The following is a 72,089-nucleotide window of genomic DNA, read 5'->3' on the forward strand; positions in this document are numbered from 1 at the left end:
AGCTGAAGTTAGTACTGGCTGTTTTAAGAAATCCGAACCGAGGATTACAGTTTCCCTTGGGAGTAAGAAACAATATAGCTGCAATGTCTAAAATACCGAACCTATCCTTTAAGTCCTTATTTTAGGCATTGTTATAGATCAATTGATACGAACTTCTGACTTAAATCTAAAAGCTTGGTTAGTAAAGTGTAATTCTTAGATTCTGTTATTCTATGTTTTCCCACAATATTTATTTATTCTGTTTAAGAATACATTTCAGACACAAAATATTGAAGGATTTTTTCCCATGTATTAAGGCACACGTAGTGTATATAACCAATCATTACATTAAAAAAATACACATTTTCTTCATAAAATATTTTCTTACATATGGACTCCTCTCTGCACTGTCGCCAGCATAGCTGCATGGTTAGTACACATACAACCATATTTCGTACAAAAAGCTTTTGTTTTCTTCCTTGCAAGTATTGTGCATGTTTGTCATGTTTCTTTGGCTCACTGATAGGTAGAAAACATCCCAATCGGACAAACCCTCAATGTACAATACCAGTCAAAAGTTTGGACACATCAACTCATTCAAGGGTTTTTCGTTATTTTTACTATTTCTACACTGTAGAATAATAATGAAGACATCAAATCTATGAAATAACACATATGGAATCATGTAGTAACCAAAAAAGTGTAAAACAAAATCAAAATATATTTTATATTTGAGATTCTTCAAAGTAGTCACCCTTTGAACACGCTTGGCATTCTCTCAACAAGCTTCATGAGGTTGTCACCTGGAATGAATTTCAATTAATTGGTGTGCCTTGTTAAAAGTTAATTTGTGGAATTTCTTTCCTTCTTAATGTGTTTGAGCCAATCAGTTGTGCTGTGACAAGGTCGGGTGGTATACAGAAGATAGCCCTGTTTGGTAAAAGACCAAGTCCATATTATGGCAAGAACAGAGCAAGTAAGCAAAAAGAAAAGACAGTACATCATTACTTTAAGACATGAAGGTCAGTCAATTCAGAAAATGTCAAGAACTTTGAGGCGCTATGATGAAACTGGCTCTCATGAGGACCGCCACAGGACAGGAAGACCCAGAGTTACATCTGCTGCAGAGGATAAGCTCATTGGAGTTAACTGCACCCCAGATTGCAGCCCAAATAAATGCTTCACAGAGTTCAAGTAACAGACACATCTCGACATCAACTGTTCAGAGGAGACGGCGTGAATCAGGCCTTCGTGGTCAAATTGCTGCAAAGAAACCACTACTAAAGGACACCAATAAGAAGACAAGACTTGCTTGGGCCAAGAAAGATGAGCAATGGACATTTGACTGGTGGAACTCTGACCTTTGGTCTGATGAGTCCAAATCTGAGATTTTTGGTTCCAACTGTCATGTCTTTGTGAGACGCAGAGCAGGTGAACGGATGATCTCTGCATGTGTGGTTCCCACCGTGAAGCATGGAGAAGGTGTGGTGGTGCTATCCTGGTGACACCAGGTGATTTATTTAGAATTTAATGCACACTTAACCAGCATGGCTACCACAGCATTCTGCAATGATATGGCCATCCCATCTGTTTTGCGCTTAGTGGGACTATCATTTGTTTTTCAACAGGACAATGACCCAACACACCTCCAGGCTCTGTAATGGCTATTTGACCAAGGAGAGTGATGGAGTGCTAAATCAGATGACCTGGCCTCCACAATCACCCGACCTCAACCCAATTGAGATGCGTTGGGATTAGTTGGACTGCAGAGTGAAGGTAAAGCAGCCAACAAGTGCTCAGCATTTGTTGGAACTCCTTCAAGACTGTTGGAAAAGCATTCCAGGTGAAGCTGGTTGAGCGTGTGCAAAGCTGTCATAAGGCAAAGGGTGGCTACTTTGAAGAATCTAAAATATATTTGGATTTGTTTAACACTTTTTTGGTTACGACATAATTCCATGTGTGTTATTTCATAGTTTCTCTCTCTTCACTTTTATTTTACAATGTAGAAAATTGTAAAAATAAAGTAAATTGAGTAGGTATGTCCAAACCTTTGACTGGTACTCTATATAAAAAAAATTCCATCCTCACATTAATTTGTTTTAAGGGAAGACTTGGGGAGGGTAGAGGCTGTTGAACTTGTGTTTTTTAGATCAACTACATTGCAGTTAGCAACTGCAGGCGGACTTATCCACAAATCATAGTGAGTACCCATTTAGGATGCAAGTTGATTTGTAGATCAGTCAGTCTGCAGTCTCCGACAGCAATGTAGTCGATCTCAAACACGCACACACAGATACAGTGTCAGAGGCAGAACTGCATGTATGGGGAGGGAAACCCCAGTCCTGAAGGGTCAGCTTGGATTGCTTACGCCTCTGTGATTAACTTAGTTGCTGATTGGCTGATGAGCCCACTGATTAAGGCTTCCCAAGCCTAAATGAATCGATGTGGATGGGAGTAAGAATCTCTTGAGAACTGGAGTTGTGTGGTTGCTCCTCCAGGTTTAGTGTTTATTTTTCCCTTGTCTGAAATCTCTGGCGTTGTAAAATAGCACTAAACTCTTTAAGAGACCCCAGATTTCTCATATCGTCACCGGAAAACCTTGTATCTCCAAAAAGTGAACTTTTCAGGAATTGAACAAAAAAAATGTTTATTATAGTTCTGGAACCTCAAGGTATTTTGAATGACTTTGATTGGTCCTAGAGTCATGAAACTTTTACAGCACGTGGAAGGGAATGACTGTCAATATACTGTATGTAAAAAAAAAACGATATGAGATCTGTCAATGGCTCATCAGAAACGGCTGACAAAGCTTGTCTAAATTCTACAAGTAACAAAACTGCTGGTTGTATGAAAAGCTATTGGCCGTAACTTCGGAGTTGTATAATCAATATCTATCAAATTTGTTAAGACATCCCAAATGCTTCAGAAACAAAAGCAACACATTTATAAGTGGCTAAAATTGTAAGCTTACCCATACGAGGACAACAAGATTCCAAAGCAAATGTGGCTAGTGCTGGTGCCAATACCTCGGGGAAGAACATTTTTTTTTTTAATCGATGAATACTTTAACCATCCCCACCCGACACTGACACACATAACTCATTGTTTTGGTCACTATCAGGAAACTAACCAGCAAAGATTAATTGGCACTTGTAAAGTACATTGGATTCCAAGAGTGTTTTCTCATAAAAACAAATGTGCAAGCACCTCAATCCATGATGAACCAATATAGATCTTGGGAACAAACATTTGGCTGAATTGGGGCAAAATGGTGATTTCCTGTCAAAAGCGTTGCAGTTATTCATTCCTTTCAGGTCACGTGTTTAAAAGTCTCTGAATCCATACAACCCCTCCGCCCCCCATTCAAAAATTTGGGATAGTTCCCAGCCCCTCCTCCATGCCAACTCCAAGGCGTTCACACCAGAAAACCCAGGATTTCTCCCTCTTTTCAAAGCAGAAGCATGTTCACTGGTGGTGGAGGGGACAGTTGGTAGGGGAGTTATTGATCTTCCCACACATCCATAAAGAAACAATGGCTCCATTGACTTGTCAGTATCCCCCTCACAGCCAGAGAAGTTAAAGGTCCAATGCAGCCATTTTTATCACAATATTAAATCATTTCTGGGTAACAATTTAGAACCTTACTGTGATTGTGTTTATTTTTGACCATTTTAATTGAAAACAAACAGATTCTTAGCAAAGAGCAATTTCTCAAACAAGAATTTAGCTAGGGCGGTCTGGGAGTGATGAGTGGGGAGGGGAAAACTGAAAACTAGCTGTCATTGCTAGAATTTTGGAACTTGTTCTTGTTGGTCTATTAACTAATTTACTGCCTGGTAGTAGGCATGCAAAAACTCCATCCCACCACAACAGGATTAAATTTCAGGCTGTCTTTTCAAACAGCTCATATACTAAAAGGGCATTATCATAATTTTCACAATTTCACAGTATTATTCCAAACTCAGTGTGGAAATATGTATAAAACAGAGAGAAATCACATTTTTGACTGCACTGGGCCTTTAACATGTAAATCGCGGTTAAAAAATGCGGTCGATTATTAACTAGAAGTGTGGGCTTGTTGCCCAGAGGAATCTGAACTATGCATTGATTATCAAAAACAACAACAACAACAACGAGGGACACATTTCCCTCTTCAGAACCACACGCAAGAATATAAACATGTCTCATATGAATAAAAATACATTGGTTTCTTCCAACTTCAAGGGACAAACAAATTCTCAAAATATTCAACCGTAGTATTAGAACTCAATCTTCACTTTTCTTGGGCGCGTCCACGATGACAAAGTTTGGGACACAGTGGAAGAATAACACTGGACCCTATCTTGGAAACTTTGGGAGTTATGCAGTGCGTGTATTGCACATACTGCATTGTAAGCAACTGAAATGAAAACGCAAATAACCTTTTCAAATGAAAATTTGAAACTTTTGCCAATGTGGTTTTCCACTATTCAGCTGAAAACCTGGAATTCTTCGTACAGTAGTACCTTTCCCAGAAATGTCACTGGTATGTTGTAAAGAACTTATCAAGAACATTGCACAAAGTCCAAGCTTACACAAACCCCCTTGGTCTTCTATATGCCAATCTACCATTTTGAAAGCCACATTAATGAACACGTCTTCCCCGGCCACAATGGCGGTCTTCTAAATGCATAATGTATTTATTTTGTGGGGTACAGACGTCGGTCAGATGGTCAGCAAAGCCCTTCTCTTGGCCAAACAAAATGGCTTTGATTGTACCGAGCCCCATCAGGTCTTCGAGCTGCTCACCAGAATATTAAACTTCTTCCTCATAAGCATATAAATGGCTTACCGGTGGGGGGAAATGGTTGAAAAGACATCATATACAGGGCTTCCTTGCAAAAGAGACCTTGGTCTCAATGGGACTCCTTGCTAAAATAGGTTAAATACATTACAACCAGTTTTGCCAACAGGGTTGTTTTTGTCTGAAACCCCACACATTAGTGTGTTGTACATTTCCCCCCCCCCATAAAACCGGGAAGACGAGCAATGTCTTATATGTATGATTACAAGAAGGAAAGGATAAGGGAATCAGACACTCACATAATGATTCACACACAAATATGACAATATACCACACAAACATGAATGATAACGTTCAATAAAATAAATCTAAAAACTAAAATATTTCAAATTTTATATCCCTAGTCCAGTGTTACTTGGATTACTCTCCCATTTACCATGAGATTACTTAAAATATTTAGATATTGTGGTTCTGTCTGTCTTTTGCCTGCTAGTAGTACCATATAGTCAGGATTTGAGAACTGTTTATTTCCGGTGAGTGAATTTCCTCGGCCTTCAAAGTACTCCGTGTTGTTTCCGAGGCTGTGTTAAAAATGTTGACATTGAGTTGCTACCGTAGGGAGACAAGGAAGAAAGAAACCTTGGTGAGCGTTGAAACAAGTTCAGCACACACATGCTTATAATAACAACGTCCCTCTGATAATGCTACATTGTATTGGGTGGTGTTGTGTAACACCCCAGGTTTTTCAGGGGATACAAGCTGGACATCCTCTGGCTGGCAGCCCTGTGACTGCTACTCCAAACAGTACACCTCCATTCACGCAATCACACACTAGTTCCCACTCATGCGAACTTAATCTCAGACACTCAACGTGCATTCACTCTTAATGCATTTTCTCTCAAATGCATGCACACACACACAGTCCTCACATACCCCTGCATCCCACACACACACACTCATTCCCATCTTCCATCCCTCCCACGCTCCTCCTTTTCTACAGCAGTAGCTACCCTATCCCCTGTCCGTAACCCAGGTTCATGCCTCCTCACATCACTTCCTGTCAGTCTCATCAGGTGTGCTCTCTCTGGCCACTCCAGGTGTCTGCTAGGCCCAGGTACTCTGGGTTCTCTGCCGTGGGCGTCACAAAGTCATTCACCTGCCTGGGAGGAGGGTTAGGCCCCCCATCCCTCTCCCCACCACCACCCCCTCCGGCCACAGCCTTAGCCACTAGGTCCAGGTAGTAGGGATTGTCGAAGGCAGGCGAGGTGGAGCCGGAGGTCATCATGGGGACCAGGTACTCCGGGTTCTCCACGCTATGTCCCGAGCTCAGGCCATTGGGGAGGTGCCGATGCCTCTCGGCTGCCCCCTTGCGGGGCAGGGTGCTGGGGCGCTCGACGGCCCCCGGCCGGAGGTCCTGCACCTCCTGGTTGATGTACTCTGGGGGAGGAGAATGAGGAGAGGAGAATAGTTCAGATATGTAGTTTCACATAGAGATATACAGGTTGAATTATATATTTTTTAAATGATAGTCTTTGAACATAAAGAAGTACAGGTGAAGGCACAGCCATATTACGTGAATAACAAATGAATAGGGACAACACTCAGACTGATTATGACTTGCACAGATGTTTTTCAGCACCACGTATAAGTAGATGAATGTGTGTATTCAGACCTGAGTTCAAATACAATTTGTTTTCCTTCAAATACTTGAGCATTTGCTTGAGCTTGCCTAGAGTACCAGATGCAAGGGGTAAGTTTACACTTATCCACTGCACTTATCCGGGGCGGCAGGGTAGCCTAGTGGTTAGAGCGTTGGACTAGTAACCGGAAGGTTGTGAGTTCAAACCCCCGAGCTGACAAGGTACAAATCTGTCGTTCTGCCCCTGAACAGCCACTGTTCCCAGGCCGTCATTGAAAATAAGAATTTGTTCTTAACTGACTTGCCTGGTTAAATAAAGGTAAAATAAAAAATAAAAATAAAATAAATCCGCAGTGGTGAAAAAAGTACCCAATTGCCAAAATTGAGTAAAAATAAAGATACCTTAATAGAAAATGACTCAAGTAAAAGTCACCCAGTAAAATACTACTTGAGTAAAAGTCTTTGATTTTATATATGCTTATTTATATATACTTATTTGGCGCTAGCCCCCATGGGAAGTACGTTATTTTCTTTAGGAATGTAGAATGTAGAAGTTGTCAACAAAATATAAATAGTAAAGTACAGATACCCCAAAACTGTACTTAAGTAGTACTTTAAAGTATTTCTACTTAAGTACTTCACACCACTGCTAATCCATTGGTTCCTTTGGACCAGGCAAAACAGCACAGGTCTATTGTGTACTGTCTATGACCTAACTCACCTGGTAACGCGTGATTATGATTATACGCATTACCCCTACGGGGCAGCGAGTGATGATTAAGATGATTATAATGATGCATCGGTGACGGTCCATCCGTCTCCAGGTCGCTCTCTCCTCCATTGGGGAAGGTGGGGTCTTTGCAATAGCGCCCGGGGCTCGCTGGGGCGTCATCGGGACCCCCGTCCAGGAACACAGAGTCCGAGTGTCCCCCCGTAGAGAGGTGTGAGGTGGTGCGGGCCAGGAGGGAGGGGTAATGGGGGTTCCAGGGCCCGTTGGAGATGGCACTGGCCCCCATGGGCAGAGTGGGGTACTGGCTGCGCCCCAGGGTGCTCACCGAGGAGTACATGCTTCTCGGGCCGCCCGCCATGGAGGGCTCACTGTCCAATCCATGTTCCGTACTCTGAGGGGGTGGAAGAAGAGTTTGTGTGTGAGACAGAGAGAGCGAGAGAGAGAGAGAGAGAGAGAGAGTGAGTGTGTGTGTGTGTGTGTGAGAGAAAGTAGATCAAGGAAACTTACTATTAGGGGAAGAAGAGGCAAAAGGGGATAGGGAAGGGGCAGGAGGAGGGGGAAAGATGGAGAAAGGAAGGAAATGAGGGAAGAACAGGAGAGGTCGCAAGTAGAGGCTAAGTGATCGTTCCAAAGACAGACAGGACAGAAGAAAAGGGTAAATGGGAGGAAAAGGCAGAGGAAATAATTCAGAGAGGACAAAGTGAGTTGAGTACTGACCCTGTGTGAGTGGTGTCGTGAGGGGCCGTTGGGGCCCGAGGTCTCCGCTTGGGGTCTGAAGAAGTTGGGCTGGGGCACCAGGTACTCCTCAGCATCCAGCAGGTCTCTGATTTCTGCTCCCTCCTCCTCCAGTAGCATCCTGAAGAACTGACTGTCAACCGGACTGGACAAACTCATCTTGTCATCATTCTGGCGAGAGAGAAGGGAGGGAGGGAGAAAGGAATGATTTAGGAAATTAAGTAAGCTGGTAAGCAAACAGATGGTGAGGGTTTGGCTACATGTATTTGAACAAACTCACATGCACACAGATTCCACTCATACTCATGTCACAGACTGGCAAACAATATCCACACATCAAGCATGTCTACAAGCACGCACACCACACCCAGTCACAGACGGCAACATACACAGAGACAACAACAGACACACACACCTGGATGACTACGTAGCGAGGTGGGTCTCGTGCCATGGCGCTGAACTCGGTCACCAGCTCCTTGAATTTAGGCCTGCTGTCTGGTTCAATCATCCAGCCTGAGTATCAAACGCAGACACAGGTCTGAACTATACTAATCAATGAAATACATTTAATTTGTGTTGCGCTTTTAAAAAAAGACTTGAATGGATGAGTCTTTTCCATTTATTTGGAGTATTGGCCTATGAGCTGTGTCAACAAACTTTGATTTTGGGATGAACCCCCACCCCCCCATTTTGTTTGTATGGAAGAAACTCTACAGTTCCAGTGCCACTTACACTTGACCATGATCATGTAGACGTCAATGGTGCAGATAAGGGGCTGGGGGAGCCTCTCGCCCCCCTCCAGCAGCTCTGGGATGTCTCGTGCCGGGATCAGGTCATAGGGCTTGGCCCCAAAGGTCATCAGCTCCCAAACAGTCACCCCTAATGAGATCGAGAGATACAGTTGCAGATAGAGATGGTTCCAAATGCTCCATCCAACATTAAAAAACAGTATGGTGTACTATGGTATAAATGCTGTAGTGTTTTTGCAGACTTTACTGTAGTATTCACTTTAGTATTTTTGCTGACTGTTCTATACTGTAGTGTTTTTGCAGACTGTATTATACTGTAGTATTTACTGTAGTGTTTTTCCAGACATAAATGTAGTATTTACTACAGTGTTTTTGTTGTATTATCTTTTACATAGAGGTGGCTTTCTCCTTCAGGAGAAATACTAAAAGAGCACATTTCCCTTAACCTTTAGGTAGGTAGGACTAGGGTGTGAATGGATAGTTCAGAGCTTCTGCTCCCTATTTCTATTACCTGTAGGGAACACAATGTGGTCTATATTTGGCATGTAGGTTTATCACTTATGGGTGTCACAAATTGTGATTATGGGGGAGGGGAATTGGCAGTATATATTCAAATTCAACAATTTAGCATTTACTATAGTTAAAAAAAGTGTAGTGTTTTTGCAGACATTACTGTAATTTTTACTACAGTGTATATTTGCAGATAATACTGTAGTAGTTACTGTAATATTCTACAACATTCTATTGTAAGTACTACACATGATCGAGGGATACTACAGTGTGTAGTATAGTATTCTACAGTAAGTACTGTAGTATTCTATAATAAACTGTTGTTTTGGCATGTGTGATATTATGGCAATAACAGTCTATTCAAACTAGAAGGTAGTCTTTGAATGTTTGGTGCCAACATGGCGGCCATTTAAATGTTATATCTCACACTCAGTTTGCGGACTTTATGCAGAGCTATAGATAAACAGTTGTGGGCACTAAAACCTGTGGTACAGGTTTTTGTAAACAAACTATTGCTATTCGATTCGATAGAGTGCCTTGTTGCATACGCATTATGGCAATTGTTCTGCCTATACGACTTAACTTTTTATTGCCCACAAATGTACAGAGAGAGATACTGTTGAGTCTGAAATAACAGTCGACGTTGCTGTCTTTGTGAATATTTAAATGTTTAGTGCCATTATTTATACATTAAGTATGAGTATCAAGATGGGTTAGAAGTGTCTAGACTGACCGTAGCTCCACACATCACTCTGGTGGGTGAACTTCCTGTGGAGGATAGACTCCAACGCCATCCACTTAATAGGCACCTGAAGAGCACAGATACATCACATTGAGTGAGCAAAACATTAGGAACACCTTCCTGATATTGAGTTGCACACCATTTTGCCCTCAGAACAGTCTCAATTCGTCGGGGCCAACGGGATCCCCCAGTTTGTTATGTCAAGTTGGCTGGATGTCCTTTGGGAGGAGGACCATTCTGGATAAACATAGGAAACTGTTGAGCGTGAAAAAAACCCAGCAACGTTGAAGTTCTTGACACACTCAAAACGGTGCGCATGGCAACTACTACCATACCCCGTTCAAAGGCACTTAAATATTTTGTCTTTCCCATTGCCTGGTTAAATAAAATACAAAACTTCACTGTCTGATGGCACAAATGCACAATCCATGACTCAATTGTCTCATGGCTTAAAATTCTTTCTTTAACCCGTCTCCTCCCCATCATCAATATATGTTAGTCTATATATGTATATTAGTCTAGTTATGTTAGGGATCAAGGGGATTGGATGCATGTTTTAAAGAAACGCCCATCAAGGTTAGAGTGGAGCTGAATGGAGAGAGAGAGAACGTTATCCTCTGAGTTTATAAAACTGTAAAAATAGCAGCATGGAAGCGCTGTTTAATGTACAATGTCAACAAAATGTAATTGCGGTTACTCCCACCCCTATTGCAGAATGCAGCCTTTTGTCAGCATGTCATCCACATTTTCATTAGTCCCCTGGTTTGGTGATTGGCATTTAGGCTGTGACAAAGAAAAGGCAGCAGACAGAACTAGAGCATGTTTTTGCAGGGAAGTTTGGTAGGGTGACCCAATTTGTAACTATGAAAATCATATTGTCGAACAGGTTGTGAACTAAAAAGTGTAATTCTTTTTTGTTTAATTTTAGAGGGGGGGGGGGGGGACAATCAATAGAAACAGAATTTGATCTTATCTTCAGGAGATTTTATTATATATTTACTTTATTTAGTCTGATCAGTGGAACAATTCACTTTTTTTTAATATATATATTGGGCAATAATGTAGGGTAATTACTCTGCTTGTCTGCAAGAACACTACTGTTATTCCCCACAGTTATTTTATTATTCCACTTCTTCTTGATGAGATTTTTCCCAATTTTGCAGGTGTAATCGCATATTTGAAATCTGATATGCATACTTGTGTCTTTGAAAATGTATTATATGAGGCTATGAATTTTTTCAGCCATTCATGGACAGTTTTGAATATGTCATACAAATAAGCATTGGATATTGAATGCTCCAGGAATCAAAAAATATTTTTGACATTTTAGGGGGACTCACAACTCATTAACACATCATATTTTGTATATGTAGAATAAGATGATGGCAAGGATCTTCAACTGGTCTGCATAAACCACCTGAATATTGATATTCATTAGACTTTTCTTGAAGGTTGGGTGATTTTGTGAAATAAATTGTTATTACGAGAACATTTTTGAACACCCAGCACTTGGAAAACATTAGGGGTGGCCAACCCTCCTGGAGAGCAAGCAGGATTTTCTTTCAGCCCTATTTTAAAAGAGATAGTTTACCCAAAATACAAAATGATTGTGTCCTTACCTTAAAAGCAGTCCATGGACAAGGAGAATAGAATTTATGATTTGGTTACACACTGCCATCAACTATTAATATGAGTATTTCCTGTGCAGAGCTTTAGTGTAGTGGTAACACTCCTCGGCACGTGTCACATACAGCTTTCCACCTGAGAACAGGGATCAATCCCTGCACCCAACCTTCCCAATGTTTCTCCCATTTTCCTGTCTCCCCATCTCATTTAATTACTGTCTGAAAAAGTGTCAAACCACCCCAAAAAATATTAGCATACTCAAAGTAACAGTAGTCCTAAATACACCTGACATGTGGTAATTTTAAAAAATCCACCCTGGCCATTGGCCTAAGCCATGTCAGAATATGTAGAATTGCAGGAAATTGGCACAACTAGGGGCTGTGTCATTGAGCAATGAAATTCACATTGGCAGCCATGCAACATGTATTTAGTCTTGCACGCATTAAGTATTTTTAAACCAACTAGGGCTTTCTGTAAGGTAACAAGGTCAGATTGCAGCTCTAACTTAGCCTGGATTTAACAGGTGACATCAATAAGGGATCATAAATTTCACCTGGATTCATCTGGTCAGTCTATGTCACGGAAAGTTCCTAATGTTTTGTACACTCAGTGTGTATGTATGTATATATATATATATATTACACACACACAGCCATACCTTGCCTCCGTCAGCATGGTACTCTGTTTCGTCTATGTCCAACAGGCGAGCCAGGCCGAAGTCAGTGATCTTGACGTGGTTGGGGTTCTTTACCAGGACGTTACGTGCTGCCAGGTCCCTGTGCACAAGACGCACATCCTCCAGGTAGCTCATCCCCTAAACATACACACACAGACACAAAATAAGAAATTACACCCATAGCCATTATGATCCCATGCAGACGGACAAACAAATTAATGATGGACAGATCATATCTCTCGTAGCCTCACCTTCGCTATCTGCACACACCAATTGAGGAGGTACTGGGAGCCGATGTGGTCCTTGTTCTCTCGGACGTAGTCCAGCAGGCAGCCGTATGGCATGAGCTGGGTGACCAACTGAACTGTGGAGGTCAGGCAGATACCCAGCAGACGACACACATAGGGACTGGCCACACCGGCCATTACGTACGCCTCCTGTGTGTGTGTGTGTGTGTGTGTGTGTGTGTGTGTGTGTATGTGTGTGTGTGTGTGTGTATGTGTAAAGAAAGAGAGAAAGAGCGAGAAAGATAGTGAGAGTCTGTGTGTAAGGATTCATTAAAAGAAGGATGGGTTGATACCAAAACTCACATCCAGGATCTCCTTGTTGGCCTTGGGCGAAGTGTTCTCCCGCAAAACCTTGATGGCCACCGGGATCTTCACATTCTCCCCATCAGGAGCCCACGCCCCCTGGAATGAGTATATCCACATTATAATTACGCTATAATAACATAGTAACTTTAGAAAAAGTTTGAATTTCAATAAACGATGTTGACAATCAATGTTATATTACATTTCAAACTATTCGATTGGTATGAGGGTATCTTATAGACAACGCGAAGGCAGACAGACGCTTGCACACACACCTTGTAAACAGTGCCGAAGGCTCCTGAGCCCAGAACTCTTAGCTTCTTTAGCTCGGTCTCCTTGAGGATGCGCATCTGGGCCTGATTGGGCAGGGCTCCACTGGGAGTCAGAGGCTCCACCAGCTGCAGACAGAGAGAAGACTCCCATCATGTTTGCAGTTAAAACTAGAACCGCAATCACCGACTCTTTAACTTAGAACTGAAACTTTTATCACACTTGTGTTAAGACAAGACCTACGACATTGATAATGCCCTGGGAAACACTAATAACATTAACTACAGGGGTTATAGAAGAAACATTTCCGGGGGCCAAGTTAACCTGCCCTTTCATGTGTATATATATTTTTTTTATTTAAAAAATGTTTTAAAAGCATGACCATGTTCTTCGGGAAAGAGGATACTTTTGTACACGTATGAAACCTTTCAATGTATAAAAAAAAAAAGACGAATCCATATGAAGGAAATCCGTCGCAGTGACAGAACTTTAACCTCTTTACAAGCTTCGCATTAATCATTTTCCAAATTCTGTCTTTTGAACAACAACCCCCCCCCTCCCCATGATGCTTCGCACCAGCCCCATGTGTCATGGCAGTGCCCACACCCACCTCATGCTCCTGGAGGATCCTCCTCAATGTCTCCTTCCTCTTGAGCTGTTTCTGTCGGCGTAGGTAGAACACCAGCAGACCCAATAGGATGAGGAAGAGCACCGCCCCGCCCACCGCAGCCGCGATCGAAGTGCCCGGCCTGGAAAGACAGAGAGCAACATTCACATTCATCAAGTACCTACTACTTTTACTAATGCTACTACACATTCATAAACCCTCTTGGCTTCCTTGTGAATATTTTGTGAATGCATTGAAGCAGGTGTAAGTAATCCTCGGAGCAACAGGACAACAGGCTCAAAGATGACACTGGAGAACTTTGGTTATAGAGCAGGAGAGATAAAAGATCACAATTTCTTTTTACGACAGTTGGATAAGAGAGAATGGGAGAGAGTTGGATAAGAGGGGAGAAACAGCACCAACGTGGTGGGTGTGGCTTGGAGAAAAAAGAAAATTATTGAAAAAGAAAGACAATGGGATATCAGTTAAGAGTATTGCAGAGCATGACAGATATTTGTGATGGAAAACCTTACCCTGTTTTAGTATGGATGGGGCAGCCTCTCTCATCCTTCTGAGTGCACCTAAGAAAGAAAAAGCAGCATTAGCATTGTGCAGTTTTGGTGGTGGTGTGTTTGTGTTCACGCGGCTGTTTGTGTGTGTGTTCACGCACCTGTTTGTGTGTGTATATATCCTCATGTCATATCGGTGTGTGTGTTTAAGTTTGGGTGTGTTTGCAGTCACATGCCCATTTGTGTGTGTGTGTTTACGATCACATGCCTGTGTGTGCATGTTCACATGCCTGTGTGTTTGTGTGTGTATATGTCTCATGTTACATCTGTGTGTGTGTGTGTGTGTGTGTGTGTGTGTGTGTGTGTGTGTGTGTGTGTGTGTGTGTGTGTGTATATGTGTGTACACTCACGAGAGTGTGCAGTTGGTGTTGCAGGAGAGGCAGTGGCCCGTGGCGTTGCTATATTTCCACACAGTGTGCTGCTCCTCCTTCAACCCACTGGGACATTTCTCCACACACACCTCCCCATCCTGGTAGTGCAGGCAATCTGTACATTGGTGGGCCCCCTAGAGGTAAGACGAAAGAGAGAGCTTAGATTCACACACACAGTATTTAAAAACACATATAGTCAAACGTTTTTGCCCCCTTCCTGATTTGATCAGTTTTTGCATATTTTTTTTATATTGAATATAGCAGATCTTCAACCAAAACCTAACATTAGATAATGCGAAACGGAGTTGACAAATAACCACATTTTTTAAAACGTATTTTATTTATTTAATTAAAGTTATGCAACACCTAATTCCCCTTTGTAAAAAAGGAATTGCCCCCTTACACTCAATAACTGTCTGTGCCACCTTTAGCGGCCACCTTTAGCGGCAATGACTGCAACCAAATGCTTCTTGAAGTTGTTAATCAGTCTCTCACATCAATGAGGAGGAATTTTGGCCCACTCTTGCATGCAGAACTGTTTTAACTCAGCAACAATTGTGGGTTTTCAAGCATGAACTGCTCGTTTCAAGTCCTGCCACAACATTTGAATTGGTATTAAGTCTGGACCTGGACAAGGCCATTCCAAAACGTCAAATGTGTCGCTTTTTAACCATTTTCATGTAGACATAATTGTGTGTTTTGGATCATTGTCGTGCTGCATGACCCAGCTGCGCTTCAGCTCACAGACGGATGACCTGACATTCTCCTGTAGAATTCTCTGATACAGAGCAGAATTAATGGTTCCTTCTATTAAGGCAAATCATCCAGGACCTGAGGCAGCAAAGCATCCCCAAACCATCACACAACCACCACCAAATAAAATAAAATGTTATTAGTCACATGCACCGAATAGTGAAATGCTTACTTACAAGCCCCTAACCAACAATGCCGTTTAAAAAATACGAATAAGAAATAAAAGGAACTAAAGTAATTAAAGAGCAGCAGTAGAATAACAATAGCGAGACTATATACAGGGGTTAGCGGTTAGTCAATAATATGTAGTCGGTAAGTCGGTAATATGTACATGTAGGTAGAGTTATTAAAGTGACAATGCATAGAAAAGAGTTATTAAAGTGACAATGCATAGACTTGGAGCTCCGGTAGAGCTTGCCGCGCGGTAGCGCAGAGAACAGTCTATGACAGGGGTGGCTGGAGTCAGACAATTTTTAGGGCCTTCCTCTGACACCACCTGGTATAGAGGTCCTGGATGGCAGGAAGCGTAGCCCCAGTGATGTACTGGGCCATACGCACTACCCTCGGTAGTGCCTTGCGGTCAGAGGCCAAGTAGTTGCCATACCAGGTAGTGATGCAACCAGTCAGGATGCTCTCCATGGTGCAGCTGTAGAACCTTTTGAGGATCTGAGGATGCCATGCCAAATCTTTTCAGTCTCCTGAGGGGGAATAGGTTTTGTCGTGCCCTCTTCACGGCGGTCTTGGTGTGTTTGGACTATGTTAGTTCGTTGGTGATGTGGACACCAAGGAACTTGAAGCTCTCAACCTGCTCTAGTACAGCCCAGTCGATGAGAATGGGGGCGTGTTCGGTCCTCCGTATTCCTGTAGTCCAGAATATTCTCCTTTGTCTTGATCACGTTGAGGGAGAGGTTGTTGTCCTGGCACCACACAGCCAGGTCTCTGACCTCCTCCCTATTGGCTGTCTCGTCGTTGTCCGTGATCAGGCCTACCACTATTGTGTCATCGGCAAAAACGTAATGATGGTGTTGTAGTCATGCCTGGCCGCGCAGTTATGAGTGAACAGGGAGTACAGGAGGGGACTGAGCACGCACCCCTGAGGGGACCCCGTGTTGAGGATCAGCATAGCGGATGTGTTGTCCACCTGGGGGCGGCCGTCTGGCCCTGCGGCCTTGTGAATATTGACCTGTTTAAAGGTCTTACCCACATCGGCTGCGGAGAGCGTGATCACACAGTCGTCCGGAACAGCTGGTGCTCTCAGTGTTATTTGCCAAATGGAGGGCGAGGGAGAGCCTTGTACGCGTCTCTGTGCGTGGAGTAAAGGTGGTCTAGAGTTTTTTTCCCCTCTGGTTTCACATTTAACATGCTGATAGAAACTTGATAAAAACTAACCCTGACCCTCTGGATAAGCGTTTTCCTGTTTGCTTATGGTGGAATACAGCTCATTGAGTGCGGTCTTAGTGCTAGCATCGGCCTGTGGTGGTATGTAGACAGCTCTGAAAAATACAGATAAACTCTCTAGGTAGATAGTGTGGTCTACAGCTTATCATGAGATACTCTACCTCAGCCGAGAAAAACCTCGAGTCTTCCTTAAATATCGTGCACCAGCTGTTGTTTACAAATATACATAGTCCGACCCCCCTTGTCTTACCAGACGCCACTGTTCTATCCTGCCGATACAGCACATAACCAGCCAGCTGTGTGTTGATAATGTCGTCGTTCAGAAACGACTCCGTGAAGCATAAGATATTAGTTTTTAATGTCCAGTTGCTAGTTTAATCTTCCTCGTAGGTCATCGATTTTATGATTAGGTTTTGGTTGAAGATCTGATAACATTCGGGGTTAAAGCTATGCAAAAGTAGAGAAAATTAGAAAGGGGAAAAATACTTTTTCACAGCACTGTATATGAAAACACACACAAAAACTCATAAATGAAATTACACACAAACAGAGGGATATCGTCTACACACACACACAAACGTAACACAAACACCCACTCATATACGAAAACACACGTCTTACCGGGCCTAGGCAGGAGGCAGAGCCATTGATGGGGCGACACTCTGAGTGACAGGCGCCACAGACTCTCTCGGAGTTGTCGAAAAACTCCCTCGGGGAACTGCACCAAACACATCATCATCAGCATCATCATCAACATTGTCCTCATCACCATTGCCATAGTCATTATCACTGTTATCATTAACATCACAATCATCAACATCATCGCCTTATCTACACATCCAAACAGTCCACACATTCTACCTGCATCAAGATGATCTCAAGATGACCATTAAATCGTAGGTGGCTCTTTTAAGCTAGTTGTATCTTATTCTTGATACCATATCTTGTTTTGACTTATTTTTTCATGTTTATGCTAATATGGCAAGAATTTGCTAGCTAGCTAACCAACAACTGTAGTGATGTATTTGAGACAAGTGCATATTGGGCAAATTGTTTTGTGTTTTCAATAAACAAACATTTGGAGACAAAATATAGTTCACATGTTGTCAATAATCCTTTGAAACGAAGCCAACCCTGTCTGTTTTGCCCCAAAGTTGTACTCGCATCCGTTTTGTTGCTAGATGACCCACCAGTCTATACAGTGCCCTACTTTTGACCAGAGCTACATAATGCTGGGCTGTGTTCATTAGAAACCAAACAGAATGAAACAGACTGAAACAGGAAGGAACTACCAGGGCTGGATTTATCTTTTTCTATTGCAAAATGTTTAACATATTCCATTGTGTGTCCTAATGAACAAAACACACACTTTCAACTCTTCACACACGCTGCTGCTACTCTTGTTTATCTATCCGGATTGCCTTGTCACTTTTACCCCAACTACATGTATATATTACCTCAATCACCTCGTACCCACACACATTGACTTTGTACCGGTACTCCTTGTACACAGCCTTGAGTTACCATTTATTTATATTTTTGTGCAAATGTTCTTTTTAACTCTGCATTGTTGGGAAAGGGCTCATTAATAAGCGTTTAATGGGAAAGTTTACACCTTTTGTATTCGGGGTATGTGACTTCGATTTACTCTTGAGTTGCATGACAACTTGGTCTCGCTTGTATGTTTTTTTTAAAACATCATTCCGTTCTATTGGGAGATTGTGGCCAACGCTCGTGCAGCAAATATAGCCGACACCCAAATATTGCGTGCGCAAGCGTTGCAAAATAAAATGGACACGTACATGTTATTCAGTCATTTCATCCACACTGGTCGTACGCGTCAACGGGTGTCAGCGCAGCCAGGCGCTAAAACAGAACTTGGTTCTATCTGAGATGCTTGATGCGCTGCAAGTCCCGCCTCTCTTATCTACTCATTGGTTTTCAGGAGCATACAAGCAAAAAAAAATATTTATAAAACGGCCCTTACAACGGGAGTTATTTTTGCGCGCGGTACCAGAATTCTATGCTGCTTTTCTACCAGTTGATTGTTGCATTTTGCTGCTATTATATTCACCCCTCACTGCTTCATATTAGGCTTTATAAAACAGAATTTTTTTAACCTCTCAATCTCTTATCCTTTCTTCTTATAGCAAAGTAACGAGTATCTATAGTAAACTAATCAAAAATGTATTTTATATTTGAGATTCTTCAAAGAAGCCACCCTTTGCCTTGATGACAGCTTTACACACTCTTGGCTTTCTCTAAACCAGCTTCATGAACGGGATTGCTCAACGCCCAGATTTTCTAGCGTTAATAAATAGTACAGAAACACACAAGTTTGTATGACTCCAGGTCAAAATTCTACAAAGATCAAGCAAAAAATAAAAAATAAAAAAGGACCATACGCATTTCAGGTAAAATAACAACCCAATGTTCATCTCCCAGGACAAATTGGCTAGACATAACAAGCTAGCTAAAAGTCCATGAATATGTCATGTGTGTTTCGACATGCACCCAAATTAATATTCATGGTTCACAACACGTGCGCGCGTGGCCAGTGTAGTCAGCATGTAATACTGTACAAGCTGCTTTGGTCTGGATCAACCAAAGGAACCAGAGGGCAGATTCAACAATAAAAGCTTTTCAATTGATTGACTAAATGCTTTAATCACTTGATCCAGTTGTCATTTCCACATTTGTATCGATTTGCTCTGACAATACTGTACTCCCTATTCATTTTTGACAATCTCCATTTTGTGGAAGCAAAAGACGGCAATGTTTGCATTTCATGGCACAAAATGCACCTTTTTCATAACATAGTAACAACTCTAACGGCACCCCATACGTCTATCACCCCTGATAGATATTGCACTCCTCCACACACTCTTGACTTATTTTCCAGCCATAGGAGCCGGGAGAACGCGTGTGTACGTGCGTATGACAGATTGTTTGACCGTCTCTCACCCCTGATAGATGTCGCACTCCTCCACGCATTCCTTCCCACGCTGGAATTTCACACAGGCCACACACTGGCTGGGCCCTGGCCCCCAGCAGCCATTAGCACACAGCAGATGACACATACGGCCCTCCACCACTAGGAGGAGAGGACAGGGAGAATTCAATTAGATTCAATAAACTTTACTGATCACCAAGGACACAGCTTTTGGTGCCACATGGAAAATACTAACATTCACACATGAATGCACACACACACACTGATGTTTCTTCCATCTCAACACACAACCACCATACACACATACACATAAACATAGACATCCACAAAATGTGCCTATTAGCATGCACGCGTGCTGCTTGTTTTCATTCAAGAAGGGTGTGCGCGTTATGCATACCACACTCCTGGGGGTCCTGGTTGGCATTGACGATTCGGTGGGGCCCCTGGGTGGGGTGCAGCAGGGTCCCCCAGGGCAGGTCCTGGGTGTAGCAGAGCTGGGAGTTGTTGTGGAGCAGGACCAGACCCCCGCTGATGCTCCTGAGTGAACGCAGACCCAGAGAACGGATCTGTATTGACTGGACCCCCAGAGAGAACACTCCTCTAAAAGGAAAGAGAGGAGAGGTGGGAGCCCATTTATTCAGTTAGTAGTATGGGCGAAGACACTTGCGCTGTGAGTCAAGTTATATTCTGCAGCGTGACCTATGCTGTAAGTTTAGTTTAACAGCAGGTTTAGTTACAGCGCGATACAAGCGCCACACACGTTTTTTAGAACATTTAAATCTATTTTTGGGAGTGAAAAATGTTAGAGGAGAAAATGGGGTTAAGAGGAGCTAGAAGGATGGTAGAAGAAGGGTAAAGAGGGGAGGAGTGAAAGAGCAGATAGCTTGACAGAAACACAGAAAACGGGAAAGCAGAAAACACCATACCAGTAGCAATTGCACAGACTTCCATCCACTAACCTGCAATATTTACAATATCACCCTGCAGGCTCAGGCAGCTGTGCTGGGTAATCATTAGCTTTTATAACCCAAAGTTCAAGGGATCCTTGACCAGACAGACATGCATAGAACATGGACACATATAATGAGGACAAACGTAGACAGGCAGGCAGCAGGACAAAGAGACAGCAAGACAGACAGGTAGATGGATATAATTAATATTGACTGGCAAGACAAACAGAAAAAAAGGTATTATTATACAAGACAGACTTCATGAAACATTAGTAGACCAAAACTAGTGGACAGACGGACTTGGCCGGCGGACTGACAACAGACATGATACTGTAATGACATGGCGGAGACGAACAGACTTACTTATAGAGCATCCTTCCTCGGATCACTTTCAGGTTCTCAAACACACTCAGGTTAGTCCAGTTGGCTGGCCACGCATCAATGTACAGATATCCTGTAGGGAACAGAAACACACACAAACACGCATACAGAATCAATGCTATCCCAAAAGAAAGTAACGAGTGTGTGCGCGTGTGTGTGTGTGTGTGTGTAAATGGCTGTGCGTGTTTATGCATGTGTGAGGGTAAGTGTGTGTGTGCATGTGCATTCCATTTATGTGCACATGCATATATGCGTGAGTGTGTGCGTGTGTGTGTGCATGTGTGTATATGTGTGTTAATGTGTACATGCATGTGTACGCGTGTGTTCAGTACCTGTGATCTCCACCAAATTCTTAAATGCATCCAGCTCACTAAGGGTCAGACCTGTCATGTTAGCCAATGGGTCGCTGGACAAAAGGAACACAAGAGATCACACATGAGTGTGGTCAATATGGACATGAACAACACCTTAACAACTCAACATGTGACAGCTAATGTGAGGTGAGCTTTCAGGCATAAAATAGCTGCTGTGACATCACCCTGGAGGGTAATACTGCTACACAATAGCCACTTGCCCATTATTGTGTCGTATCCGTGCGAGGCAGTGCGTGCTAGTGCCAAAAAGGTTTGAAGCGATTGCTTCCCGTGAGGAAGCGTGAATGTGACAAGTTCTTCCATACTAGTTATTTACAGGAAGAACTCCCTTGCTGAGTCTTTCTGGTGTTAGCAAACAATGGCTTGCATGGAGATGGCACAATAATGGGCAAGAGGCTCGGACCCGATTGCTGGATTGAGCTTGCCAGTAAACTGAAAACCTCGCCCAGGTTGAACCCAGGTTTTTAGTGGCTGTTGGTAACAGACAAATCCCCCTCTCTTAGTGGGCCAGATATAAGGTAGAAAAGAGACAGTAGAGCAGTTACCCTGTGAAGCTCTGTGGAAGGAAAGCCAGACTGCCATAGATCTTATTGCAGCCAGTGAACTGGGCCACGTTGGAGGAGCTCACCCAGGAGGAGCTCTGGAGATCACCCATGCCCAGCCCATAGCACACTGGAACACACAGATACAGTCAGGGTGAATAAGCACACACGCAAATGTTAAAACACACACACCGCCACCATCACCACCACCGTCATAACATATGAGCACATACGAACTCAAAAACACACACACACACACAAACCTTTTGGACATTCCCCTTCACACTTCTCACACTTCTGTGTCTGTGTGTCCTTGCCGTCAGGCTGGGTGATAATCACTTCCTGGTTCGCTTTAGGACACACCATGGTACAGGCCACCTCCATGGCTAGGTAGTTATCTATAGAAAGAGAGATGTTGATTTTAAAATATAATTGAGATATTTCTGTTTCTATATGTTTTCTTTGGCAATGTACAGTATGTGTCGCTACACTCTCCATGATAATAAAGCCTTTTGAATTGACCTCAAATTAATTGAGAGAGAGAGAGAGAGTGCGTGTTAAGAAGGAATAAGTGAGAGGGAGGGATAGAGAGACAATATAATTCCTTAAAGAGACAGAGAGAGAAACAGAGACGGACATAGAAAAAGGGACATTTATAAATACAGGAAAGTAAGCCGAGCTTACAGGGACATGTCTTGACGCAGGTGGCCCCGAAGCTGAACTTCCTGTTGGGGTTGGGTTTGGACACGAAGGTGACCGGGTCGTAGATGGTGGGGGGCGGACAGTTGTCTTTACACGTCCCGCTGTCGTTGAAGTGACGGCACGACTGTAAAACAGAGGCAGTTCTTTAGCAGTTTGTCCGAAGGAAATGAAAAAGTTAGGTTGTGCTGCAGTATTGGCAGAACAATTGCCGCAATGCGTATGTAACACACCACCGTATTTTCTCCTGGCGCAACTGTAGGAACCAATACAGTGGAAAATGTACACATCGGAGGCAAGAGTCAAGACACATTATTTAAAATAAGACAGGGAGTTCCTGTGTGTGTGTCTGTCTGTATATAATGGCAGTATTCTCACCAGGCAGTCTGAGTCTTTGGGCCCAGTGCAGCCGGCAGCACACTGCATGTGGCAGCAGTCATTGGGATCGGGTCCCTTACAGCGCAGACACCCCGATGCACAGTGCACATGGGTCACTATAAGGGGAGAGAGAAAGAGAGAAAGTGTGTGAGAGACAGAGAGAGGGGCATAGACAGAATGGAGACATAAAGACAAACAGATTGAGAGAAGAAATGATGGAAAGAGACAGACTCACGGGTCTGGCAGTCTTTCTCGGTCTCTCCCCAGCAGCTTCGCTTTACACAGGCAGGGGAGCACTTCGGACCTGGGACAAAAGACAAAACGGTCAACAACGCCTTGACAGACGGTCACCGATGTTGACCAAACATTGACCTCTGGAGACAGATTGTTGCAGAGACTGACCACACTTCAATCATAGTTGACTGACAAATGGGATGTACAGTGCCTTCAGAAAGTATTCAGACCCCTTGACTTTTTCAACATTTTGTTATGTTACAGAATTATTCTAAAATGGCGTATATCAAAAAAGTCCTCAGCAATCTACACACAATACCCCATAATGACAAAGTGAAAACAGGTTTTAAGAAAAAAAAAAAGAAACACCTTATTTACATAAGTATTCAGAAACTTTGCTATGAGAATCAAAATTGAGTGCAAGTGCATGCTGTTTCCATTGATCATCCTTGAGCTGTTTCGACAACTTGATTGGAGTCCACCTGCGGTAAATTCAATTGATTGGACATGATTTGGAAAGGCACACACCTGTCTATAAGGTCCCACCAGTTGACAGTGCATGTCAGAGCAAAAACCAAGCCATGAGGTCGAAGAAATTGTCCGTAGAGCTCCGAGACAGGATTGTGTCGAAGCATTGAAGGTCTCCAAGAACACAGTGGCCTCAATCATACTTAAATGGAATAAGTTTGGAACCACCAAGACTCTTCCTAGAGCTGGCCGCCTGGCCAAACCGAGCAATTGGGGTAGAAGGGCCTTGGTCAGAGAGGTGACCAAGAACCTGATGGTTACTCTGACAGAGCTTTAGAGTTCATCTGAGGAGATGCGAGAACCTTCCAGAAGGACAACCATCTCTGCAGCACTCCACCAATCAGGCCTTTATGGTAGAGCGGCCAGACAGAAGCCCCTCCTCAGTAAAAGGCACATGACAGGCCGCTATGAGTTTGCCAAAAGGCACCTAAAGACTCTCAGACCATGAGAAACAAGATTCTCTGGTCTGATGAAACCAAGATTCAAATCCTTGGCCTCAATGCCAAGCTTCACGTCTGGAGGAAACCCAGCACCATCCCTACAGTGAAGCATGCTGGTGGCAGCTTCATGCTGTGGAGGTGTTTTTCAGCGGCACGGACTGGGAGACTAGTCAGGATCAAGGCAAAGATGAACGGCGCAAAGTTTCTCCAGAGCGCTCAGGACCTCAGACTGGGGGCGGGAGTTCACGTTCCAAAAGGACAACGACCCAAAGCACACAGCCAAGACAATGCAGGAGTGCCTTCGGGACAAGTCTCCGAATGTCCTTGAGTGGCCCGGCCAGAGCCCGGACTTGAACCCGATCAAACATCTCTGGAGAGACCTGAAAATAACTGTGCAGCAACACTCCCCATCCAACCTGACAGAGCTTGAGATGATGTACAAAGAAAAACTCCCCAAATACAGGTGTGCCAAGCCCAAGCCTCATACCCAAGAAGACTGGAGGCTGTAATTACTGCCAAGGGTAAAGGGTCTGAATACCTATGTAAATGTATTTTATTTTTGTATAAATTAGTAACAATTTCCAAAAAACGTTTTTTGCTTCGTCATTATGGAGTATTGTGTAGATTAATATGGGGGAAAAAAACAAATAATACATTTTAGAATAAGGCTGTAACCTAACAAAATGTGGGAAAAGTAATGGGGTCTGAATACCCTTCCGAAGGCACTGTGTGTGTGTGTGTGTGTATTACCTGTGTGTGTGTGTGTACACGTCTGAGAGTACGTGTGTGTGTGTGTAAACTCCCATAACAGGAACACTCACAGTTGGGGGCCCGGGCCTGCAGGCGGAGCTGCTTGGCATGCGTGTTCTTTTCATCCAGTGTGTCCCTCCACTCCATGTGCTGGGGGTCTGGGAAACAGAGCTGGTGGTTTCCCCAAATATGCACTCCACCCAGCAGGATCTCTATGGGGTTAACATGACAGGGAGAGAAGGGTCAGTTCAAAATGTTCACAGAGGAACTGACAAAAAAAACCTAACAAGAGATTACATTCCTTGAAGTAATCACTGATGAGAAATGACTGGACAGGAAAAAGCCATGTGGTAAAGCCCTTGCATTCACCTGTTCAATCATGTCTAATTAGTTGTTACGACAAAGAAGGAAAGATGCACTTTTAAAGAATTAAAAAAGGGGCCGATAAGTATCCAATCCATCCCTTCATTCAATTACGATTACATCCCTCCTGTATTCCAAAAAGACTTCCCTCTCACTCTCTGGCCCCTCCCTCACCTGTGAGACTGCGGAGGCGGAGCACCCTCAGGCCCACCCCTTCTTGAGGGAGGGTGTTATCCAGGACAGCCAGAGCATAGCTGGAGTTGTACAGCTGGCTTCCCCGGATGATGCGCAGGTTGTCCAGCGGCACCACACTCACAGACACACGGGCAATCAAGACGTAGCCCTGCACCTCCACGATACCCTGGAGAGGGGGAGGGAGGGAAGGAAGGGGGGGAAGGGAGGGATGTTAGCATTGATAACAGGTGAGGGAGAAGAAGAAGAAAAATCAGGCAAAGAAAACATACCTGTAGGAAGGAGAGGTCCGGCTTGCCCCGAAGATGTGTGATCTCTAGGTTGCCGTGCACCACCTGGCAGTCAGTGTAGAGCAGCCGCAGGGTCTCATAGTGGTTCTCCAGACTGGAGGGCAGGGCCAGCTTCATGTCTGTGCCCAAGCACACTGACAACACGCACACACAAAATAGATATGTTAATACATGTTACCTTTAATTTAAAGAACAGGATCCTGAGTTGAAGCAGGGCTTTGTGTCAACCAGTGTTTCCGCGTATCTTGACGCCTTTGATGACGCATTTGGGTAAATTGGTAATCAGGTGTGCCATTTCTGTTGCATGTGCAGAAAACAAATGGAGGCGTTTTATTGTCACATACACTGCAGGTGTATCAACAACTGACAATATACAGTACACCATGTAGTACATGTCTTTTTTCACTTTAAGATTCACTATAGGTTTTTTCCTCCCTCTACTATGGCATGATGAATACAGTCATATGCATATTGTCTGTATAGTGTGCACATTGACATAATTTCTTCCTAAAGACAGGAAAGAAAGAAGAGCCTAGTCTTCCACACACACACATGACTTCCTCCCCAGATCCCTGGAAGACTCCCATAACACTCATGTCAACCCTCCTTCCAGAAGTTCAATTCCACCCCCTCTCTCCCTCCTCCAGGGCTATCACTTTCCCTCGTTTTGGAGACAGCAAGCTGGACACTGGGTGACACAGGATACAGGGAAACAGGAAATGCAGAGAGAGAGAAGATGATGATTTGGCCAATGGCTGAGCCTCTGCCAAGGGTCTCCAAAGTGCGTGGCTTTGTCTCAAATGGCACCCCTTTCCTTACATAGTGCACTGCTTTTGACCAGGGCCCATCAAGTTTAAAGATTCAAGTTTTTATTAGTTGTAGGTACGGGATACTCATGGTATAAATGCTAAATGCTTACTTGCTGATTCGTTCTCAACAATGCAAACAATAAGAAATAATCAAAGACATGAATATGAACAAGTAAATGTCAGTAGAATATAATAAATATTTTAGCTTAAGTGTAATACAGGAAGGCACAATTTAATATTTACTTGTGTATTGTCGAAGGGGGGATGGGGTCAAGTGTATAAATTAAGCAGTATAGTAAGAGTCTGGTAGCAGAAGTTGTGATGTGTGTGTGTGTAGCTTTAATATATATATATATATATATATATATATATATATATATATATATATATATATATGTGTGTGCATGTGTGTGTGTGCGCTAAGGTGCAGAGAATCAGAGCAGTTGGTCAGACCTGTTCAAGTGTTCAGCAGTCTGATGGCTTGTGGATAGAAACGGTCTCTGAGCCTGTTGGTATCAGACCTCATGCCCGACTGTAACGGAGAGAACAGCTTGTGGCTGGGCTGTGTGGGGTCCTCGATGATGCTGCGTGCCTTCCCCAGGTACCGTTTTGAGTAGATATCCTGGACGGGTGAGCGCATGGTCCTAGTGATATACTGGGCCGTCTTCAACTCCCGCTGGAGGGCCTTTGCGGTTGTGGAAAGAGCAATTCCCGTACCATGTTATGATGCAACGAGTCAGGACGCTCTCGATGGTGCAGCGGTAGTATTTTGAGAGGATACGGGGCGGCATGCCAAATTTCTTCAGCCGCTTTAGAAAGTAGAGACGCTGTTGCGCCCTCTTGACAAGAGTGGTGGTGCTGGTGGTCCATGACAAGTCCTCGATGTGAACGACGAAGAACTTCAAACTCTCTACAGCAGTCCCGTTTATGTGGATTGGGGCATGTTCCCTCCTCTGCTTTCTGAGGTCAACAATCAAGTCCTTTGTTTTGCTGACATGGTTGTTGTCGTGACACCACAATGGCCGTTCACTTACCTCCTCCCATATAGGCTGACTCATCATTGTTGGTTATCAGTCCTACAACCGTGGTGTTGTCAGCTAACTTGATGATAAGAGTTGGTGTTGTGCAAAGCCACGCAGTCGTGTGTGAACAGGGAGTACAGCAGAGGACTGAGAAAACACCCCAGGGGGGCCCCTGTGTTAAGAGTCAGAATGGAGGAGGTGTTGTTGCCAGTCCTCACAGCCTGTGGTTTACCCATCAGGAAGTCCAGGATCCAGTAGCAGAGAGTGGTGTCCAGACCAAACTGAAATCAATGAACAGCATTCTCACATAGGGGTTCCTTTTTTACAAATGGGTTGAGGCCGTGTGTACAGTGATGGAAATTGTATATTCCGTGGATCTGTTGGAGCGGGAAGGAAATAAATTGGAGTGGGTCCAGTGTGCCTGGCATGCTGACGTGGGCCACGACCAAGCTCTCAAAGCACTTCATGATGACGGAGGTGAGCGCGATGGGGCGATAGTCTTTTGGCATGTCACCTTGTTTTTTCTTGGGCACTGGCACGATAGTGGTCTCCTTAAAGCATGTGGGACTACAGCCTGGGACAGGTTGAAGATGTCAGAGAAGATGCCCATAGGGCTCTGGTAAAAAGTAGTGCACTATATAGGCAATGTAGTGGGACGCAGCCAAAGAGATACGAGTCGTTATCACGCCTGTAGTACTGTATCGTGTACGAACTCTTATCACATGCTATGTGACGTGTAGTGTGTTCTAAACGCAGCCCAGTGTTCTCACAGTGACCTACATATCAGCTGCACCTAGGGCTATTACGGTGACCGTATTACCGCCAGTCATGAGTCATGATGGCAGTCAAATTCCATGTGACCAAGCTCTGATGCTGCTGATGGTCATTAGTAGCCTACCAAACTTGCTAACTACCTGGTACTCCGCACTCTATTGTCCCTCTAATCACTCTGACATCAAGGCAAATGTAATCAAAAATCTAATCAAACACTTCAACAGAGCCCATGAGCTCATGTTCCGCAACACTTCTATAGGCTACGCAATTGCGTGAGAAAACAGAGTGATGGCCTCTATTAAAAAAAAGGAGGATCCCAACAGCTTTCTATAGGCTAGTCCTACTATATTTATTTCTCAACCTTCCTAATATTACGCACATTGCTTATCTTTACAACAGGAGTATACCCTACCTGACTGACATGAAAATGAACCACGAGAAAAGCGTCCTCCAGTCTCTATTTATGTGCATAGATGACATGTATTTTTTCCCCGCTGCTCCTGTTTCGAGACAGGTGCATGATAATGATCCATTCTAAATCAAAATCAATTTCACACATATATTATTTAGTGTTTGTAAAAACAAGATTAAATCAAGAACAGTCTGATGGGTGACAAGTACAGCCGATCACTTGTGAATGATGCCCAGCTTAAGGCAACTTTTGTGCAACTTCTTCAAAATCATAGTCACACACACCTCATGTAGCCTAGCCTATAGGGATCACAACTAGTGGCCAAATAACTTCTTAAAATGAAGCACATTAATCCGCTTTACAATGGTTGTAGAGCCTAACTGGCATACGTACGCAGCACGTGAGTTTCAAGACTGGGGAAGATCATTTTCGCCATAAAAATGCATTACATGCATAATCGCATTAGTGGTCACTTTTGAGAATGGTGTTTTCCTGCTAATGGAACATTTGTGCTTATAGCCTACTTCCGTGTGCGCATTGCTGTGTTTATAATGTGAAGAAATAGCCTAATAGTTTATCAACATTTTAAGGTAAACGTTTTCATCTGTTGCGTCAGGCTCATTGCATTAATTTGGGATCTATTGCATCCCCACAACTGTCCCGGACTTTCTTTGGAATATTTATTTCTCGCCCAGAATAGATAAACTTTTGTACTATGGGGGAGGAGTAGATTGACATAGGCTAGTGCTTTTTGCTGTTCGTTTGGCCTACTCATCTTGTTGGCTGACGAAAAGGAAATGTGGACAGTTCTTCCAATACTGTCAATATGCGCCTTGGAATTGGATAAGGAAGCGCAGTTGCGTCCCAGATATGTCTGTCTTCACTTGTAGCATGTGAGAAAGACCTGATCACGTGACTGAGATCCATGTGAGTGAGAGGCCCTTCGGCACGCAGCAGGGAGAAGGGAATTATAATTATTATATTCAGCCCAAGGGCATGATGGCTACTGGCCGCAAAAGGCATGTTTTTTTTTAGGGGGATTATGGCCACACAAAGGGGATGCAGCCGGGAAACAGGCTGCGCAAAAAAAAACTAAGCAGAGCTCATGCCTTTCGTGCGACTTTTTTCAAATCATCATTAAATCGCATCATGCAGCCCGAGAATGTATTAAAATGAAACATTTAGGAGAAAATATCCTTTCGCTTTTATTCAGCTACGTTCAATTGTATTCTTCATACTATAAAATGATGCTACGGAACTCTAAGCAAATCTTGTCTGCTAAATGAACTAGTGTAGCCCACAGCCATATGGCATAGTGAGATCAGGGCCTAACATAAGGACAACACAGAGTATGCTATTCTGTTCTTCTCAAATAAACTACATTTTCTTCATATCATGCTTCTTTAGACCTGTCTAAAATAAATAATGTATTTATTGTGATGGTGTAGGCTATATTATAATAGATTTATTAGACTTTTTAAAAATGGTTGACAGTCACCGGCTGACAAAATGTTATGACCGCCACAGCCCTAGCTGCAAAAAGGGAAATGTTTGTTCATCTAAAGACTGTGTGTGACTGTGGGAGATGCTAGATGCTATACAAGGCAACAGTAAACAGGTCGTTATCCAAACATATGTTGCATGGATTGATGAGAGAGAGAGAGAGAAAAAAACAATTAAGTATTTTTTCCCCTCACTGGAAATCAAAACTATGATAGCTCACAATGGATGGGATGTCAGAGACTCCACTGCTTGAATGGGAGATGCATTGATATAAAACATGATTTATTTTTATGGGCAGACGAGGGACAGTTATACATATAGTACCGTAGTCTCGCTCGACTATACCTATAGTAACAGAATAGTCAACGTCAATGAACTGACTGTGAAATGCTCAAATCGATTCCCTGTTGTGACTTGTGAATGGGCGGAGCTTATAGATCCTTACGGTAAACTTGATTCACGTGAGGATATGCAATCATGTACAAAATGCCATGACTGTAGCTCAAACAGAACATCTTCTTGTTCAAAGTTTGCAACATCAGTTGATTACTATCGCGCCCTTACTGTAAACGCCGGATCTCTACGACAAGACGCATCATTCAGCGATATATAGCGCACTACTTTTGACCCTGGCTCATTTAGCAGATGCTTTAATCCAGAGCGAAGTCAGTTAGTGCATTCAATGCAGGTAGATACACAATCACATGTAAAAAAAAAAGTAGTCAAACGGAAACTGATCGTGTTATTGTAGTTAAAGTGGTCTGTTGGCTGGTGGCTACTTAACTGGACTGTAAGTTAGATGATTTGAAAATATTACGTCATTTTTCCAAATGGAGGCCAGTTATCTCTACTAAAACCTCAATTGATTCAACTATAAATAGTACATTATACTGACAAACTGTAAAGTTGACTTGACTTTGTTTTATTAAATTAGGTGTTAGTTAGGATAAAGTTGATATAACTGAAGTTGAAGTAGATTCAACTAGGAATAGTAGGTTAAACTGGCAACTGTTGAAGTTGACTTAACTATCTTTTATTAGTCAAAGAATATTTCGTGTAAGTAAGGATAGCTTGACATGTAAAGTTGATAGAGCATGAAAAGGCCATGCAACTTTACGACTGTAAAAAATACGTTGAAACAAATGATTTTCTACAGTGTAGATCAAATTACTTAAACTTCTTATACTTAAACTTCCTATGTTATACTGACTTGGTCATGTAAAATATTTCGTAGGGAGCTAAAGAGGAGTTTGTTTCATTTTTTTTCCGAAACTGCTTTCATTTCTTTACTGACCCACTAAATCGAGCCGAAACTCACTCCCACTTGCATGGACACACGCACTCACACGTGTGTGTGTGTGTGTGTACGTGTTTTGTTCATTGTCCGACTTTGGCCTTGAGTAGAAACCCACCCCTTCCTTTCCCTATCCAACCAATTACTGTAAATACTCTCACTCTCTCTCTCTTTCTCCTGCTCCAGCCCCAGCTCTCTCTCTCCTTATCTACTCCCTCTCTCCTCATTTCAGATCTCCCTCACCATCTCCTTCCCTTCATCCATCCCTCCCTCTCTTCCCTTCTTTCTCAGACGGGCACAAGTGCTGGCGTTATGCATGTGTCAGTGCCCAACAAAGGAATGCCACAGACACTTAAACAAACACACATTCACCGAGGTGCTCCCTGATCGCTAATGCTGGCTACATAGCGCTTCTCTACACCGTATCCTAGCAACTTCACTTGGAAACGTCCATTTGCCAAACGCTTTCTGCAGTAACCACCCAGGTGGTGGAGTTTTCTGGGAAAAAGAAGAAAAAAAATAACACACCAAACAGTTCGGTCAGTATTGAGAACCTCATGAAAACTACAGAGCCCACGTACCCCGGACTATTCCATGTCTATCATGACAGTTGAATGCAATTGTCAAACACATTTGCTTGAAAATGAAACTGCACGTTAGCTTTGAGAGAGTAATTATTAGTGTTTGGGTATACATTCATGGATTACATTTGCCTTTATGAAAGTGAGGATGGAACGCCATTGAGGTTTAATAAAATGTTTCAAGTTAATGTGTCCTTCTACTTCTTGTAAAGCATACTTCAAGATTCAAGTCTCAGGGTCTTTTCAAAACATTGGCAGCTATACTTTTGGGAACCGTCAACTTCTAATGAAATGTGATTGCTAGTCATTCAAGATTACATTTTAAAATCAAAATATTTTTCTTCCAACATAAAACTTGGAAATCCTTTGCTCGCTATAAGCTCTCAAGTCAACTGCTTTCTGGTTTGTCATTGTTGGAGTGTACCAAATGTCTTTCAAGCATTAACCATGACTGACAGGCTAATTGGGTCAGCTTGAGGAGAGTACCTACTAAATGTAAATTGAATGTGACCTATACCTGTACTGCAGGAGCCTTCGAAAGCTAACACAACCAAACCTGCACGGGTAGCCTGCCAGTCAGCAAAGGGTGTGTGTGTGTGTGTGTTGTGTACGTTGTGTGCACTGACTAACAAGAACAACGTTCCCGGCTGCCAGCAATGTTACTGCAGGTGTAGGTTCATTCAACCCGGAAAAGCTGCCACCACCGAGACACACCAAAACAATTCCCTTTGCTGTACCGCCCCTTCCACTTCAACTTCCTCCTTCACTGGAACCCTAATCACCTCCTACCCCAAGATACTCAACATCTTCCTTTCAAAACCTTAGTATTGTCCGACAGATAAACAGACATCCTTTAAAGGTGAAATCTGGAATCCCTTTGTACTCTGATGGCCACATGACAAATGAACAATCAAAGCTAGTAAAAGAAAAGCACAAAAACAAACATAGTTCTATTTCAGCCAATCAGTACACCCGCCCGCAAAGACCCTCCCACTCAGTCCTGTACATAGTCCACTCAATAACAGAAACTAAATTACAGATTGCACCTTCAGGTGGGCTTTGCCTCCCCAACAACCCTAATCCTAGCAACTTGCCTTGGATAAACATACATTTCTATTCTAACTCCCACCAAAAGCATTCCTCCTTCTTTCCCTTGCAAAGTACAAACAGGTATTGCTCAACTGACAGGAAGAACAGGATATGTACCTGTTGCTGCAGTGCAGAGCGTACTCTATGCGCATGAACATTCACTCTTTGTCTCACACACACACACACGTCAATACAATGGCAGGCAGAGTGCAACACACACAATACACGCATGATTGCTCCTCCAAACCAATCTGAGGACCGGTATCAGAAAAATAGTTTCTTGCAGGTACAACGTTTCACTGTAGACATCCCTTGCGTTGAGAACCTCAATGCACATAATGTAGCTCTATTGCATTTGATTGTTCACTTTATTTTGGCCCGCAGCCTGTGGAAGGTCCTAGGACAGAAACGTTGCAGCAAACGCACCTGCTTCAAAAACAAAACGGAAATTGAATGCTGTAGTAGAATCCATCCAAGAGTCCAGTCGTATCCTTGTCTTTTTTCACTCCGTCTCTATCAACAGGGATGAAGTTTTGTCCACAGGTAAAACGTGGATGTATTTTACTGTAGGCCAATCAAACATTAAGCCGGCAGTTATAATGCGTTGTCAAACTTGTCATACAAGCATGTTTGACTGAGTGTCTTATAATGTCTTGTGAAACTTTAAAAATAAGACATTATAAAGACATTGGGGCTCCCGAGTGGCGCAGTGGTCTAAGGCACTGCAGCTCAGTGCTAGAGGCGTCACTACAGACCCTGGGTCGATTCCAGGCTGTATCACAACCGGCTGTGATTGGGAGTCCCATAGGGCGGCACACAATTGGCCCAGCGTCGTCGGGGTTAGGGTTTGGCCGGCGGAGGCCGTCATTGTAAATAAGAATTAGTTCTTAATTGACTTGCCTAGTTAAATAAAGGTTAAATAAAAAAAATAGATAAAAAAGGCTCATATATGCTTATAACAACATGTAAAGAACTATACCTGCAGGCTTTAAGTAATGTGCTACCAATATGTTCAATCATTTCAATGCTCATACGCATATAAATAAATACTCAAGTGTCCTTTTTTTTGCTGTGTTATGAAATAATATATATTAAGCTTATAATAAAGGCCATGCTTTTTGGGCCCTTTTTGGGACACTTTGTTTTTACCGGTATTTCCAGCATTATCCACTAGAGTTGCTGTAGGTATAAAACCCTAGGAAATGTTATTTAAAATGGCACAAACTGTCTCCAATCAATCATTGTCTGGTTGTGCATGTTTGGCGGGAGTGATGGCCTGAGCCAGGGTAGGCGTAGCTCTGCACATAAAACCTATTATTTGGTAGGGAATACTATTTGTAGGTATGCGATTCTACATCTCACTTTGGCTCAAGCTGACTTTCCTCTCCAACGAACTCGGAAGTTGTAGCTGAAAATGGGTCAACTAGGGGCAGTTAGAGTTATTGAAACCAACCATAGAAGTGTATTGTAGTGAATCCGAGGTAGCCCCGACTGGGACTCGAACCTGGCTCCAGCGACTGTCAAGCCAACACCTTAACCATCACGCCAAGAGGCTCAAACCTCTTGATGAGCTTGCTAGGTGTTGGGCTAAGGTCGCTACACTACCCCCATCCTTCGCTCCTCCATACCAAGTCCATCACATGTACACACCTCTCAGATGGCCTCCTTGCACTTCTGACACCAATGTGTAGATAGGAGAAAAAAATTGACTGGGACTTGAATCCTGATCCAGCGAGTGTCAAGTCAAGAGGTTCGGACCTCTTAGAGTAACGGTTAAGGTGTTGGTTTGACTCACCCCTTTAACTGCCCCTAATTCATCTATTTTTAACTACAACTTCCGAGTCCGTTGGAGAGGATCAGCTTCAGGAAAGTGAGGTGTAGAATAACTGATCTAGAAATAGTATTCCCTCCCAAATAATAGGTTGTGTGTGATTAAGATTTGCAGAGCTACACTTCCCCTGGCGCAGGCCATCCCCACACGCACAAACCAGACATTCAATGGAGACATACACTACATGACCAAAAGTATATGGACACCTGCTCGTCAAACATCTCATTCCAAGATCATGGGCATTAATATGGAGTTGGTCCTCCCTTTGCTGCTATAACAGCCTCAATTCTTCTGGGAAGGCTTTCCCAGAGATGTTGGAACATTGCTGCGGGGACTTGCTTCCATTCAGCCATATGAGCATTTAGTGGAGGTCGGGAACTGATGTTGGGCGATTAGGTCTGGCTCGCAGTCGGCGTTCCAATTCATACCGAAGGTGTTTGATGGGGTTGAGGTTAGGGCTCTGTGCAGGCCAGTCAAGTTCTTCCACACCAATTTCAACAAACCATTTCTATATGGACCTTGCTTTGTGCACGGGCGATTGTCATGCTGAAACAGGAAAGGGCCTTCTCCAAACTGTTGCCACAAAGTTGAATGCACAGAATCGACTAGAATGTCATTGTATGCTGTAGCATTAAGATTGCCTTTCACTGAAACTAAGGGGCCTAGCTTGAACCATGAAAAACAGCCCCAGACCATTATTCCTCCTCCACCAAACTTTACAGTTGGCACTATGCATTCGGGCAGGTAGCGTTCTCCTGGCATCCACCAAACACAGATTTGTCTGTCAGACTGCCAGACGGTGAAGCGTTATTCATCACTCCAGAGAACGCATTTCCACTGCTCCAGAGTCCAATGGCGGCAAGCTTTACACCACCCTAGTCGACACTTGGCATTGCGCATGGTGATTTTAGGTTTGTGTGTGGCAGCTTTGCCATGGAAACTCATTTCATGAAGCTCCCGACGAACAGTTCTTGTGCTGACGTTGCCTCCAGAGGCAGTTTGGAACTAGGCATTGAGTTTTACAACCGAGGACAGATGATTTTTACGTGCTTCAGCACTCGGCGATCTCGTTCTGTGAACTTGTGTGGCATGCCACTTCTCGGCTGAGTAGTTGTTGCTCCTAGATGTTTCTACTTCACAATAACTGCACTTACAGTTGACCGGGGCAGGTCTAGCAGGGCAGAAATTTGACGAACTGACTTGTTGGAAAAGGGGCATCCTATGACGATGCCATGTTGAAAGTCACGGAGCTCTTCAGTAACGCAATTCTACTGCCAATGTTCAATTTTAGACACCGGTCAGCAATGGGTATGGCTGAAAAAGCCAAATCCACTCATTTGAAGGGATGTCCACATACTTTGTATATACACTACCATTCAAAAGTTTTGGGTCACTTAGAAATGTCCTTCTAGGCAGAGTTGCAAAGAAAATTCCATATTTCAGACTGGCCAATAAAAAGATGGGCAAAAGAACACACTTCACTGTTGACGTTGAAACTGGTGTTTGTGGGAACTATTTAATGATGCTGCCAGTTGAGGACTTATGAGGTGTCTGTTTCTCAAACCAGAAACACTAATGTACTTGTCCTCTTGCTCAGTTGTGCACCGGGCCTCCCACACCTCTTTCTATTATGGTTAGAGCCAGTTTGCGCTGTTCTGTGAAGGGAGTAGTACACAGCGTTGTACGAGATCTTCAGTTTCTTGGCAATTTCTCACATGGAATAGCCTTCATTTCTCAGAACAAGAATAGACTGACGAATTTCAGAAGAAAGAGATTTGTTTCTGGACATTTTGAGCCGGTAATCAAACCCACAAATGCTGATTCTCCAGATACTCAACCAGTCTAAAGAAATCCAGTTTCATTGCTTCTTTAAATCAGGACAACAGTTTTCAGCTGTGTTAACATAATTGCAACAGGGTTTTCTAATGATCAATTAGCCTTTTAAAATGATAAACCTAAGATTAGCTAACAATATGCCAATGGAACACAGGCGTGATGGTTGCTGATAAATGAGACTGTATGCCTGTGTAGATACTCCAAATTCTATGTACCAAAAAGTATTGTAATTTCTAAACTGTTCACCTGATATGGATGAAAATACCCTCAAATTCAAGCTGACAGTCTGCCTCATTACCATTGTATCATTTCAAATCCAAAGTGCTGGACTACAGAGTACAACAACAAAATGTGTCATTGTCCTAATACTTCCAGAGCTCACTACTCCTAGCAGTATACCTGCAGGCTGCAGTTTTACCAATGTATTTTAAAAATGTATTCTGAGGCTGGAAAATGTGGGGATCACGCTACAGATATGAGGATACACTAGTCATTAGTCAGTTAAGTTGCATGGTGTCCAGACTAGCGAGTCATCATGCTTCATTGAGTTTTAACTAGAGTGAGTGATACTAAGTTGAGAGGCTGAATCACCTCCAAATGAGTTTCAATCAATGGGTGCACTGGAGTGTGAGAGTTAAAGACTGTCCAACACACACACAGAAAGCTACATGCTCTAATCTGAGTGTGCACATTGACATAGAGCCAAAGGTTTCAGTGTGTTCCCACCTGTATAATAGGAACCCGAGCACAGTTGCATATCAAAACCCAACAGCTGACCTTTGGAATATCGACCTTTCAAAAACAAGGGTGTGTGTGTGTCCTTTCTGTATCCATAAGTCTTCCCGCTTTAGCTCAGTAAGATTCGGTTTCTATTGGTGTTTTAGTGAAAATATGAATATATTTACATGACTCGAATGTGGTGCTTTGAGTGCAATGAAAACATTACTATGAACACCAATGTGGTAATGATTCGCTTCCAAAGAAGATAGAGACTGATTGGTACAAAAACTGTACAGACCTGTTACAGACAATGCAATTGTACTTGGTAACCACGTCACCTGTGACTAGTAGCTATGTGTGTGTGTATGTTTTTGAACCAAAACAACTAATGAAACACACACCACTTTTTCAAAGATAATTGATTTCTGATTCAATTCCAATCTCAGTTTTGTATAGAGCTTGGCACTACTTTGACTTCTCCACAAACCATTTTTTTGTAATTGGTTTGTGCAAATAGTCAACCAATTCTGACCAGACTTGTGATTGCATTCAGTCGTGGACCAATGTTATTGTGTATCCTGTCCCCTGGCAGTTTTGAATCTCATTATGCACTGTCTGCAGCTGGTGACTAGGTGTAAATTGTGGGAGCTGTTAAATCAACTGAACTTTAGATTGCAAAATGCAATAAGTCAGTTATGCCTCCATGTCAAAGAAAAGGCTACAACAGATAATGTAGGCTAGCTATAGGCCTACATTGAGAAAGTTTGTATCTGTGATTCTTTTTAGTCTTCTTACAAAGACTGAATTTGATATGAAACAGTTGGAGATACAACAATTGCATCAATACAAGTGTACAGTAATAGCTTGGTTGTTGTGAATGAATGCACGGTGCCCTTTGGAAAGAGGTCGCCTACATGTAGACCTATGTGTTTGCAGAATGTTTTGCTCTTCCATTTTCAGTTTTCACTGGTTAATATTTGAAGTGCTGCAGTTTCAAGAGTGACAAGTGGTCTGTTCTATGAGACAATGTTCTCTTTAGCGCAAGCAGTGAATAATTGACCTCGTCATGAGCCCTTGGAGCATACAATGCAATCACTGTTGTTTTGATTTTGTTTACCACAAAAGTGAACTCTTCTCAACTATACGTACAAGTGCCATTTTCACACAAAGTTGCTAAGCAGGTTCTCATATTTCTTGGCGGCGTAGGCTACTTAAGGCCTACTTGTTTCACTCCAATGCTACTACTCTGTGTCACTATACACTTTAACACAACAACTGTTAAATTGTAACAGCATTGCCAAATTAAGCGCGAACTCCAGCTCTTTACTGCGCTTCCATTTTAACCGTTTGTGTCGTTATCAATAGTGGCTAATAAATCTCGAGCCACAACATTGAAATCAGTGCGAGGGGGGGTGGTTGGACTCGCATAGGAATGCGGTCTATTGTCGGAGCACAAAGTCATGCTCTCTGGGTCGAGTTGAACTCCCCACAATTTCGAGAATTCACATGTTTTTCAAATATTCCAAGGTTTTTACATAGGCCTATCACATTTGATTAATTGAATTATTCCGACACTGTGTTAAAGAGAAGAGGATCCAACGTGAGACCCACCTTCTCTGCCCAATGCGCCCGAAAGTCCGACCAGCAGTAACCGGAGAAACAGGAAACTTCTCGCCGCCTCCATCGATTGCGACCACCACTAGTCCATAGTAACCAACACTTTTGTATTCCTACAGAGGAGCGCCCCTACACCTTTATTCGTGCAGCTAGTTTTGAGGTTGTTTTTCCAATCCCAGTAACTTCCTCCTCGGAATTCCGTGCCTGTGGCTCGCCTCTCCGTAGTAGGCTTGCGTGACACAGCCAGTCGGCGCGCTCCCGTGAAGGGCTGAATGGGGAGTGGCAGATAGGGCCGATTGACTCCAACAGCCCCAATAGAGTCGCCCGCGGCCCGCCTCAGTCAGAAAGTCACTCAAAATGGTCTGACGAAGAATTATCTGGGATTCTACATATTCGAGTTCTTCAAATCATTATTCATTGCTTATACAAGTCTATGCCGTAGATTTAGTCGTATTCAAATTCTCCACTGTTCTCAGTCCCTTCTCCGAGAGCGCGAAATTAGGAGGAAGAAGAATAAGCTCTATTCATACCAACTATCCACTCTCCACCAATATCAGGGTCAGAGTCCAACAGAATGCATATAACTAATCAGGAAACTGCACAAAACTATTCATAAGTCCATCTGTGCACATGCTCCATGTCTTGCACAAGGTTTGTTCTCGGTCAAGCCTGAATGTTAGGTTCTCAGAAAGTGAAAGATTGATATGGTTAGCTATTGATAGCAACAGTGTGGAGGGGTGCCTTGCTTCACTGCATGACATTGTCCAGGTTCCAAAAATCTTTAAGCATTTCCTTTCCTTATCTCCTTTCCTTCATGAACCAAAAGAGGTTAGGGCAGGTTATATTGTGGAAACATTGCATTCCCCAGAAAGGGATTGTGGGGGGGGGGGGGGGGGGGGGGGGTTTAGTAGTAGGCCTAGACTCTTAGGGGTAGAAGTGCACAGTCATGGCCTACCTATATGTTATAGAGTAGTCTAAGTTAGGTTTTAAATTGTTTAAAAGTAAGTTATTAACAGTGATTGAATTCTTAGTTTGTGTTTTTTTTCCAACTCATTATGTATAAATTGTGAGTCAGTTTTGTGTTTGCTAAATGATGGCTTTTAAGGCTACACTGTAATGGATTATCACCTGTATAAGCCTATTGTTACCGTACAGCCAATACCCTATAAGATCACTACTTGGCAAACAACATACAATTTCATACAATTTTAATCAATGAATAATAACTGTTTACTGATAATTCACAAACTTCCTATTAGTTAACTGTCTAATTAGCCTATTTGTAAACCCTTAAAGTAGAGTAACCTCCCTTAAAGTAGTCCCATTATGGGCAAGTTAGGTCCATAAACAGTGTAAGAAGGTTGAGAAATAGATCCCTTTCCCGTTTAATTTTCAGTTGAAAAGTCAAAAATGTCACGATCTTCAATAACAGGAGCCCTATTCAAAGGAGCCTTACAAGGCAAGACCTGGGAAGTTAGCAATGTGGTGAGAGATACTGTTGAGAGGTGAGAGACTCTGTACGGACAGTTTCCCTAGTCACTGCAGAGCAGCATCTTTTTTTAAAGCTGCAATATGTAACTTTCTGGGTGACCTGACCAAATTCACATTGAAATGTGAGTTATAGGTCTGTCATTTTCCTTGAAAGCAAGTCTAATAACCAGTAGATATATTCTATGTACATTATTTCTATGCTGTTCTAAGTTGTCAACCGTGATGGAGAGGTCTTGGAGCGGGCAGGCCTTCCTTGGGAGGAAGAGCAGCTCCATCTTGTCGTGGTTGAGCTTGAGGTGGTGGCCCGACATCCAAGCTGAGCTATCTGCGAGGCATGCAGAGTTGTGTGTCACAACCTGGGTATCAGAAGGGGGGAAGGAGAAAAGTAGTTGAGTGTCATCCGCATAGCAATGATAGGAATGATCATCTGAGGATATGACAGAGCCGAGTGACTTGGTATATAGAGAGAAGAGGAGAGGGCCTAGAACCAAGCTCTGGAGGACACCAGTAGTGAGAGTACGTGGTGCAGACACAGATCCTCTCCACACCACCTGGTAGGTGCGGCCTGCCAGGTAGGGTGCATTCCAAGAGTGTGCAGAGCCTGAGACGCCCAGGCCTGAGAGGGTGGAGAGGAGGATCAGATAGTTCACGGTGTCGAAGGCAGTAGATAGATCTAAGTGGATGAGAACAGAGGAGAGAGAGTCAGCTTTGGCAGTGCGGAGAGCCTCCGAGACACAGAGGAGAGCAGTCTCGACTGAGTGATCCGTCTGACTGGTTAGGGTCAAGAAGATCATTCCAAGAGAGATAGCAAGAGAGTTGGTCAGAGACAGCAAGCTCAAGTGTCTTGGAAAGATGAGAAAGGATGGGATACCAGTCCGTAGTTTGACATTAGAGAAGTCTTGGTTTCTTGAGGAGGGGAGCGACTCTGGCAGTTTTGAAATCAAAGGGGACGCAGCCAGTGGTCAGGGATGTGAGGAACGGGAGAAGGTCTCCGAACCTTATTAATCGCAGGAGAGGGTGGAGAATTAAGGAGGAGGAGAAGGTGGAAAAGAGTTTCCTAGGGTTAGAGGCAGAAGCTTGACATTCGGAGTGATAGAAAGTGGCTTTAGCAGCAAACACAGAGCAGCCATGGAGCAGGAGGGGAGGGCCTAGCCAGCCAGGAGTAATGTGGACATTGCGAGTCGTAGGTTCCAGAAGGGAGGAGAGTAGGGTCGAAGAGGTAGAATCAGGAGACAGGAGGGAGAAGGATTTAGCAGAAGGGAAAGATGACAGGATAGAAGAGGAGAGAGTAGTGGGAGAGAGAGAGAGCGAAGATTGGGATGACGCATGACCATCTGGGTAGGGGCTGAGGGGGTACACTGTAAACCCTAACAGTGTCATGCAGTAACAAAAACTAAGTGATGTCAACTCATTACGTGGAAAGTCGTTGTCCTGACTCTAAAGTATTGGGTTACCCTAACGTGCATGTAGCATTTACTTTTCCTGAACTCAACTATTTTACCTGAATATTGTAACTGTACTCAATATATTGTTATTGTACAGCCCGACGACGTCTGACGTCATGTGCGTCAACAACGTTCTGCACTGTGGTGCGTCTCAAAATGTATTGACAGAGATAGCTGCTCGATTCAAGCGAGGGAATTTCAAATACCGTTAAGTATTTTCCCAGGAAGAGGAACAAACGTCTGGCGGAGTATTTTGAAGTAAGGGGCTAATTAACTGTTTTGACAACTGTTGTATATTCAAACAGCTTTTAGTGTGTGGTTGGAACTAAATAGTCCCGTTTGTTAGCTCCGGTGTTGTGCCTAAAAGCTCCCCCCTGCCAGAATCACTTCAGAATCATTTTGGTAGTTTATGTTGACCAGTAGTGTGTGCCACAGACAGTAAAATTAGAGTATAAAGAAACGTAAACATTTATTTTAGAACCATTTTGTAATGTTTAAGAAAATGAAGATAATACACAAATATTATCACACAATAACACAAAAACATCACAGGAAGTTGAGTTTGTTAAAAAAAAACATTAAATAAGAAATACAAATTTCGATCTTTGCATAATAACATATACAATTACAATAAATCAAATATAAAATGACAATAAATAACATAAACAAATAGTGGAAAGCTTCAACAGCTTGACTGAACATTCAGTTCACTTTTTATGGAAAGTTTTCCAGGCGATACCGTTGCCTGGAACTCAAGGCTAACCTAGTCCTCACAGGCAGCGCAGACATAATCCTCCAATGATGGTATGGTTTTCATACAGGACTGGTGGAACAGGGCAGCGGTCACAACCAATCTGAAATGTATGATGAAAATGTTAACATATAAAAAAAATGAAATACATTTTCTTGGATGACAATTATTTCATTATCAGACAAAGCGGATGATACTACGTCTATAAATATTACTACTTATACAAATTCGTGCTCTTAAAAATGTGCCTTTAGAAGGGAACAAGCAATTACCCAGTCAGTGTCTTCCTCATTATTGTCCACCTCCCCACAGAAGTGGCACAGTTGGCTCAGGTCATCGAGCAAAACATAATATCAAGTAGTCTATACATCTTTACGTGTATTTTTCTGAGCAAACAGGGAACAAGGTTAGGTTTCTTGTAACATAATTATTTAAATACATGTGTTTTAGTGGCCTTCAAGTCAGAAGTTGGATCAAAGATAGCCTTAAAAGATCCATATAAATGTTGTTGTTTTTTTATCTACAATTATATTAAATTAGAAATTGAACATACCTGTGTTTTGGAGGAGAGTGACTACTATTTCTTCTCTCATGATGTTAACATCTTTTTTCGTATTTGAAAAGACAATAGATTCCTCGTTCAGAACACATTCAGCAAACTGGGAAAATAATTTGATGGGAATTTCAGTTTTCCCCAACAAAACTATGTTACACTTAAGATTCTAATTCGCAAGTATACAACGACACAGCTATAATATAATTTGACAGTTCTGTTTTGCCTTTTAGTCAGTATACTTCCAGTAGGTTAATTGTACATTACTTATACTCTCATACTTACTTTCAAAGCAAAGACCCCACAAGAAGTAACATCTTGTTGGCATGTGTGAGGAAGGGTACCACACGCCCATCTGGAGATATTACACCGCTTCTCTCTCAGGAATGATCTGAGCATATATGTTAATAAAAGTACAGCATTTTGAAACACTTTATTGATTACAATATAGAGATTAATAACAGAGGGGAATATGAGAATGCAGGGATTCCAGCAGGGTGTGAGTTGGAGTAGTCAAATCTGAAGCTGACAAGGCTCTGACTTAGAATCTTGGGGGCATCGCTGGGTGGTGTGGAGGAAGAAGCAGAACGTTCAGGTTAGGGCAGGAATGTAAATGACGTGATCATCTCGGATGAGCTAACATCTGAGAATGGGCAGGCATTCCCTCGGATGAAGAGCATCTCCGTCTTGCTGATTATGTGCTGTCATCCAGGTGGAAATGTCACCTGCATATCTGATGTAGGAAAAGAGATAAGAGATAAGTCGAGTGTCCTGTGAATATGTTTATGTATATGTACTGTACCAGTGTGTGTATGTGTATATATATATCTGGGTATGTCTTTTTTTCTTCTTTTTTTTCTGTCATCATTATTGTGTTTTGTGGTTGAGGGGTGGGGGGAGGTTGATGGGGACAGGTGAGGTGCCCGGGGTGTCCTATTGAGGGCGAAGGGACCTATTGCGGAGGGGATTCTTCATGGAGGCATATTCAGGCATAGTTTTGTTTATTATACTATTATAAACGTATACATTTTCTTCTTATTTTTTTCTATTATTATAACAGTTACTGTGGTTATGGATATGCACTCATGTTGAATTATATATTTAAACTTTATTTTTCCGCCCACAGTACAGATTTTTTATTTATTATTATTTTACTATTGCTACTGTTTCTAAAGTTAAAGTCGGACATTTACATAGACTTAGGTTGGAGTCATTAAAACTTGTTTTTCAACCACTCCACAAATTTCTTGTTAACTATAGTTTTGGCAAGTCGGTTAGGACATCTACTTTGTGCATGACACAAATAATATTTCCAACAATTGTTTACAGACAGATTATTTAACTTATCATTCACTGTATCACAATTCTAGTGGGTCAGAAGTTTACATACACTAAGTTGGCTGTGTCTTTAAACAGCTTCGAAAATTCCAGAAAACGATGTCATGGCTTTAGAAGCTTCTGATTGGCTAATTGACATAATTTGGAGATGTACCTGTGGATGTATTTCAAGACCTACATTCAAACTCAGTGCCTCTTTGCTTGACATCAATGGAAAATTAAAAGAAATCAGCTAAGACCTCAGAAAAAAATTGTAGACCTCCACAAGTCTGGTTCATCCTTGGGAGCAATTTCCAAACGCCTGAAGGTACCACGTTCATCTGTATAAACAATAGTATGCATGTATAAACACCATAAACAACGCAGCCGTCCTACTGCTCAGGAAGGAGACGCGCTCTGTCTCTTAGAGACGTACTTTGGTGCCCAAAGTGCAAATCAATCCCAGAACAACAGCAATGGGCCTTGTGAAGATGCTGGAGGAAACAGGTACAAAAGTATCTATATCCACAGTAAAACGAGTCTTATATCGACATAACCTGAAAGGCCGCTCAGAAAAGAAGAAGCCACTGCTCCAACACCGCCATAAAAAATCCAGACTATGGTTTGCAACCGCACATGGGGACAAAGATCGGACTATTTGGAGAAATGTCCTCTGGTCTGATGAAATAAAAATAGAACCGTTTGGTCATAATGACCATCGTTATGTTTGGAGGAAAAAGGGGGAGGCTTGCAAGCCAAAGAACACCATTCCAACTGTGAAGCACGGGGGTGGCACCATCATGTTGTGAGGGTGCTTTGCTGCAGGAGGGACTGGTGCACTTCACAAAATAGATGGAATCATGCGCTAGGAAAATTCTGTGTATATATTGAAGAAACATCTCAAGACATCAGTCAGGAAGTTAAAGCTTGGTCGGAAATGTGTCTTCCAAATGGACAATGACCCCAAGCATACTTCCAAAGTTGTGGCAAAATGGCTTAAGGACAACAAAGTGAAGGTATTGGAGTGGCCATCACAAGCCTTGACCTCAATCCCACAGAAAATGTGTGGACAGAACAGAAAAAGTGTGTGCGAGCAAGGAGGCCTACAAACCTGACTCAGTTACACCAGCTCTGTCAGGAGGAATGGGCCAAAATTCCCCCAACTTATTGTGGGAAGCTTATGGAATGCCATCCAAAACATTCCCAAGTTAAACAATTTAAAGGCAATGCTACCAAATACTAATTGAGTGTATGTAAACTTCTGAACCACTGGGAATGTGATGAAAGAAATTAAAGCTGAAATAAATAATTCTCTCTACTATTATTCTGACATTTCACATTCTTAAAATAAAGTGCTGATCATAACTTACCTAAAACAGGGAATTTTTACTGTCAGGAGTTTAAATGTATTTGGCTAAATGTAAACTTCCGACTTCAACTGTATAACGTGATTTTATCTGTGGCCAATGACCTTGAGCCTTCTTGGAAGGGCACTACTAATGTAACTACAGTGGGACAAAAAAGTATTTAGTCAGCCACCAATTGTGCAAGTTCTCCCACTTAAAAAGATGAGAGAGGCCTGTAAATTTCATCATAGGTACACTTCAACTATGACAGACAAAATGAGAAAAAAAAAACAGAAAATCACATTGTAGGATTTTTTATGAATTTATTTGCAAATTATGGTGGAAAATAAGTAGAATTTCTGCAGTTAAGAAAATAGCAATAAAATGGCCTTGCCTAATTCCCCTCCCCCCCTTCTAATTTCCTTAATTTAGTGGCTAGTCAAATACTTTCTGTGGCACACATCAGAGTCAAATACTTTCTATAGAACAAACTTCACATCATGATAGGCAACCGAAATTAATAATTAATGTATGTGTGTTATCTTAATTAAACATAGAGGAGGGAGTAAAATGTAGGCAAGTATTTCAGAACAACTACTAGTTGAATAAGACACGGGAGAGATCACGAATTTTGGTAAAGAGATTTATTTATAGACTAAAACACTTGAAACAAATAGCCAAAACGAAAACTGCAGACATTATTAGTGCCTCCCGGCGATCAAACCGACATAAAAAAAATATAATGAAACGCAGTTTAAAACGTGATGAGAAATCTCAAATAGCAAGCAAGCCGCAGCAATGAAGAATTGAGTGCGTGCGCGTTCAAACAAGTCGCAGCAATGAAGAAGTAAGTGCGTGCGCGTTCACGCGAAGGAGGGGGAGTGAATTCTGGCAGTGGGGAGCTTTCCGGCACAGCACCGGTATTGGCAACGTCAAACCGAAGAGGAAAATCAGGTTAGTTTTTTTTTTTAGCATTGGACAGTTAACGTTTGCATGTTGATTGAGTCTTAGTTATTAGCGAGTTCTATGAAGATGTCGTGCAAAAAAAATAAAAAAATAATTATATTAAAACCAGTACAACCAGTACAACCGCTCCTATTTTTTTTGTAACAAACTTCTGTATGTCAATCCAAAGAATTCTGTTTTGGAATTCTTTCCAAAACATGTTTCACGGGATAAATTCTATGTAACATTTTAAATGAAATTTCCTTTACTTTGTTACTGATACAATATTTGTTAGCAATTTTCCATGCTTTCCTCCATTGTATATCACCATAGATATTTGACCAAAATAATCTTGCCGAGGGAATTGTAGTATCACAAACAATATTCCTAATCTGTTTATTACTACATTTATCTTGTTACTATTGCCAATGAATATATTTTTATGTAAATCTATGTTACTTACATCAACTACAAAGGAATTTAAAAGAGATACAACCCCCCTTGGAATCACATCAAAAACAATTTCATATTCTTTCGGGGTTATTTAAACTTTATCAAGGAATTCCCCATATGAGAGTAGATATCCATCCTCATTCAGTAACTGACCAACCAAAATAATTTTATTTTCAAACCAGTTACGAAAAAAATAGACTTATTTTTAAATCGTATATCTTTGTTGTTCCATAAAAAGTATCCGCGAGGGGAAAAATCGTGTTTATACGCTAACATCCAAGCTAAAATTGCCTGCTTACGGAATTTGGCCAACTTTACTGCGATTGTATCAACATCAAAATTACATTGAAGCAAAAATTCTAAACCACCAACAGAGTCAAATAAATACTTAGCGAAGACATTCCAAATACTGCTCTGGTTCTTTAACATACTTCAGAATCCAATTTATTTTAAAAGTATAATTTAGAGTATTGAAATCTAAAACCTCAAGACCTCCTTGTTCTTGGATATTAGTGAGAATATCTTTTCGTAGATAGTGAGGCTTGTTCCTCAGAAAATTATAAAGAATCTTATCCAAGTCCTTTACAATTTTAGGGGGTAAGTCAAGTGATAACGAGACATAAACCGATCTGGATAACCCTTCAGCTTTGGATAATAAAACCCGACCGTATTACGAAATATCTCTCATCAACCAGAGGTTCAATTTTTTTCTTTGTTTTCTCATAAGTAACCTTATCTTTAATTGGGATACCATAAACTTCCTGCAAAACACAATCCTTGAGTGGAAATAAGACTGACTTATTGATATTAATTTTCAAACCCGAAACGAAGGAAAAGTCTTCAATACAGGAAACTGCTTTAGAAAAATATGAATATAGTGGCATCATCAGCCAGTTGACATAGTTTAAATTCATTGCCAAGTGCTGAAACACCTTGAAAATCCCCTTTCTTGATGTGAAGAGCCATAATTTGAGTAACAAATAAAAATGGTCTAATTGGGCAGCCCTGCCTAATTCCACGGCCAATATCAAATCTTTGGGATGTCCCGTGAGATAATTTTACAGAGCTAGTACAACCACTATATCAAGTTTGGACTGCTTTCAAAAACAAGTCACCAAACCCCAAAAAACATATTGCTTTGAACATAAACTCATGTTCTACAGTGTCAAAAGCTTTATAAAAATCAACAAACATAAGAAAACTATCATCAAGAATGAGGTCATTATAGTCGATCAGATCTATGATCAACCTGATGTTATTACTAATGTGTCGACCATGCATTTTATTTTTATTTTTATTTCACCTTTATTTAACCAGGTAGGCTAGTTGAGAACAAGTTCTCATTTGCAACTGCGACCTGGCCAAGAGAAAGCATAGCAGTGTGAACAGACAACACAGAGTTACACATGGAGTAAACAATTAACAAGTCAATAACACAGTAGAAAAAAAGAGAGTCTATATACATTGTGTGCAAAAGGCATGAGGAGGTAGGCGAATAATTACAATTTTGCAGATTAACACTGTAGTGATAAATGATCAGATGGTCATGTACAGGTAGAGATATTGGTGTGCATAAAACCAGATTGTTCTTCATCAATTATATGATGCAAGCCTTGTTTCAACCTCTTAGCAAATACAAGGGCAAATCATTTCCAATCATTATTTAACAGGCTAATGGGTCTCCAGTTGTCTATGTAAAGAGTATTCTTATTAGGTTTGGGAATCAAAGTAATTACACCTTGCTTTAAGGAAGCCGGTAACTCCCCTTTTTCTATTTATTCTTGAAACATAGCAATGAAAGGAATCAATTTATCATTGAATGCTTTATTAAACTAGCTTATTAAACCATCATTTCCAGGGGACCTATTGTCCTTTAGGCTTTTAATACAGTCTTTTATCTCAATTTCAGATAACTAATCATCACAAAAATCCCTGAAATCATTATCTATCTTCTTAGCAATGTTTGCTACATTGTCTAAGAAAATATGCATATTGGAAGTTGGCTGGGCTGATGTATACAATTTCTGATAAAACTGGGCAACATGCTGAGATATTTCTTTTGGATTTTCATTGGGAGTATTATTAATCATTAATGTACAGCAGAAAGTAGTTGGTGCCATTGGTGTTAACAGTAGTGATGGGCATTCCGGCTCTTTTCAGTGAGCCGGCTCATTCGGTTCAGCTCACCAAAAAAGAGCCGGCTCTTTTGGCTCCCAAACGGCTCGTTAAAAAAAATATATATATTTTATTTTTTCAAGTCAAACAGTTTGCGATAGTTTGACTATGATTGGTGTTAAAACAATTCTAATTCAATTATTAAATGAAATCATACTTTACCTTAACCACAATGTATTTAAAAATGCATTGGTTGGTTATGAAAAAGAATGCTATTAAACATTTGCATTTAAAGTATAACTTTTGAATGTTTATAAACAAAGTGCATATAAATGTAATAATTCAAAACAAATACCAATTGAACAACATAATAAAATAATATTGTACCATATCAAAGAAAAATAAATAACAATGTGCAAAACTGCAGCATCCCACTTAAAACATTAAACTGGTCCCTCTTTTCTCTCTGTTCTTTATTGCCATGTTATAGCCAGCAGCATACAGCAATGGTGAACATATTTAGCTTTTATGAGAGATTTGTATTCAGAAATGCAAGCTGCTTCATATTTGAGGGCCTGATGCAGTTTCTTCTCTCAGTAATTATTTTTCCCGTTTTTGAGGAGACCCTCTCAGAGGGAACGGATGTGACCACTATGCAGAGTCTCCCTGTCATGACTTTAGTAAGCCGTGGGTAGACAGAGGCCTTGTTCTTCCACCAGCTCAGAGGATCTGCAGATCTTTGGAGGAGGGGCTCCTCCAAATAGGATCGGACCTCCATTATGGCATCTGCTGAGAGATTCCTTCATGCTGCATACCCAGTTGCTCTTTCGTCAAACAGTATCTAAACAGCAGACGTTTGTGGCACTACTGCTGGTGCTTCTGCTCCTGTTGCCCTGGTGCTTGAGCCAGCTGGCTGCCGGGGCTGTCCCTCCCTGCTGCTGAGGTTATTCTTAGAAGAGCCTCATCAATCGCTCTGGCATCACTGAAGGCTAACTTCTTAAACCTGGAGTGGAATAAGTGAAAGGGTTTTCTGGCTTGGAATTGTGTACATTGGATTTAGACTATTGCTATAATTTCTAAAACCTCTGTCCTCCACGATCGAAAATGTCTGGAAATCCGTGCCAATCATTTTAGCCAATGCTATATCAATTTGGCCTTGTTTTGCTACAGACATAGACTTTGGCATAAACTGGTCCATAGAAGACTGCGTTGCTGTGGGTCGCGGAGTAGGCCTACTTGACTGAGTGGATACATCTCCCACGTGTGGAGGTGCTGGCTCCACCACTATCACTAGCAGGACTGCTAGTTTCCCGAAGCTCCACTACAGCTAGCTTCACAGTTGGGTGCACAGTTCACATATTTTCATTTTATTTATTTCACCTTTATTTAACCAGGTAGGCTAGTTGAGAACAAGTTCTCATTTGCAACTGCGACCTGGCCAAGATGAAGCAAAGCAGTTCGACACATACAACAACGCAGAGTTACACATGGAATAAACAAACATACAATCAATAATACAGTAGAAAAGGTCTATATACAGTGTGTGCAAATGAGGTAGGATAAGAGAGGTACGGCAATAAATAAGCCATGGTGGCGAATTAATTACAATATAGCAATTAAACACTGGAATGGTAGAATGTGCAGAAGATGAATGTGCATGTAGAGATACTGGGGTGCAAAGGAGCAAGATAAATAAACACAATATGGGGATGAGGTAGATTGGATGGGCTACTTACAGATGAGCTATGTACAGGTGCAGTGGTCTGTGAGCTGCTCTGACAGCTGGTGCTTAAAGCTAGCAAGGGAGGTAAGAGTCTCCAGCTTTAGCGATTTTTGCAGTTTGTTCCAGTCATTGGCCGCAGAGAACTGTAAGGAGAGGCGGCCAAAGGAAGAATTGGCTTTGGGGGTGACCAGTGAGATATACCTGCTGGAGCGTGTGCTACGGGTGGGTACTGCTATGGTGACCAGTGAGCTGAGATAAGGCGGGGATTTACCTAGTAGAGACTTGTAGATGACCTGGAGCCAGTGGGTTTGGCGATGAGTATGAAGCGATGGCCAGCCAACGAGAGCGTACAGGTCGCAGTGGTGGGTAGTATATGGGGCTTTGGTGACAAAACGGATGGCACTGTGATAAACTGCATCCAATTTGTTGAGTAGAGTGTTGGAGGCTATTTTGTAAATGACATCGCCGAAGTCGAGGATCGGTAGAATGGTCAGTTTTATGAGGGTATGTTTGGCAGCATGGGTGAAGGATGCTTTGTTGCGAAATAGGAAGCTGATTCTAGATTTAATTTTGGATTGTAGATGGGCAATTTGACTGACTAGTGGACATTAAGGAGCTTCCTGAGAAAGCTGTCCTGGAGGTAATCAGATCAGAAAGTGATGCCAGATCAACCGGAACTGTAAACAGAGATACTGGCCCACACCAGAGAGTCTCCAGAGCGCCCAGAGAAGTGGCCTGATGGCTTTCTGGTGCCATCTTTTTCTTATGATATTGATCACCTGCTTAGAGAGGGAAATACTTGCTATGAGAACTCGAAATACTTAATTAAATTAACAAGAGCCCAGAAGCATGGCGTTCTTGAGAACATACTGTAGATAAAGCGAAACACCGTTTCAAGGCCTATCCTAGTGGGGGAGAAATAGGCAAGGCTACCTAAGTGCTTGTTACCAAGCACCCATGTCTCAAAGAAGCAGGGAGTCAGTCTGGATGGTATGCATGGACGACAAGTCAGAAGCTCAAGATGGGGAACTATCGGACCAAGTTGAGCAGAGCTGGAGTTCCTGAGGTCTCTGTGAATACAGTGAAGAGGAGCATAAACAACCCAGAGATAGAGTCACTCCACTCAAACATCAAGAGACCAAGACGAGGTGAGGTAAACTTCCTGCCATACTTCCCAAGAGGGAAAGACCCAGAGTCTCTTAAGCAGCTGAAACAGCAAATTATCAACAAAGTTTCAAAGACAGAGAGAAATCTAACATTAATAGACAAACTGAGGCAGACGAAATGAGATCAATCCGAGGAGCCGATTTTACGGCGAACTAGACAGACACACTGATTGCCTTGTTCAGGCAGAGGGCAGAACTGACAGGCCATGCAGCAGAGGCTATGAGAAGTGTCTTAAGGATCTATGATCTCCAGGTAGGTGAAAATGGAATACCACTCTGAGCATTCATTTTATTCTATTCACCATAACAGTGCATGACCATAGACAAGCTATATTTTAAACTCTACTCTGCACTATGTGTGTCACTCTTAAAAGGAGCAACTTGACGTGAACACCAGGCGCACTGCTGCCCTTTGTGGTCTCCCCATCTACCTTTGTGAGGAAACCACTGGAATGTAAGTATTTCCTGCATACAGTCTTAACTGTTAACATCTGAAGTTTGTTCACTTGTATGGTAAAAGACTTACATTTATGCATGTTACAGGTGGAGGAAACTGAAGAGCCAGACATTACAGACACACCTGTCGCTCTCCTCACAGTCGTCAGCGAGAGCTAAGCTGATCATGTCCAGTTCAACTCAGCAAGGATTGCTGTTGTGCTAGCTAGAAGGTGACATTGTAATGAATGATGTCCCCAGGTTGGCTGATGCAATTATGTTGTTATTTGGTTTGATTTACGAGTTATCCCAAGCATCTGATCCACACTTTTGACTTAATAAAAAATGTCCTGATGGGCTTGGATAATGGGAAAATGCTTAAGCCCAAGCTTTTGTCTCTGAAAAAAGACCTATTGAAGCAAGATTAATGATGTATGGGTATTTGCATTTACAGGTATTTACCATCATTGAGGTTGTCTCCAACTCATGCCCTTTCATGGCTGCAAGGCCTTTCTCGTAGATACATCTTTAATGTGTGGCTCCACATTGTCCCATCTTTGCCTTGTTAATCGCAGCATAGCCTCACATGGGACAGTTTTTCCAATCGAAAACCCTACATTCTTTAGAGGTTGTAAATGTTTTCCTTTCATTGTCATTGATGTTTGACATAAACCAGGTCCAGTGGATGTTATTTTTGACCACACAAATGTTTTAGCTGTTCTGCCCTTCAGTAGAACTCAATAGAAAGAGAGATGGCTCTTTCTGTACTGCCGCTGTCAGTCAGCATGTAAACAATGTGGAGGGCTTGATGAGATAAGCGAGAGTTGAGATTTGATATCCACTCCAAATAAAGTTGTAACATACACTATATTCTGAATGTAATGCAGGTAAGCGAGAGATGTCAGGTGCACTAAAATAAAGCTGGAACATATGTTCTAAAATGAATTACAACGGTTGTAACAGTTAATGGCTTTTGATCATGGCTGCAGCTTTAATGTGTGGCTCCTAATTTTCCAGTTTTTGTCTAATCGCTGCAGACTCATATACGGACAATGTTTCCAATAGAAAGTTTGGTGACACTATTTGGATAGTCCATCTGTAGATGGTTAATTGAGCATCTATAGACCAACATATCATCAGAGAAGCAGTTGACATTTTCTTAGTTTCTTGATAGTTTGAGCATCTACATGGGACTATCCAAATAGTGTTACAGAAAATTCTAAATTCTTTAACCAGGTTTCCATCCAACCATTTCATGCTCGAGCGCACGTAAAGACTACATGATGAGATTGGACAAAAGAGCGAGATTGTTTTATTTGTCTGCAGCCAAATTAGTCACACCCCAACCTAACCAACATAGAGAATAAAAAGCTCTATGGTCAGGGCGTGACAGTACCCACCCCCAAAGGTGCCGGGCTGTGGAGGCGCACTGGAGACACGGTGCGTAGAACCGGAAAACATGGCACCTGAACGGTGACCAACTCCACACGGTGAGTACAGGGAGTTGGTTCTGGTTCCCACCTTGGCTCCGCAAACCACCCTGTGTGCCACCACCCCGTGTGCCTCTCCCTTTTTTGAGGCTGCCTCTCGGGCTTCCGTCGTGGCCAGCGAACCCCGGTGTCGTCGTTGTTGCTCCTTCGCTGCCTCCGCCTGCTTCCATGGCTTCTGTCTCCTACCATGATTTCGTCCCACATCCAGGATGTCCTCCACTTCTAGCTTTCCTCCCAGGCCCAGGATCCCTGCTCCTCCTGGGCACGCTGCTTGGTCCTTTGTTGGTGGGATCTCCTGTCACAATCGTTTGATGAATAAATGGACCAAGGCGCAGCGTGCGTAAAGTTCCACATGTTTATTAAATGAAACTCACCAAAACAATACAGAGCAAACGAAACGTACAGCTAATGGCGTGCTCAATGGCATGCTCACAGGCAACTAACCAAAAAACAAGATCCCACAAGCACAATGGGGAAATGGCTGCCTAAATATGATACCCAATCAGAGACAACGATAAACAGCTGCCTCTGATTGGGAACCATACCAGGCCAACATAGATATATAATAACCTAGACAACCCACCCAAGTCACACCCCGACCTAACCAATATAGAGAATAAAAAGCTCTCTATGGTCAGGGCATGACCTTTCACCTTTCGTAGTGGGAGGACCACACATGTCATCGTGTGACTCCCAAGTTTACTTCAATATAATGGTTATTAAATCAATATTTGCCCATAAAAGCATTTCCACTGACATTTCTCGATGAACACATTTTACGGAGACTAAAAGATCCCACCTTTCCTTTACTCGCATGAAAAGGTTAGATGAAAACCTGGTTAGTGTTACATTTGGTTATTGTGTTGGAGGCAGGCATTTTGTAATGTTGAATACAAAGGCATAGGAATATTAAAGTATGGTTTGAGTTGTCAATAACATTTTTAATTGTTTACTTTATTTGATTCCAAAATGTATTTTGTACATTATATTTACAGTGATTTATATGATTGTTTTTATATTATTCAAGCCATAGAATAAGGATTCCTTGAATGCCTGAACATTTACTGCTGAGTTGTATGTGAAAAGAATATAAACTCAGCAAAAAAAGAAACATCCCTTTTTAAGGATGCTGGCTTTAAAATATAATTCGTAAAAATCCAAAGAACTTCACAGATCGTCATTGTAAAGGGTTTAAACACTGTTTCCCATGCTTGTTCAATGAACCATAAACAATTAATGAACATGCACCTGTGGAACGGTTGATAAGACACAGCTTTCAGATGGTAGGCAATTAAGGTCACAGTTATGAAAACTCAGAACACTAAAGAGGCCTTTCTATTGACTCTTGAAAAACACCAAAAGAAAGATGCCCAGGATCACTGCTCATCTGCATGAACTTGACGTAGGTATGCTGCAAGGAGGCATGAGGACTACAGATGTGGCCAGGGCAATAAATTGCAATGTCTGTACTGTGAGACGCCTAAGACAACTCTACAGGGAGACCGGATGGACTGCTGATCTTCCTCGCAGTGGCAGACCACGTGTAACAACACCTGCACAGGATCGGTACATGAGAACTTCACACCTGTGTGACAAGTACAGGATGGCAACAACAACTGCCCGACTTACACCAGGAACGCACAATCCCTCCATCAGTGCTCAGACTCTCCGCAATAGGCTGAGAGAGGCTGGACTGAGGGCTTGTAGGCCTGTTGTAAGGCAGGTCCTCACCAGACATCACCGGCAACAACATTGCCTATGGTCACAAACCCACCATCGCTGACGACTTGCGGTTTTGTCTCACCAGGGTGATGGTTGGAGTCGCGTTTATCGTCGATGGAATGAGCGTTACACCGAGGCTTGTACTCTGGAGCGGGATCGATTTGGAGGCGAAGGGTCCGTCATGGTCTGGGGAGGTGTGTCACAGCATCATCGGACTGAGCTTGTTGTCATTGCAGGCAATAACAACGCTGTGCATTACAGGGAAGACATCCTCCTCCCTCATGTGGTACCCTTCCTGCAGGCTCATCCTGACATGACCAACCAGCATGACAATGCCACCAGCATACTGCTCGTTCTGTGCGTGATTTCCTGCAAGACAGGAATGTCAGTGTTCTGCCATGGCCAGCGAAGAGCCTGGATCTCAATCCCATTGAGCACGTCTGGGACCTGTTGGATCGGAGGGTGAGGGTGAGGGCCATTCCCTCCAGAAATGTCCAGGAACTTGCAGGTGCCTTGGTGGAAGAGTGGGGTAACATCTCACAGCAAGAACTGGCAAATCTGGTGCAGTCCATGAGGAGGAGATGCACTGCAGTACTTAATGCAATTGGTGGCCAAACCAGATACTGACTGTTACTTTTGATTTTGACCCCCCCCCCCCCCCCCCCCCCCCCCCCCCTTTGTTCAGAGACACATTATTCAATTTCTGTACGTCACATGTCTGTGGAACTTGTTCAGCTTATGTCTCAGTTGTTGAATATTAAAGCACATTAATGTACTATCTGGGTTAACTTGTTGAGCTTACGAAACAGATCTAATGCGAGTGTCATCCCAGATGAGGAATAAGACACTATTTCAAAGCATAGTATAGGTAATGTTTCCTTAAGTACAATGTAATTACTAGTTGTTACACAGGATTTAGCCAGTTAAAATGAAGTGTATCTTATCTGGGAACTTACTTGTAATGAATGTGTACCCTCATTTTTAAGTTTCTGGAATTGCCATCTACGTGGGAGAATAAACACACTAGTACACCATCGAGTACATGTAATATCTGCATAACTAATTTACTAGGTGTTATACAGGATTTAGGTAGGTAAAATGAAGTGTATCTTGAGGGGTACTTACTTGTAATTATAGTATACCTTCAAAATACATTACACATCCTGAAAATATAATAGTCAGCTTCTGAAAGAGCCATCCAAGTGAGAAATAAACACACTACTAGACCACCGACATGTAATATCTGCGTAAGTACAATGTAGTTACTAGTTTTTACACAGGATTTAGCTATTTCGAGCTCTGAATGCTGATTGGCTGACAGCCATGGTACATCAGACCGTATACCACGGGTATGACAAAACAAAACAAGTAAGGAGGTGGGCAGAGCAAAGAATGAGCTAGCAAGATCCTATTGGCACGTTCTAGCATTTGCATATGTGTGTGTGCAAATCAAATCCATTTGTATTTGTCACACGCACCGAATACAACAGGTGTTGACAGTGAAATGCTTCAGTGAAATGCTTCCTTACAAGCCCTAACCAACAATGCAGTTTTAAAAAACTGAAAAAATAAATAAGAATAAGAAATAAATGTAACAAATAATTAAAGAGCAGCAGTAAATAACAATAGCAAGGCTATATACAGTCGTGAACAAATGTTTTGCGAATGACACAAATATACATTTTCACAAAGTTTGCTGCTTCAGTGTCTTTATATATTTTTGTCACATGTTACTATGGAATACTGAAGTTAAATTACAAGCATTTCCTAAGTGTCAAAGGCTTTTATTGACAATTACATGAAGTTGATGCAAAGAGTCAATATTTGCAGTGATGACCCTTCTTTTTCAAGACCTCTGCAATCCGCCCTGGCATGCTGTCAATTAACTTCTGGGCCACATCCTGACTGATGGCAGCCCATTATTGCATAATCAATGCTTGGAGTCAGAACTTGTGGGGTTTTGTTTCTCCACCTGCCTCTTGAGGATTGACCACAAGTTCTCAATGAGATTAAGGTCTGGGGAGTTTCCTGGCCATGGACCCAAAATATTGATGTTTTGTTCCCCGAGCCACTTAGTTATCACTTTTGCCTTATGGCAATACGCTCCATCATACTGGAAAAGGCATTGTTCGTCACCAAACTGTTCCTGAATGGTTGGGAGAAGTTGCTCTCGGAGGATGTGTTGGTCCCATTCTTCATTCATGGCTGTGTTCTTAGGCAAAATTGTGAGTGATCCCACTCCCTTGGCTGATAAGCAAACCCACACATGAATGGTCTCAGGATGCTTTACTGTTGGCATGACACAGGACTGATGGTAGTGCTCACCTTGTCTTCTCCGGACGAGCTGTTTTCCGGATGCCCCAAACAATCGGAAAGGGGATTCATCAGAGAAAATAACTTTACCCCAGTCCTCAGCAGTCCAATCCAATACCAAATCTTTTCAGTCTCCTGAGGGGAATAGGTTTTGTCGTGCCCTCTTCACAACTGTCTTGGTGTGCTTGGACCATGTTAGTTTGTTGGTGATGTAGACACCAAGGAACTTGAAGCTCTCAACCTGCTTCACCACAGCACCGTTGATGAGAATGGGGGCATGCTCGGTCCTTTTTTCCTGTAGTCCACAATCATCTCCTTTGTCTTGATCACGTTGAGGGAGAGGTTGTTGTCCTTGCACCACATGGCCAGGTCTTTGAACTCCCCCTACAGACTGTCTCGTTGTTGTCGGTGATCAGGCCTACCACTGTTGTGTCATTGGCAAACTTAATGATGGTATTGGAGTTGTGCCTGGCCATGCAGTCATGAGTGAACAAGGAGTACAGGAGGGGACTGAGCACACACCCCTGAGGGGCCCCTGTGTTGAGGATCAGCATGGTGGATGTGTTGTTACCTCTCTAACCACCTGGGGGCGGCCCATCAGGAAGTCCAGGATCCAGCTGCAGAGGGAGGTGTTTAGTCCCAGGATCCTTAGCTTAGTGATAAGCTTGAGGGCACTATGGTGTGGACACTGAGCTGTTGTCAATGAATAGCATTCTCACATAGGTGTTCCTTTTGTCCAGATGGGAAAGGGCAGTGTGGAATGTATGGTGGAAATTACAATATTATGTTATAATACTTTTATTGTATCAAATGGTTATTTTATGCAACAGCTTAAGGGGTTGTTAGAACGCTTATTTGTGTGTGTTCTACTGAGGATGGGCCTCTGGGAGATAACCCTGACAGGAGATTTATGATGTATTTTGGGTGATAAAACCTGAAGAGACCACATTCCAGAGCATGAGTTAATGTTTCTGTTCCATAAGAGAGATGTCCCCAGGGCCAGACCCTGGTTTCTACACAAAGATAACTGTTTTTATAGCAGACACTGTCTGCTGTGAATTATAAGTATCTTTCACATAAATCTTAACCTTGTGACCCATTCTATACATCTGTTGTTCGTCATGTAGGTTGAAAGGGGTGTATCGTGTATAAAATGCCTTTGTACTTTTGTCTCTGGGTTCTCAACGAATCATCGGAGGGTGATTCGTTGACCAGCCGTCATTACATTAGAGCACTCAATCAATGAACTTTATATGCGTGCGTTGTATTGACCTGCTCCCTTATTAATAAGTAAATAAAGATTTTGTTTAAGTATAACTCTGACTTGTGTGATAAGTTTGTCTCTCATTTGATAGTAAAGAAATTAACCACCACAAGTGCAATGGAGCAGTATGCAAATTGGAGTGAGTCTAGGGTTTCTGGGATAATGGTGGTGAATTGTCCCCATGCTTCTACACCTGCATTGCTTGCTGTTTGGGGTTTTAGGCTGGGTTTCTGTACAGCACTTTGAGATATCAGCTGATGTACGAAGGGCTATATAAATACATTTGATTTGATTTGATTTTGATTTGATTTGAATTGAATTGAGCCATGACCAGCCTTTCAATGCACTTCATGGCTACAGATGTGAGTGCTACGGGTCAATAGTAATTTAGGCAGGTTATCTTAGGGTTCTTGGGCACAGGGACAGACTGTGGTGGTCTGCTTGAAACATGTTGGTATTACAGACTCAGACAGGGAGATCTTGAAAATGTCAGTGAAGACACTTGCCAGTTGGTCAGCGCATGCTCAGAGTACACATCCTGGTAATCAGTCTGGTCCTTTGGCCTAGTGAATGTTGACATGCTCTCCGGCTATGGAGAGCGTGATCACATAGTCATCCGGAACAACTGATGCTCACATGCATGTTTCAGTATTACTTGCCTCGAAGCGAGCATATAATAATTTAGCTCATCTGGTAGGCTCGTATCACTGGGCAACTCTCAGCTGTGCTTCCCTTTGTAGTCTGTAATAGTTTGCAAGCCTTGCCACATCCGACGAGTGTTGGAGCCGGTGTAGTGCAATTCGACCTAAGTTCTGTATTGACACTTTGCATGTTTGATGGTTCGTCGGAGGGCATAGCGGGATTTCTTATAAGCTTCCTGGTTTGAGTCCCGCTCCTTGAAAGAGGCAGCTCTACCCTTAAGCTCAGTGCGGATGTTGCCTGTAATCCATGGCTTTTGGTTGGGGTATGTTCGTACAGTCACTGTAGGGACAACGTCATCAATGCACTTATTTATGAAGCAAGTGGAGTATTCCTCAATGCCATCGGAAGATTCCTGGAACATAATCCAGTCTGTGCTTGCAAAACAGTCATGTAGCTTAGCATATGCTTCATCTGACCACTTTTTTGTTGACCGAGTCACTGGTGCTTCCTGCTTTAATTTTTGCTTGTAAGCAGGAATCAGGAGGATAGAATTATGGACAGATTTGCCAAATGGAGGGCGAGGGAGAGCTTTGTACGCATCTCTGTGTGGAGTAACGGTGGTCTAGAGTTTTTTCCCTTTAGTTGCACATTTAACATGCTGGTGGAAATTTGGTAGAACGGATTTAAGTTTCTCTGCATTAAAGTCCCCGGGCACTAGGAGTTCCGCCTCTGTGTGAGCGTTTTCCTGTTTACTTATGGCGGTATACAGCTCATTGAGTGCAGTCTTAGTTACAGCATTGGTCTGTGGTGGTATGTAGACAGCTACAACTCTATTCGGACTTGCACTCCTTTTAAACAACAGTATTTTTTTGTTGCACTCCTTCTAAACAACGCATTTTTTAAAAACTTTGTCAAGGAGTAAAGTCTACAAAACTTAGTCCACTCTGTTTGTAACATATTCTAGTTTTACAAACAGAAAACTATTGTGAGATCAAATGTTTGATCATTGAGAAAATAGACAGAATGTCAGTCCAGTTCCCTCTCACGCCCTACTCTGCCACTGCAGGCCACTGAGTTTCCTCTCCCCACCATATTTGGCAGGGAGAGGAAACTCCAACTGGATGATTCACATTTATACTTCCAATGAAACATCTGGGTCATTGTTCCATCCGTGCTAACACTAATAAGTTAGCTAGTGTTTATCTACGTTGAAAAGGAACTTAAGTTAATCATAGTGTGTTGACACATATTGCTAGCTATCTAGCTAATGTTAACATGCTGAGTGTGCTCCGGTTGCATCAATTTCAATGCAGGACATTTATTATGAAGGTGAACCTTAAAAGCCACTGTTGTGGCTAATAGTTAGTGTTGCTACCTTTACACATACAGTTGAAGTCGGAAGTTTACATACACTTAGGTTGGAATCATTGAAACTAGTTTTTCAACCACTCCACAAATGTATTGTTAACAAACTATAATTTTGGCAAGTCTGTTAAGACATCTACTTTGTGCATGACACAAGTAATTTTTTCAACAATTGTTTACAGACAGATTATTTCACTTATAATTCACTGTATCACCATTCCAGTGGGTCAGAAGTTTACATTCACTAAGTTGACTGTGCCTTTAAACAACTTGGAAAATTCCTAAAAATGATGTCATGGTTTTAAAAGCTTCTGATAGGCTAATTGACATCATTTGAGTCAATTGGAGGTGGACCTGTGGATGTATTTCAAGGCCTACCTTCAAATGCAGCGCCTCTTTGGAAAAATGGGAAAATCAAAAGAAATCAGCTAAGATCTCTGAAAAAAAATTGTAGACCTCCACAAGTCTGGTTCATCATTGGGAGCAATTTCCAAACGCCGGAAGGTACTACGTTCGTCTGTACAAACAATAGTATGCAAGTATAAACACCATGGGACCACACAGTCGTCATACCGCTCAGGAAGGAGATGCATTCTGTCTCCCAGAGATGAACGTACTTTGGTGCGAAAAGTGAAAATCAATCCCAGAACAACAGCAAAGGGCCTTGTGAAGATGCTGGAGGAAACAGGAACAAAAGTATATACACTGAGGGGCCTCCCGGGTGGCGCAGTGGTTAAGGGCGCTGTACTGCAGCGCCAGCTGTGCCATCAGAGTCCTGGGTTCGCGCCCAGGCTCTGTCGTAACCGGCCGCGACCGGGAGGTCCGTGGGGCGACGCACAATTGGCCTAGCGTCGCCCGGGTTAGGGAGGGCTTGGTCGGTAGGGGTGTCCTTGTCTCATCGCGCACCAGCGACTCCTGTGGCGGGCTGGGCGCAGTGTACGCTAGCCAAGGTGGCCAGGTGCACGGTGTTTCCTCCGGCGCATTGGTGCGGCTGGCTTCCGGGTTGGATGTGCGCTGCGGCTTGGTTGGTTGTGTATCGGAGGACGCATGACTTTCAACCTTCGTCTCTCCCGAGCCTGTACGGGAGTTGTAGCGATGAGACAAGATAGTAGCTACTACACAATTGGATACTATGAAATTGAGGAGAAATTGATTGATTTTTTTTTTTTAATTAAAAAAAGTATATACACTGCTCAAAAAAATAAAGGGAACACTAAAATAACACATCCTAGATCTGAATGAATGAAATATTCTTATTAAATACTTTTTTCTTTATGCTGACAACAAAATCACACACAAATTATCAATGGAAATCAAATTTATCAACCCATGGAGTCACACTCAAAATTAAAGTGGAAAACCACACTACAGGCTGATCTAACTTTGATGTAATGTCCTTAAAACAAGTCAAAATGAGGCTCAGTAGTGTGTGTGGCCTCCACGTGCCTGTATGACCTCCCTACAACGCCTGGGCATGCTCCTGATGAGGTGGCGGATGGTCTCCTGAGGGAAGTCCATAGCATCAATGCCTTCCTCTTGCAGGAACTGCTGACACACTCCAGCCACATGAGGTCTAGTATTGTCTTGCATTAGGAGGAACCCAGGGCCAACCGCACCAGCATATGGTCTCACAAGGGGTCTGAGGATCTCGGAACCTAATGGCAGTCAGGCTACCTCTGGCGAGCACATGGAGGGCTGTGCGGCCCCCCAAAGAAATGCCACCCCACACCATGACTGACCCACCGCCAAACCGGTCATGCTGGAGGATGTTGCAGGCAGCAGAATGTTCTCCACGGCGTCTCAGGACTCTGTCACGTCTGTCACGTGCTCAGTGTGAACCTGCTTTCATCTGTGAAGAGCACAGGGTGCCAGTGGCGAATTTGCCAATATTGGTGTTATCTGGCAAATGCCAAACGCCCTGCACGGTGTTGGGCTGTAAGCACAAACCCCCACCTGTGGACGTCGGGCCCTCATACCACCCTCATGGAGTCTGTTTCTGACCGTTTGAGCAGACACATGCACATTTGTGGCCTGCTGGAGGTCATTTTGCAGGGCTCTGGCAGTGCTCCTCCTTGCACAAAGGCGGAGGTAGCGGTCCTGCTGCTGGGTTGTTGCCCTCCTACGGCCTCCTCCACATCTCCTGATGTACTGGCCTGTCTCCTGGTTGCGCCTCCATGCTCTGGACACTACGCTGACAGACACAGCAAACCTTCTTGCCACAGCTCGCATTGATGTGCCATCCTGGATGAGCTGCACTACCTGAGCCACTTGTGTGGGTTGTAGACTCCCTCTCATGCTACCACTAGAGTGAAAGCACCGCCAGCATTCAAAAGTGACCAAAACATCAGTCAGGAAGCATAGGAACTGAGAAGTGGTCTGTGGTCACCACCTGCAGAACCACTCCTTTATTGGGGGTGTCTTGCTAATTGCCTATAATTTCCACCTGTTGTCTATTGCATTTGCACAACAGCATGTGAAATGTATTGTCAATCAGTGTTGCTTCCTCAGTGGACAGTTTGATTTCACAGAAGTGTGATTGACTTGGAGTTACATTGTGTTGTTTAAGTGTTCCTTTTATTTTTTTGAGCAGTGTATATCCACAGTAAAACAAGTCTTATATCGACATAACCTGAAAGGCTGCTCAGCAAGGAAAAAGCCACTGCTCCAAAACTGACATTAAAAAAAGTCAGACTACGGTTTGCAACTGCACATGGGGACAAAGATTGTACTTTTTGGAGAAATGTCCTCTGGTCTGATGAAACAAAAATAGAACTGTTTGGTCATAATGACCATCGTTATGTTTGGAGGAAAGAGAGGGAGGCTTGCCAGTCGAGGAACACCATCCCAACGTGAAGCACGGGGGTGGCAGCATCATGTTGTTGGGGTGCTTTGCTGCAGGAGGGACTGGTGCACTTCACAAAATAGATGGCATCATGAGTAGGACAATTATGTGGATATATTGAAGCAACATCTCCAGACATCAGTCAGTAAGTTAAAGCTTGGTCGCAAATGGGTCTTCCAAGTGGACAATGACCCCAAGCATACTTCCAAAGTTGTGGCAAAATGGCTTAAGGACAACAAAATCAATGTATTGGAGTGAAAGCCCCGACCTCAATCCAATAGAAAATTTGTGGGCAGAACTGAAAAAGCGTGTGCAAGCAAGGAGGCCTACAAACCTGACTCAGTTACACCAGCTCTGTCAGGAGGAATGGGCCAAATTCACCCAACTTATTGTGGGAAGCTTGTGGAAGGCTACCTGAAGCATTTGACCCAAGGTAAACAATTTAAAGGCAACGCTACCAAATGGTAATTGAGTGTATGTAAACCTCTGACCCACTGGGAACATGATGAAAGAAATTAAAGCTGAAATAAGTCATTCTATAATAAACAATATTATTCTGACATTTCACATTCTTAAAATAAAGTGGTGATCCTAACTGACCTAAACAGGGAATTTTTACTAGGATTAAATGTCACGAATTGTGAAAAACTGAGTTTAATGTATTTGGCTAAGGTGTATGTAAACTTCCGACTTCAACTGTAGGTGAGCTGAGCTGGCTATCTTGTTAGCTAGCGAGTAGCGACCGGATAGCTATTTGCCAGAAAACTAGCTAGTTAGCTAGGGTGCTAGCTAAATTAATCCAAACAAAACTCAGATTGCATACTAGCTAGCCTAGTTGATAGGCATAACAAAAATGCCAGCTAATATATGCTGGCTAGCTAGCTAGCTACAGTTAGCCATAGCTACTGTTAGTCGCTCGGGATAAGTGTCAGCTAAATGACTAAAATTTAGTAACTTTCCTAAAACAATAATTGTCTACCTCACGGTTCAGTTGTCTGAGATTTGAGCACTATATGCATGGGCTTAGGCATCCACTGTATGATATTAATATATACACTACCGTTCAAAAGTTTGGGCTCACTAAGAAATGTCCTTGTTTTTGAAAGAAAAGCCATTTTTGTCCAATTAAATAACATCAAATTGATCAGAAATACAGTGTATACATGGTTAATGTTGTAAATGTTTTTCATGGAATATCTACATAAGTGTAGAAGCCCATTATCAGCAACCATCACTTGTGTTCCAATGGCACGTTGTGTTAGCTAATCCAAGTGAATCATTTTAAAAGGCTAATTGATCATTAAGAATACCCTTTTGCAATTATGTTAGCACAATTGAAAACTGTTCTGATTGAAAAAGCAATAAAACTGTCCTTCTTTAGACTAGTTGAGTATCTGGAGCATCAGCATTTGTGGGTTCAATTACAGGCTTAAAATGGCCAGAAACAAAGAACTTTCTTCTGAAACTCGTCAGTCTATTCTTGTTCTGAGAAATGAAGGCTATTTCATGCGAGATATTGCCAAGAAACTGAAGCTCTTGCACAACGCTGTGTACTACTCCCTTCACAGAACAGCGCAAACCTGCTCTAACCATAATTGAAAGAAGAGTGCGAGGCCCCGGTGCACAACTGAGCAAGAGGACAAGTAAATTAGTGCCTAGTCTAGTTTGAGAAACAAACGCCTCACACGTCCTCAAAAGGCATCTTCATTAAATAGTACTCGCAAAACACTAGTCTCAATGTCAAAACAGTGAAGAGGCGACTCCGGGATGCTGGCCTTCTAGGCAGAGTTCCTCTGTCCAGTGGCTGTGTTCTTTTGCCCATCTTAATCCTTTCTTTTTATTGGCCAGTCTGAGATATGGCTTTTTCTTTGCAACTCTGCCTAGAAGGCCAGCATCCCGGAGTCGCCTCTTCACTGTTTTAACGTTGAGACTGGTGTTTTGCGAGTACTATTTAATGAAGCTGCCAGTTGTGGACTTGTGTGGTGTTTGTTTGATGTTATTTTAATGGACAAAAATGTGCTTTTATTTCAAAAACAAGGACATTTCCAAGTGACCCCAAACTTTTGAATGGTAGTGTATATGTAAAGGAAGACAAGCTTAGGCCTAGCCCAAGAGAGAGATATGCCGACAGCGTGCTAAGACACCAACATGCATTTCTTTATACTTTATACAGATAGGCTAGGCTACTGTGTCTGCTATAGAGATATAGACATACAGAATAAGGCAAACTCATTCATTTCCTATCAGAATGTGTTGTATAAAGATAAGCATTATATTGTTTGATTATAGGAATAACTCTTGTGGGCCTGTTACGCTCAACTAGGTGTGGTGGGTAACAATGATTACATTTTTTATGATAAAACACATTTTTGTAAATATGAAAAAATAAATAGATAAATGTAAGTTCTAAAATTGCGTCCTACCTGAATAGCGAGTGGCACAGTAGCCTGCACCAATCCTCTTCTCATGTTTGTTGACTACAATATTACAACTCTTGTATGCTTTTAACTGTAGGTAGGGGGCGCCACTTTGGTTTTAGAAGTGGGGGGAACATAACCTGTCTGGGGGTCTAAAGCTAATTTCCTGCATTTTTGCACAATTCAATATGCCGTCTCTACTTAGAAAAAATAATAAAAGCAAATATGCCCACAGTTATCAAGCTAGGTAAGAGATCATTATTAAATATGTTTAAGTGATTAAGACTGAACTAGATCAAAGGTAATTCAAAAATACCTATTGCGTTGCACCTTTAACCAATAGCCTAACAAATGAACAACTCTTTCAAAAATACAAAGAGATTTTGATTGTCTTTATTAAGACATCCTCTATATCTAATTTCAGCCAGATTGATCAGCCAGCCCAAGCCGCCTGCATGCCCGACCCCCACCAGTCTAGTCAATAACTAAACTCTCTCCCAACACATGCTCCTTCCCAGGTCCCACCTTTAAAAAAAAAATCCACAAGGGGAAAGGTTTGGACAAAAAAAAAACACAAAAACTGCAAATCCTCCATATAATTAATCTTATAGGCCTAATAGTACTGTATCTCTCTTTTGACAATATAGCTGGTTCACCCTGTCCTGTCCCTAAGGGTCCACCACCCTGCAGCGCCCCAACCCAACACCCCACTCAGCTTTAGGATCTTAGTCAAACATTCATTATTGCTTTCGGATGTGTTAGGCAAAGGCCAGAGTGACACCCAACAGGATGGAAGACCCCAGGACCAGTTCTGAGCAGCCCAGCAGCTAGGGATTGCCTAAATAGATATCTAGCCTGACGTGGGCATGTTTTCAATACAGACTCCTTTAGTCCTACTGTATTCCGGATAAGGCATCCAGACCTTATGAAAGTTGCCCATTATACCCTTAATCTGGTAATAAATCAAAACTAGTAATACATAACTTGACATTGTGGGAGGATAGCCAACTTAAAAATGAATGGCAATGCTTTTCTTAGTCGCTATAAATGCTTGATTACACTGTTTCTTCAGATAGGTCTCCAGTATCAACATTTCCAAGCAAACAAAAACAAGGAGAAGGGAGAATCTGTAGACATGCTGAGGTAAAAGAGCATACTCTTTGCCTGAATTTAGCCAGCCTTCACAAGACCATAACATATGGAAATATTTCCCTTTTTGTGTTTTACGTCTCCAGCACAGGAATTACATTTCTGAGTGTATGTCATTCAGTTTCACTGGCATATAGTGCATGCTATGGCTGGTCTTAAACTGCAGTAATTTAAGTCGGAGGATATGAACATGACTGGGCATTGAAACATATCTGTATCCATTCATCATCATCAATAGCTTCTACCAGGTCTTCATCACATTTTTGTTTTATATGTTTTGTGTAATTGGGAAAAGCCTCTATCAACCCTTGATACAGTTTGTAAATCAACTTTGGAGGTTTGTCAGACTGCTTTAAAATAGCATGTGGCTTGTCCAGTGTTTGCTGCACAGTGAGAATAAAGTGTTGTGTTTGCAAAAATTAACCTCAGCTCCGTCACAGACTGGTCTTCGCTGGCTGCCTGACCCTGATGAGACTCCTGTCACCATCTGATTCTCATAAGATGAGGCATGACAAAGAATTACCTTGGTGTACATTTATAAATCATTTTATCTGAGAATAGAATCAATGGTTCAGTAATTGAAATTACCATTATTCCCAGATCCCAGACTGTAGCTTTAAGTTGCTGTCCTGTAGCTACTGTAGGTCTACTTATCAATTCAAGATGGAACTTTGTATTGTTCACTGATATTGTTAATATACTGCAAAAATCACCTGAGCTCGGTAGACTGGTCTTCCCTGGCTGTCGGACCCTGTTGGGACCCCTGTCACCATCTGATCCTGCTAAGACATGATGAGCATATACAATACCTTCAGAACGTATTCAGACCCCTTGACTTTTTCCACATTTTGTTATATTATAGCCTTATTCTAAAATGGATCAAATAAAATCCTCAGCAATCTACACACAATACCCCATAACGACAAAACGAAAACCAGGTTTTTGAAATGTTTGCAAATATATAAATAATACATAACAGAAATACCTTACTGACATGAGTATACAGCCCCTTCGCTATGATTCTCGGAATTGAGCTCAGGTGCATCCTGTTTCCATTGATCATCCTTTCTACAACTTGATTGGAGTCAACCTGTGGTAAATTCAATAGATTGGACATAATTTGGAAAAGCACACACCTTTCTATATAAGGTCCCAGAGTTGACAGTGCATGTCAGGGCAAAAACCAAGCCATGAGGAAGAAGGAATTGTCCGTAGAGCTCCGAGACAGGATTGTGTCGATCTAGGGAAGGGTACCAAAAAATAGCATGCAGCATTGAAGGTCCTGCAATCCCGACAGAGATCATTGCAGCACGGTCTGCTGGTAGGAGCAGGCAGACAACCAGACGACTTTGGGATTAAAATATTGTATTTTTGTTGTCCCACAGATTATTTAGAAACGGTCCGCTTACTGCTTTGTATGCGTTAGCCTACCTTTTGTATTAAAAGCACATATTTTGGGGAATGATTCATTATTCACAAACAAAATCCTCTGCTTCAACTTCAGTAGTCTATCTCCGAGTTGGGCGTGAGAGTTCAAGTGCAACTAAACTCAGCAAAACAAGAAAACGTCTCTTTTTCAGGACCTTTCAAAGATAATTCGTAAAAGTCCAAATAACTTCACAGATCTTCATTGTAAAGGGTTTAAACACTGTTTCCTATGCTTGTTGTGGCCAGGGCAATAAATTGCAATGTCCGTACTGTGACTGTCCGCAATCGGCTGAGAGAGGCTGGACTGATGGCTTGAAGGCCTGTTGTAAGGCAGGTCCTCACCAGACATGACCGGCAACAACGCCTATGGGCACAAACCCACCATCGCTGGACCAGACAGGACTGGCAAAAAGTGCTCTTCACTGACGACTCGCGGTTTTCTCACCAGGGGTGATGGTCGGATTTGCGTTTATCGTCGAAGGAATGAGCGTTACACCGAGGCCTGTACTCTGGAGCGGGATCGATTTGGAGGTGGAGGGTCCGTCATGTTCTGGGGCGGTGTGTCACAGCATCATCGGAGTGAGCTTGTTGTCATTGCAGGCAATCTCAACACTGTGCAGTACAGGGAAGACATCCTCCTCCCTTATGTGGTACTGCAGTACTTAATGGAGCTGGTGGCCACACCCAATACTGACTGTTACTTTTGATTTTGATCCCCCCTTTGTTCAGGGACACATTATTCCATTTCTGTTAGTCACATGTCTGTGGAACTTGTTCAGTTTATGTCTCAGTTGTTGAATCTTGTTATGTCATACAAATATTTACACATGTTAAGTTTGCTGAACATAAACGCAGTTGACAGTGAGAGGACGTTTATTTTTTGCTGAGTTTTTATGGAATCATGTATTAGCAAAAAAAGTGTTTAAACAAATCAGAATATATATTATATTTGAGTTTCTTCAAAGTAGCCACCCTTTGCGATGATGACAGCTTTGCACACTCTTGACATTCGTCCAACCAGCTTCATGAGGTAGTCACCTGGAATTAATTTAAATTAACAGGTGTGCCTTGTTAATTTGTGGAATTTCTTTCCTTAATACATTTGAGCCAATCAGTTGTGTTGTGACAAGGTAGGGGTGGTATTTAGAAGATAGCCCTATTTGGTAAAAGACCAAGTCCATATTATGGCAAGAACAGCTCAAATAAGCAAAGAGAAAAGACAGTCCATCATCACTTAAACTTCTTCGGGACAGTTGAGCTAACGTAGGCTAATGCGATTAGCATGAGGTTGTAAGGATGCCATGCTATTGTTTGAGGAGAGTGCACAATTTTAACATGAAAAGTTATTAATAAACAAATTTGGCACATTTGTGCAGTCTTGATACAACATTTTGAACAGAAAAGCAATGGTTCATTGGATCAGTCTAAAACTTTGCACATACACCGATGCCATCTAGTGGCCAAAATCTAAATTGCACCTGGGAATAATACATAATAATAATACATACATTTCTCTTGCATTTCAAAGATGGTACAAAAAAAATACAAAATAAATTTTGTTTTTTTCTTAGTAATATCTTTTACCAGATCTATTGTGTTATATTCTACTACATTCCTTTCACATTTCCATACACTTCAAAGTGTTTCCTTTCAAATGATACCAAGAATATGCATATCCTTGCTTCAAGACCTGAGCTACAGGCAGTTAGATTTGGGTATGTCATTTTAGCTGAAAAATGAAAAAAATGGGCTAATCCTTAAGAGGACATGAAGGTCAGTCAATCCGGAAAATTTCCAGAACTTTGCATGTTTCTTCAAAAGCAGTTGCAAAAACCATCAAGGTCTATGATGAAACTGGCTCTCATGAGGACCGCCACAGGAAAGAAAGACCCATAGTTACCTCTGCTGCAGAGGATAAGTTGCACCTGTACATAGTCCATCTGTAAATAGCCCATCCAACTACCTCATCCCCATACTGTATTTATTAATTTATATTGCTCCTTTGCACCCCAGTATCTCTTCTTGCACATTCATATTTTGCACATCTACCATCCCAGTGTTTAATTTCTATGTTGTAATTACTTCGCCACCATGGCCTATTTATTGCCTACCTCCCTTATCCTACCTCATTTGCACATACTGTATATAGATTTTTTTCTACTGTATGTTCATTTATTCCTGTCACGAAAGTCGTAAGCATACTCGGACCAAAGTGCAGCGCGATATGGGTTCCACATGATTATTTACTGAAAGGCACAAAAACAATAAAGAATAAACGACACGTGAAGCTATGGAGTGATCACAGGCAACGTCACGTAAACAAGATCCCACAAAACACAGTGGGTTAATGGCTGCCTAAATATGATCCCAAATCAGAGACCCCCCCCCCCCCCCCCCCCCCAAAGGTGCAGACCTGAAACCTGAAACC

General features: G+C 42.3%; 1 protein-coding gene across 2 annotated transcripts; it reads right to left on the bottom strand.

Moving 5' to 3' along the window:
* Positions 1 to 2,609: 2,609 nt before the first annotated feature.
* On the bottom strand, positions 2,610 to 39,941 carry erbb2 (erb-b2 receptor tyrosine kinase 2). 2 transcript variants are annotated; one of them, XM_021565444.2, is made up of 28 exons: positions 39,284 to 39,941; positions 25,784 to 25,935; positions 25,494 to 25,680; positions 25,028 to 25,168; positions 23,240 to 23,308; positions 23,005 to 23,120; positions 22,612 to 22,753; positions 22,191 to 22,325; positions 21,931 to 22,057; positions 21,344 to 21,417; positions 20,994 to 21,084; positions 20,078 to 20,280; positions 19,692 to 19,821; positions 17,349 to 17,445; positions 14,556 to 14,710; positions 14,170 to 14,217; positions 13,640 to 13,778; positions 13,035 to 13,157; positions 12,760 to 12,858; positions 12,421 to 12,606; positions 12,152 to 12,307; positions 9,859 to 9,934; positions 8,599 to 8,745; positions 8,282 to 8,379; positions 7,849 to 8,037; positions 7,123 to 7,522; positions 5,812 to 6,199; positions 2,610 to 5,371 (listed from the first exon to the last, which is right to left on the bottom strand). In XM_021565444.2, the coding sequence occupies exons 1-27, from the start codon at positions 39,354 to 39,356 to the stop codon at positions 5,832 to 5,834; spliced, it is 3,921 nt and encodes a 1,306-aa protein (XP_021421119.2). In that variant the 5' UTR covers positions 39,357 to 39,941; the 3' UTR covers positions 2,610 to 5,371; positions 5,812 to 5,831. The 2 variants fall into 2 exon arrangements, with proteins under 2 accessions (XP_021421119.2, XP_021421118.2); XM_021565443.2 differs by having other exon boundaries at positions 2,610 to 6,199.
* Between the last annotated feature and the right edge of the window lie 32,148 nt (positions 39,942 to 72,089).

The sequence above is a fragment of the Oncorhynchus mykiss genome, chromosome 16 (genome assembly GCF_013265735.2).
Source record: "Oncorhynchus mykiss isolate Arlee chromosome 16, USDA_OmykA_1.1, whole genome shotgun sequence".
Classification (NCBI taxonomy): Eukaryota; Metazoa; Chordata; class Actinopteri; order Salmoniformes; family Salmonidae; genus Oncorhynchus; species Oncorhynchus mykiss.

Bases quoted from the DNA above. Each gene is read 5' to 3' on its own strand.
- erbb2 (XM_021565444.2), bottom strand. From the start codon at position 39,356: ATGGAGGCGGCGAGAAGTTTCCTGTTTCTCCGGTTACTGCTGGTCGGA. The intron at 25,681-25,783 runs GTATGTTTTCTT...CCCCCTCTCCAG, and splicing joins CGGACCTCTCCTTCCTACAG to GGTATCGTGGAGGTGCAGGG. The intron at 7,523-7,848 runs GTCAGTACTCAA...CCACCCCCTCAG, and splicing joins CACGACACCACTCACACAGG to AGTACGGAACATGGATTGGA.